Genomic DNA, 53622 nt, shown 5'->3' with positions numbered 1-53622 from the left:
GAGTTAAATGCGAATGTCTCAACACAGCCGGTGTATGATTATGTGCATTTCAATTCAAAACACTCGACAAAGCTGGTGAATGAGTATGTGCGTTCAAATGCAAAACACTCGACAAAGCTGATAATGATTATGTGCCTTCCAAGGCAAAACATTCGACAAAGCTGGTGAATGAGTATGTACGTTCCAATGCAAAACACTCGGCACAGATAGTGAATGATTATGTGCGTTCCTATGCTCAACACTCAACAAAGCTGGTGAATGAGTATGTGCGTTCCTATGCGAAACACTCAAAATAGCTGGTGAATGATTGTGGGCGTTCTAACTCAAAACACTCATCACAGCTGATGAATGGGTATGTGCGTTCGTATGCGAAACACTCGACAACGCTCGTTAATTATTTTGTGCGTTCCTATGCAAAACACTCGACTAAAAAGGTGAGTGATTATGTATGTTCCAATGCAAAACACTCAACACAACTGATGAATGGGTATGTGCGTTCCAATGCAAAACACTCAACACAGCTGATAAATGAGTATGTGCGTTCCGATGCAAAACACTTAACACAACTGGTGAATGATTATGTGAAGTCCTATGCGAATCATTTAACACAGCTGGTGAATGATTATGTGAAGTCCTATGCGAAACACTTAACACAGCTGGTGAATGATTATGTGAAGTCATATGCGAAACACTTAACACAGCTGGTGAATGATTATGTGAGTTCCTATGCGAAACACTTAACACAGCTAGTGAATGAGTATGTGCGTTCCTTTGCGAAACACTTAAAACAACTGGAAAATGAGTATGTGAAGTCCTATGCGAACCACTTAACACAGCTGGTGAATGAGTATGTGAGTTCCTATGCGAAACACTTAACACAGCTGGTGAATGATTATGTGAGTTCCTTTGCGAAACACTCAACACAGCTAATGAATAAGTATGGCGTTCCAATGCAAACACTCAAAACAGCTGGTGAATGATTATGTGAGTTTCTATGCGAAACACTCAATACAGCTGGTAAATGAGTATGCGCGTTCCATTGCAAAATACTCAACACAGCTGATGAATGAATATGCGGGTTCCATTGCAAAACACTCAACACAGCTGATGAATGAGTATGTGCGTTCCATTGCAAAACACTCAACACAGTAGATGAATGAGTATGTGCGTTCCAATGCAAACCACTCGAAAAAGCCTGTGAATGAGCATGTGCGTTCCTATGCAATTCCTCGGCATTATAAGAAACAGGATGACAATTGACGATGACGACAAACAAATTACCACCTTTGCATTAGAAACAGACAGTGATTCCATCGCAACCAAGAAATGACATTTAAATATTTATTATAGGATTGTTAGATAATCCGAGACAATACGCAAACTATTGTTAATGTGTGTATATATTTTCAAATTCAGAAGAGTTTTTTTTTGCAGATATATTATTAACATTATAAAAAGGCCTTTTAACCAACAAAAAAGAAATCGTTTAAAAAAGGGTGTGTTGTTATTAACCAATAACCTTTTGCTAATTTTGTAACCAAAGATCTTCAAAAAATGAGATACTTTCTATATGTCTCCGTAAGCCAAGCTTGTCATTCAACTTTGTGACGTGTGACTGAGTTTGAATATTGAGGTAGGAAGGTTTTTTCCGGGTTCTCCGGTTTTCGCCAAGAGTATCAATCACATTCTCTCACAACATACGGACAATAAATAACCTTGCAGAATAAAAGTGTGCTTATGCCTTTAAACTATCAGTCGAAAGCTAGTTGTTTAGTACAGCTAATCGATCTGTTTGTGCTAGGTTTGGGTTCTTATTTTCTCATCCTATTCATTTAAGATGCATCGCTTCGCAAAACGTTTTTTAAATTATGTACGGGTTATTTTGTAATACAAATGTGTTTAAGTTTCCATATTATAAAATCAAACAGAACTCTTATGATAATGAGCAACACTCAAGTACACTTCTGATATCAAAATAAGACGAGTCACATTTAGAAAATCAGATTTATGAATAAAGTAAAACTCGACCTATACAGGTATAATTTTTGTACAAAAAAACAACAAATTATACAACATTGTTTAATGTTATATACGTTTTAAAGCGTTGAAAATCATACTCTTTTTTTCCAAATTCCGGTGTATAGAACGTGTTTATTGCATATGTTGGTATATATGCAACACGCCACATAGCATGTGTAACTCAAGCAGCTGACGATCGCACTATGTTTGGCCAATATAATCTGAAAATGTGTTGGCGGCAGTATATGTAAATATATTAACCCTCTTTTATTATAAGGACGTAGTTTAAGTAATAGTATATCTTATTGACCTTTGTGTTTGTGTACATATTTCGATATAAAATAATAATTCAATCAGTTGTTTCAAACAGGATAGAAACTCCGCGCATATTGCTGGGCTAAACACACAAGGCAAATCAAACTATACTGACTTGGGTTAACTTCTTTCAAACCCCGGTATGGTGGAACATAAAAGCCTGATTCAGTAAGTGGGGACAAGAAAAACATATCCCTCTTGGTGATGGAAAAATCATTCAAGCCGGGATAAACCAATAGCCGTCTTTCAGTCAATATATAAACATCAAAACGGAAGTATCGGATGGTACTACAATGTCACATGTATAAAACATGGTTTAAACAAATAAGTTAAAACTTAGTTAGGGTAGTGAATTACAGCATGCGTCTTCCGAAAAACATGCATGTGGCGTGTCGCCGTGATGCTGCTTACCACTACGCAGGTATTTTAACAGATAAAGGTGGTACAAATAGAAATTTGTACATGTTAATTGAACCACGCCTGCAGAATTTGCGGTAAGGGAAAATCACGGGAGAAATGTGAAAAAACTGCATGGTTGGTAGTGTAGATAAACTGTATAAAACTTATATTGCTAAAGAGGGCTATTTTTCAATGAAAGAAAATTTATATATTTGAACAAACCATTTTTGCAAATCTAAATTATTTATACCGGGGAGTAGGAAGTATGCAATTGTTTTTTTTTTATCTTGCTACAGTTTGTATGCTCTCTTTTTAAATTAAAATAAGCAAATTTATATTGAAAACACATATTGTGGTGATAATTATTAATTTAATTCAAATACAGATTCTCTGAAGTGTAAACTACCGAAAACACATCAATAAGCTGCTACTAAAACCATTATTTGGCACTCACTAATAATTCAAGATAATGCAAGTGTCCTGGGAGTGTGATCATAGCTGACCTATTCCTCGCTCATGTTCACATAAGGAAATACAAGTGCCCGGGGAAATTAATCTAAAAGCAATACAAGTTTTAAGAGACATTAGTCCATATAAACAGCCGCTTCAGAGTCATTGACGATTTTTGTTTTGGCGACTCTCAGTTTCCATATTCCACTTGTTGTTTTCCAAGTCAAGAATGACAGATCCAAGCGCTAAGCCTGTTGAGCGGCAACATAACAGGCACCTACTGGATAGTTAAAAAATGGCAATGCTTTGTAGATAGAAGCCGATCTGAATAAGTATTTTATAAAACACTAGTGTAATAAGGTAAAGGTATTGGGAAAATAATTCATGTGTAACCTTTGTGTTTTGATTTAACAATTCAGTGATAAATATTGTGGAGTTACAGTCGAAGAATATATTATACAATGGAATACCAATGTATGAATCAGTCGACTTTAATACAGCCTCGGACACTCGAATTCTTTGTTTGTCTCAAAAGCAATGTAATGGTTGCAGGACAAAATGCGAGAGATTTGGCAAGGATGGAAGGATTAGTTGCCTTATTTATTAGCTCGACTATTCGAAGAATAAGGAGAGCTATACTACTCACCCTGGCGTCGGCGTCGGCGGTGGCGTCGGCGTCGGCGTCGGCGTCACACCTTGGTTAAGGTTTTGCATGTAAGCACCTTTAAGTCATTATCTCAGTAAATACATGAGTTATTGCATTGAAACTTTGGATATGTATTCCCAACTATCTTACATACTAAATTCAAGATTTCTCAGAAACTCAGATTTCAACTGGAAAACATTTTCCAGGTTTGAACCACTTTGCAGATAATGCCCCAAACTTACTGATCTTTGTTTGTTAGATTATCAAGGTCTTCTCGCGCCTATTGGCTGAATTCTGGCTCAACCCCGTCGTGACGCCATCACGACTTGAATTGTTTCTCAAATGCCATAAGTGACATGAGATGGAAGTGACTGCAGTTTGCAGTCAATCCAGACATAAGAAGACTTTTTGAGAAACAATTTGAGGTACATGAGTTCCGTGTTTGAGTCTATTTGCGCAGAGACCTCTTCGAAACACGGGGTCATCTTCCCAGGGTTGAACCAGTACCCGTTTCACAATACGTACTTACCGCTCAATGCCGAGCGCTTGGCAAGGGAGTTTCTGATAACATGTTTTATCGTCTTCCTGTTTGACGCCGCCGGTGTGTGAACCCCCGAATTACCGCAACCGAAGAGAATACTCCACCACTAAGCTATCGGGGCGGTGAAAATAATGTAAGTATACGAGTCATTCTGCGACTCTTCTAGCTATTCTCGGATTATCCCATTGACACCTGCCATAATGAAGCTATATGAATTAACCGTCTGGAATTTTACCACTAGTCTGATATATTTAAATGATGGCCCTAACATAAATGAATTCATATTTGCGACTGGCTATTACCTTTCTTTATTGATTATTGCTTAAAATAAATGATATATGGTTATAAAGACCAAATCACAAATACATCGAAACATTAAGAACACAGAGTGATTCTTTCACATAAATACAAAGCCAATCAGCTAACATATATTTACAGGATTTCTCAACCGACACTTCCAAGACTTGTTTATAATCATTTTTTATTCAAATATTTAAGTAAAATCTTCGGTTATTTTCAAGCCATGTTTAAATGAAGAAATATTACATACATTTAAAATATAAAAGGCAAAATCACTTAGTCAACCGTCTCAAGATAAATACTCTTTAAATGTAAATACTCGTACATTTCATTTGATACCTTAAATTTGAAGGTATAAAATCTTTTTATAATATTTACCGTCTATTCAAATTGAAGCTGGAATTACACTTGGAAATTTTCATTAAAACTATCCTTTATAGTTACTTGTAAAAATGTTATGATATTATAACTGCAAAATACATTTAATATAAATGGTTGTTCAGTTTGATAGCACAATGTTACAACAAATCAAAACCGCAAGCTGAAATTGTAAAATAAATGTTTTTGCATTAACCTTTCAGTTGTTTATAAAAATATTTAATGCATGGTTATTTCTTCCTTAGAAACAACAATCATGACTAAGAAGAATCAGTGTCAGTTTACACTAAACACCTTCATTAATGAGTCATTACGCAACATTCCGACAACTATCGTACGTGTGTAGGGACAGAAGGACACAGAGTAGGGATATGTCACTCCGTCCTTATCTCCCAGTATTTCCGTCATCTTGCCGTCCCTCTCTGTCAGCAGCATCACGTTGTGGCTGCCATACCCACACACTAGCAGCTGACCAGGACCTACCGCCACTACGGACAGGGGATATTTGAGCTTCTTGTCACTGTACTCTCTTAGGGCCTTCCCGTCTAGAGACAGCTGGAGGACGTTGTGTGCAGTACAGTCAGACACATACAGGGTCGGTGGTGTGGAAGCTGACACAGTCAGGTAGTATGGGCATTTGAAAATATGTCTTCCATCATCTTTTTGAAATGTACTGATAACATGTCCATCCAATGTCATAATTTCAATACTCGCGTTTGATGCGTAAGACACGTATAATCTATTGTTGTAATACGCAATACCACGACCATCAGATGATACTTTAATTTTCTTTCCACGCGACAACTTCCCTCCTTTCGTAGACAGCAGTTGTATCATGGACTTACCCGGGAGAGAGACTGCGGCCTGGTTATCAGGGAGCACACATACATCCCAGGGACAGTGTGGTATTTTGATGCGGGAGGTGACGTTGCGGGTGGTGACGTCCACCAGTTTGGCACAGTTGTTACCGTAGTCAGTCAGAAGGAAGAGACCAGGAGAGAGCAGGGCGAGGCCGGAAATATAGCAGGTTTCCTGGTCCTGTGGCGCTCTGACGTTGATGTCTGCTTCATTCTTCCATGTGACAGTAGAGCGGTCAGGAACTTGAACTGAAAAAGACTAGATTATTTTTCACTTTCGTCTTATAAACTTAAATGAGACAATGGTTCAAACTTGTTTTTTTTTTTAGAAAAACAGCTTCAATTTTTATTTTTTTTTCAATTAGAAAATTTAGATTAAACAAACAGGACACGGACACCCGGTAATAAATAGAAATGAATAAGAGGATATGTTTTGTGTTATACGTAATAAAATTCACAGATTGAGCACCAAAAGCTATATTTCACGAGTTGCATTAAAAATCGTTTCAATGTTCCCGTCTTAAGTACGCCTGCAAAACCATTCACTGTACGTGTTTCCCTGTATATCTAAAGAACACATTATTAACACGATTTATTTTTGTCAGTTGGATAATTTAACCTAGTTTTTGTGATGAGATTCTCCCCAGGGGCAAAGGTGTGCACATAAATGCAAACATGCATTTTTTTTCTTTTGGTAGCAAATTTGCCCCATGTTTCACCGGTTGTTTCTATTTTTGGGGATTTAGAGTGAATGTTTGACATAAAATAATTACAGTAACACAATTGATATAAAAGTAATAACGCCTGTCAAAATTCGCCGGCAAACTATATCTTTTGTTTCTTATTGAAAATATTTACTTTTCTCGATTGTCATATAAATGCCTCCAAAACATACCCCAAGTGCAAATTTGCATATCGTGGATATATTTGCTCCCGGTGCAGATGTTTGACATATAAAACACAGCACTAAATTGGTCTTAATCGCTACTTAGAGTCAGCTTATATCAAAACAGGAGATATTGTCTTTAAAAAAGTATTTCAAACAGAAAAATAAATGTATTTTTTTAATGTGTTTGATGGAAAAGATCGGGGAGTTGTGAAAGCCTTGGTATATAACTAACAGTAAGAACGTATTGTCTTTAGAGCGACCCCACCCCTCCCCTAGCTGTCACCAGGGACAATTTGTTAAGTAATAATTTTCCCAAAGCATAAAAAGCAAAGAGCCACAAAGTATGCTTTGTTTACGCTCTGAGGGAAATGGCATAAGTGCGTAACGGACATTTAAACTACGTTACCTATTTTTTTTATAGATTTATCTCTATTTCCTCTATGTATAATGATCGTTTATGAGATAAAAGTTGGAAAAATCGTTCTAAAGTTCTGTGGAGGTTTTCTATTGGTGTAAATTACGTTACTTTTAAAATGCCACTTAAAAAACAACGCTTCTACTAAAATAATATGTTACACAGAGTGCTTAAACAAATAAAGTCATGTCATTTTGCTTGATTAAAGAGGTATTCCATATTTTAAACATGGATTAGACGATTTAAACGTTCATTTGATAGTACAAAAAACTTGTGTCTAATTTACGTTACTAACAGTTATAATTTGCTCAATAATGATTCATTCTGGTAATGAATGATTAATACTTTTAACGAAATCAAACACTTTAGTTACACGCACTTTATATTCTGGTTTTATTTCTAATTTGAACTAGTGATATAACCTACGGTGCTATAATTTCGTTACTTATGAAAATGAAGTAAATCAAATAGAATTGCAAACAAATAAATGTTAAATTGCAATTATATAAAGAAATATGTATTAGTTCAATTGAAATTGTAAAATGGCATATAAAAGAGATATATTCAAGTCATACTAAATAGTATTTAGTAAATAAATACCGAGTGAACATTCATTAAAATGCAATATACAAACAAATACATCAATTGATAAATAAGTGGAAAAAAATAAATTCTGTCAAATAAATTAGATCTTAAAATTGTGCTCATGGAGCGGGCCAGTCAACTATGGAAGACTCAATTAACAATCAAAATGTGAACAAAACTGCCCCTTTTCTTTGGTCAAGTTATAAGGTCCTTAGTAACTGCTGACGGAATGCCTTTTAAAACCATGTGCGGATGTTACCCACAAATATGCTGGCAATGCAACACTTTAAAGCCTACGGTTAAAGAGCTGTCTGATTTTCTGATTTCCCTGAATCATTTAAATCATTTGAATGCAAAACAAAAACTACGCCAATAATCTTGATATCTGGTCCCAAAACAAGAACTCTTACGAATTAGAAGGCTTTAATGTACAGCAATGTCAAAACTGCTATGTCTACTTCATGACAAGTGTAAAATTGACAAATTTGCAGAAAAGCGTGATACTGCTGTTGTTCTAAGAGAAATGTGTTATAGTCGTACAAGTCTTGAAGGTGCCAATGTAGAAATATATCTCAAGGAGGCATTGTTTTACACCTAACAAGTGGCAGACATAAACGAGGTCATTGTTAGAGCTCCAGACACAGTCCTAGTGCTGCGAGCTAAGTATCCCCGTTTTTGTTCAAAATTGTGTAGGTAACAAGCGGCGACTTTTTAATGTTAATGAGGTTTCTAAAAACAGAAGAGAATATATATTTATTCAGTAGTACTATCCATGCATAGCTTCAAAAGGTGTGATACAACAATTTCAGTCCTTTAAATCCTAGAAAAGAATCATACCAATACCAAATAGCTACACTGTCTTAACGTAGTCACCTTCTTGAAGGCAGACAAACTCTTTGTCTGCTGAATGGTAAACCGATATATACAAAGGTGAACAAGATGAGATATGACACATTCTGCAAAAAAAATCAAGATTACCGTTACTCTTTAAACTCGTATAACAGTATTGAATTTTATACACGTGTAGACATATTCTCACGTATATGACACATTCTGTTTACAAATGTCAAATTGTTTTATGTAATGTTAGATTACTACACGTAAAGTAACAAACTTTTGTGGGTGCAAAGAACATTTTTAGTCATAATTTGTACAATTAAAATTTGATAGTAATGTTGCATGGTTAACTATAAACTTGTTAATAGTGGTAACGTAAACTATAATATACATATGCAATATTATACCCGTTTTAGAATATAATGTATATTTCTAGTCCACTAACATTAAACATTTAGGAGTGTTGTATTATCTAGTCAAAATGTCAAGTCATGTTATTGAAATTTGAAGTAACTTATTTTATATGCAGATTCGTATTTTTGTAATAAATCTTAAAATTTTGAAGCCGCAGATTTGTTTGTATTTAAACTTGCATAACAGAATAGAGTTGTGATGAGAGAATTGTTTAGTCATTTATTCTAGTCATCTTTACTTTTAAAGTGTTTGTAACGTATCTTTTTACAACGTAACGTATTCTACATGATCATTCATCAGAATATGTCATTGTTTTTCTTAATAACGATTATAGTTTGCTTTTGTGCCACGAACAAGTGTCATTGTATAGATAGGATTGCAAAATGATGACAAACGCCCACTGTAGGCATTATTAGCTTAATATGTATAAACCGGCAACATACTTTTCTTGGGATGTGACCTAATATACATGTGCAAGTATAGTGAAACATTACTTGACATTATGTCTTATTCATCAGTACTGTCTGAAGTTTGATGTCTAATTAAACTTTTCTCAACAAATCGATGCAGATTATTTTAATGCTTGTTTTTCATCATAAAATATTTTGAAGTAACATAAATTACAGTATTGTGAGCCATGAACTATCTTCATGTTTAATTAGCTGATTTATTTTGGTGTGTTTAATTACGTTATATATTATTGAGCTTAAACAGCTTTCTATACCTTTTACTTTTAATAACGGTTGTAAGAATGTTCAATATATGATTAACTTTCATAAAATCATGTGGATCTTCAAAATTGTGTTTTTTGTCGGTTGCACTCAATCCCCCTCCTCCCCCATCTTGGTGTATATGGATTAGGAGTTATACTGCAGCGTAAAGACAGACGAGCCGAGAGTTGGCATTCGCTGCGAGGCCCACTTATGTTTATTTACAGTGTTCTTAAAACCAAGCTGGTTTACCAAATTGACTGCAGCCGAAACTTATTAATGATAAGAAATCTTGTATTAAACGTTTTACTATTAAACTATGGTGTCATAATTTAAGCAATGATAGCTTTGTACGGCTATTATGAACAAGAACTCAATAAAAGACATTAAGGAAAAACTATTGGGAAACCACATACAATTTTACACACCTATAAATGCTCATGTTTAAGGTAAAGTTAAGCATGTAAAGTGAACTTAAACATACCATTCTTTCGAAACTCTCCCGCAACGTCCAGTGTTCCAAGGCCCATTTTCGATCCAAGCAGCCGCTCCGTGTCCACGTTCTTAGTAAACTGATACTTCCGCCTTCATTCTACCAACTATCTTCTCCATCTCGTCACGAATCCCCCGTAGCTCCTTCCGGCCTCGCCTTGCCGCCACGTACTGCTGGTTCACCGAGACGTCACCGGAAGTCACTTCCTTCCTCATGGCATCAAGTCCAGTTTTCATCATTTCACAATCGGTCTTAAGTGCAATCAACACGTTCTCATCCTCGGTCTTGATTTTCTCGATGTTGTCGAGCAACTCCTTCTCGCGCCGGTCCAGGTATGTGTTTATTTCTGCCCGGAACTTCCTCAGTTTATCTATCTCAACCTTAGACTGGTTTTTGACATCGCCAAAAATCTCCTTGACGTTACTAATGAACGCGGATAAAAGATCTTCAACTCGTTTAATCGATGGTTCCAGCTCTCTGAATTCTTTTCCAGTGACGAATTCTTTAGCCACATCGGCGATATAGTCAACTTTACAGCTGCGATGGTCGAGTACGACACAATCATCACATCCAAGGGCTCCGTGGGTCGGGCAATAAAACTTGATCATCTCCATCGGATGGTTGTTACAATACTCCGTGTCGGCGATAGCTGATTTTTTCGTTGACTGGTAGAAGGATGGCATCTTATCTTTTGAAAGCAAAATATGGTTCCTGGACATCTTTAATCTCCTATGGTATTCGACACAGGGAGCGCACATGTACTCCTCGCAGGTCTGACAGAAGCCCTGGGCCACAGCACGTTTACCGCCTTCTCCACACGGCTGGCAGAAGACAGTTGCGTCAGCGGAACACTTGTCAAGGTCGGAGTCACGCTTCTTCCCGGGTACCTCCATCTATGTAAACAAACTATATGAATCACTTTTATAAGCTTACTGTTTCATTCAAATGAAAACGTTAAGATTCAGTACGATTAAGTTAATAACTGACCTTAGACAAACATAAAATGTCTATACGAATCATTTTCAAAACGAAAGTAGTGATCGATGTTCTAATTTAGAAAAGCATAAGAAATCGTTCAAATGTGCTATTTTATTATTTTTCCCCACACAACATCTTGCTTTTAATGTCGGTTATATCAAACAATTCTCAATAATTTAATAAACGTAATATTTACCTTTATTTTGTTGATCTTAAACTCAACAAGGAAGTAAATTCATTTCACCATTGCTCATGTTCATAGGTAACCTTTGTATCGATTCACGAAGTTAAAACATTTGTAAACCTGCAATTTAAAGTGACACCCTTATTCAAAATCAATACATATGAATGAATTACAAACATAAATCTTGACTGATAAACCTTTAACTATTTATTAAATAATGCATGGAAAATATTATCTGCTGATAACAAGATTGTAACCTTGAATTTAATAGCGAAAAGCGCTAAAATATTGACCAATGATTGGTGAATGCTTAAATATTTACTTTGGTCAACTTTAGATACAAAAGGTAGAAATACCGTGTTTTATGCTCATTTCTTTCAAATTAAACTCGATATCCGTCCTTATAACCATCTCCGGACTTTATTGACCGATCATTATGTGAACAGGCTGAACCGAATTATAAGTTTCGAACCCCTCTCCATTTCCCAATTTGTCCCCCTTTCCCCATCCAACTCCCCCACTCCCCGTCCTCTCCTTTCCCCATCCCTCTCCGTTTTTCAATCCCTCTCCCTTTCCTATCCCTCCTTCTTTCCTTAACACTGTTTCTTTCCCGACCCCCCTTTACAATCCCACTCCCTCTCCCCATCCACCCCCTTTCCCTGTCACTCACCCCTGCCCCATCTCTTGTCCATTTACCCATTCATCTCTCTATAATTATCATCACCCCTTTTCCCAGACCTACTCTTTTCCCTATCCCTCTCACCATCTCCATCTCTTTCCGTTACCTCTCCCCCCCTTAAACCAATCAACTACACGTTAGCCTACCCTTCATCCTTTCCTTTCCCTCTCCTTTTCCCCTTCTCTCACCCCTTCCATATCCCTCTCCCTATCCCCCTTTTTCCCAGCCCTCTTCTTTTCCCCTTCTCTCACCCTTTCCCCAGCCATCTCCTCTTTTACCGATTCCTTTCCCATAGTTTCCCTTTCCCCATTCCTCTCCCTTTTCCGTCCCTCTCCTTTTCCCCATCCCTCTCTCTTTTCCCATCCCTCCCCTTTTCCCATCCCTTTCCTTTTCCCAAATCCATCCCCTTTTCCCATCCCCCCTCCGTTTGCCCATCCCTCTCACTTTCTCAATCCATCCTCCCTTTCCCCGTCTTTTCCCTTTTCCCATAGATAACCTTTCATATCTTTCTACACCTTGCTAAACCAATTCCCCTGTCTAAATATTATGCATTGAAATAGTATATTTTAACATATTATACCAAGTTTTAGTGGTAAGATATTCATCTAACAATGTTTGATATTTGTATTAAGTACAATTTATTTAAACTAACATTATCAAAACGCCTACAGTATCTGAGTTATTTTACTTCATTTTAATAATAAAACCAGATAATCGATTACGAACAGAATTCTGTAAGGCTAAACTCATTCAATTTTCAATACCGTTTCTTACTGTAATTGGCGATAGAGCATAATTTGCGACATTTTTCAATATTGTGCTATTAACAAGTTTAAAAATATATTGGCTATCGACATCATTTGCCTTCGGCCATTTACAAAATGATTATTTAGGGAGGATGTTGAACAAGTGATTATAAAGACAGCAAAACATATATAGACACACTCACGCACAGGCGCAAGCGCACGCATGAATGCAATCACGCCACTCACACCACACACACGCACAAGCAGGCACACGCGCACGCGGGCACACACACACACACGCGCGCGCACACACACGCGCGCGCACGCACACTCAGGTACACGCGCTCTTGGGCACACATACACAAACACACACACGCACACACACGCGCGCGCACACACACGCACACGCAGGCCTACGCGCACGCGGGCAGACACACACACGCGCATACACGCACAAAAGCACTCACACACACACACGCAGACGTACGTGCATGCGGACACAACGAGAAAATCGAGCCAAGCGATATCGAGCTTACGGGTTTCGATATATACCCTATAGGAAAACATGTTTGTAATTGTCAACGGGGAAGTGTATACGGATAAATTTTAGTTATGAAAAAATGAAGATTTGTTAATGATATTAACTCTAATTGAACTTAGCTTAAAATTTGTCGTCAATGACCGTTTTAATGCGTGTAAAACTTCCAAAACGTCATATAAAACGAATAAGCCTATGGTTTAAAACAGGAAATTAAAAAAAGTTATTATCTCTGTATGTGTGTTGACTGGTCGCCGGTCATACGAGTTCGTTATTTTAGAAATTCACTTTCTGTGAAAACGATTTATATACACGCTGTGGTAGTGAATAAGCATCTGAGAATTTACGGGCATATTGTGAATAATAGTTTAAATTATGCATTTGATAACAAATATAAGTGCCTTAACACGACATTAATTGACTTTTTTAAATTTCAGTGATATAAAATTGAAGTACAAAGCTTAGTTCACACGATTTTACTAACAAATATAAGTCGCAATAACGAAATTAACACAATTTGAATTTAACTGATATAAAATGAAAGTTCAAAGCGTAATTTACACGATTTAAAACAAACATTTATGAATGAAAGCAGGCCGAAAACGATCAGGCCAAAATAATATCTCGGCCAAATCGACCCGACACCAATAAATTTATCGGTGATAATGCAAGGTACCAGTCTAAATAATTTACGCATGTCGGAGACGACCGAGTAACTTCGATCTAGAAAGTTGATTAAACCGTCATAGTTCGGCTATGTCCGTGTTTATTCGGAATGGTTACAATTATATATATTGTCAAATGACTTTATTGAGCCAATTGGGTATCGATATTTTTTCACGTGGGTCAAAAACTAGGTGACTAGGTCCAATCTGGAACACACTAAAGGCATTATGTTTGGTCTAATATTCATGAAACTTAATCAGAATGTTCCATGAACATCAATAGATATATATAAATATTCAATAAAACCCATTCAGCCGCGTCTTTGATGCCTAACATCAACATTCGTCGTGTTATACATTTATAATAATGATATATTGTTTCAAAATGATTCAATTATAAGGTGAACAAATAGTCTGCGATACATACATATTAACACTATTCCTGATAATGTAAATACTTTACTTGAACTATATTATTATACATTAACCAAACGTGTATCGATCAACTGACCAACCAACCAACCAACCAACCAACCAACCAACCAACCAACCAACCAACCAACCAACCAACCAACCAACCAACCAACCAACCAACCAAACAACCAAAACCAATCAACCAACCAACCAACCAACCAACAAACCAACCAACCAACCAACCAACCATCCATATATATCTGTGAGAGTGCAGCTTAAAAACACTGAGAGAGATTTCATAAATACATATACATATATAACAAAGCTAGCCAATTTTCCTTAATCCTATTACCATTACACACGCAGCAATAATGTACCATGCAATGTCATTGGGAAATTTGAGTAGCAAATTTATTTATTTAATGAAGTCCTTATAATCTAACACGAGGCCTCGAGTTAATGTAGCTTAACAATCTCTTATATTATATATATGGTATGGATGGTTAATTTGTTTAATATGTATAAAACACAATAATAATTCATAAGTTTTATCCTTTTTATTCGATTTAGTTCAAATATGGTAGTTGATAAGAATTCGTATAATGTTTGTTTAATATTTTCCCACAGCCGTAACCTGAACGCGCGAACTTATGTAGGTGAATAACTTTATGTATTATTTATAATGCGTGTCATTTGGAACCTCATTTATGATAATACTATTTATTTAATGAAGACACTGGGCGGGTTTCTAAAAATCTAATATTTTCCTAGATTCTACGTCTGGGATCGATTATAAAATGAATGCGTGCTAACTTCTTATGATGAGTTATCATCATATCCTTACAAGGTAAAACAACTGTTACATCCGGACGCATAATGACAAGAGGATTTATTCATCCTGGTAACAGAAAACGCTGATTGTTCGCATTTTATTTCTATCAAAAATATAACGCAAGATGAACAGCGGAAGATAAAAAGCTATTGTCAGATGTTGTATCACCGACGCCCAATAACGCTCATATTAGGCGCATTTCTGATTCTCTCAGTTCGGTGTTAACTTATCTATCAACTCCTCGCACCGGGCCGTCCACTTCAGTGCCGTAGCCATACTTAAAAAAACATCGGGGCATAACGGTCTAGGGGGGTCCGGGGGCATGCCCCTACCTCCCGGACAATTGTTTTGCAAGAAGCGATTTCCTGTATTCTGGAGTATCTTTGGTGGAAATAAATGCATAAAAATCTTACATATTAATATAACATTTCAAATTTTTAGTGCTATAACTCTTGATCCAGTTGAAATCAATTATACACGGTTAACATGAATTTAATAAAAAAATGTGCATTAAGAAGAAATTTACTGTCACAATTATATGAGGCATTGTTACCAATACCATGAACATACTTATTAACGTCTCTTTTATCGTCACTTAACATAATCAATAAGTCAACATTAAACGGTAAGGTACCGTAGTTTGTAGAATTCTTTTCTATTATATCTAATATTCTTTTCTTTTTTAAATACAGGCATTCCGCATCGATGGTTTGCGTACATTGAGGCAACTGAAGGATGTCGAAAATGGTTATTTTTAGAGCTATATAAATTGTAATATGCCAAAAACAACAACACTGAAGCTGCCTCGGTGTGCCTAAGTGTAGCTACGGCACTGCACTTTGCTTTGCGTCGTCCCCCCTCCCGTTGCATTTATCAGTAAGGATTTGAAGCATGCACAAGGCTTATATGTTTATTCTTGCCTTTATTGATAGTGTTTCGTAAAGTAAGGGATTGGAGATATAGAGATTAAGTAAGACACTAGGAATTGTTAATTGTTTATGTCTCATTTAATTAAACTTTATATTAATACCTAAACCCGCCGTGTGTCTAATATGGATTAATTTTATCAGCAATTGAGCATGCCCATCAATTTGCTTAGGATCGCCAAGATCTAAATAATAGCATGTTCATATGTAAGCCATTGATTTTGGTACATGGACTTACAAATATTTCATAAGATAAATTTGGTCATTTATGAAGAAATCTAAATCTTAATGGTAAATGCGCAAAATGAACCCATTCTATTATTGGTAAATGTGCCGAAATTACCCGATCTAAAAATTGTAAATCAACCGAAATGAAACAATGTTAGAGTGGTGAATGATCCGAGATGATGGAATGTTAGAATTGTTTATGGTCGGACATTAACAAATTTGGAGGAAACTTGTGTGGGAACTCTTTGTCTAGCCGTAGGTTATGGTAAAAGGACTGGAAAAGGTCCAATTTACGAGTGATGCAATTTAAGTAAGGAAATTTAATTTCATTTTTAAAATATAATTAGTTAGATATGATAAAGATACTCAAGTGGTTCCATGATTGTGCATTTTAAATAGCAACATTAAAATGAAAAGAAAATAATCTTCTGCAAGTACTTCTATTTTAACGTCTTTATAATACGTACTGCATCCCGTTTACATACTTTAGGCCACAACAAATTGATCATTTGTTCGTCGGATTTGCCGCACCTAAAATTTGAAAAACCAAAAAAAAAAATACAAAAACTTTTTTTTTGCGCCCGCACTTACTATTTGGCCGCGCATATTTTTTTGTTTACTTCTGAATTTCCTCTATTTTCTGAAATTCTTTTACTAAACATTTAATCCTTCAACGTCGACTTCGCCTTTTTTGAAGGTATTTCCATGCTTTACATTCTTCGCGAGCAAAATTTCCTCGTGTCAGGACAAAATCAGGTCCGGGTAACCGCAAAACAGCCGATATTTGTTGACAGTCTTTTTTGTCGGGAATATTTTGCAGGACGCACCGTTGTTATTTATTTCCGGTATTAATTTTCGGGTTACTTTCAGTTTTCGTAATGTATAATACACGTTTTAAATTAAAATCAGTGTCAAAGTCAATGGATTACAGTCTTCAGTAAACAACAACAGTTTCACAGAGTCGAAAGCAATAATTATTTATGTGTGTTTTAAGTAATTCATTGTTTTGTACTCAAAATTTTGTGTTAAATAATAACTTAATCGAATTTTGAGTGCAAAACTTATATCAAACTACACGGACACACGACTTACAACAATTGAACATATTTTCGTGAGTTATTTTTTAAATTTTCTAAAATGCATTTCTCAGTTTTCATATAATCATTATCGTTATAAACAGATAAAAATAGTAGGACTTGTAAATGTTTTACAAACAGCCTGTACATTATACTTATGAACCAGTCAATCCACGGTAACCCCCCCCCCCCCAAGGTCTTGGGGTATACCAGGGATAGTCGGGGAAATGGGCCAAGTTTTTTTACCTTCCAGGTGGCCCCACAGTGCCGGGTGAATGCAGTGGATTTACCCGGGGTTGGCTGGACCGAAAGTCAAAGTCCCCGCTATTCCCCGGACCTTCGGGCGTGGTCACAATTGACTAGTGGATTACATACACATGGACAGTATAAAAAAATCAGTAAAACCAGAAAATAAAACCTTTGATAAGTAAAATGACTGTTTTAATTTTCTCAATTCTTCGTTTTTATCCACTTGTTTTCTTTGATCGATTTGTATAAAATGGCCTGTAATTAAAGTGGCCTGTTTCTTATGGGCCTTGAAGCTATGGAGGCCGACATGATATTCTTTTTCAAGGCACGGACCTATAAACCATAGGTTCGGGGTAAAGGAGGGTTCTTTAAAGGGAAATATCTTTATTCCACCACCTGCTCTAATATAATGACTGGTGGACAGATTTGTTTGATACTGCTTCATTTATGTTGTCCCGCAATTTAATCCACAGTGTCTTTTTTAGATATGTTCTCTGTGTTATTTACATTTTCGATCTTCTGCAATGTCAAAGTCACTACAATTTAATCATGTGCTTCAAGAGGTTCAAACTTGATTCAAATCATGAATTACTCTTACAAGTCTAAAATGTTTTTTTTGTAATAGTAAGTTACGGAATGAATACAATAGTTTTCTTTTTGGTCTTCAAATAATTGTAAGTTACTATGCGGAATGTTGTCTTTACAATAAATCTACGTTTGAATTGAAGTTAATAGTAAAGCACTGGACCTTATTGCCATTTGTTAAATATTGAGACAGATTTGCATGTGATACAATCAAAACCTTTTCATTAATAACTGAACCTATGTTTGCAATTAATAAGCATTTCTTGACATACACTGTATGATAAATTTGGTAAATTTTTATTTTTTTTTAATTTTTCGCCTTGCGCTCGCCTCTGATTTGCCTTAAATATAGGAAAAAGTATTTTTATTTTTATTTCGCTCGCTCGCTCCTACTTTTTTTGGCAAAATCCGTAGAACAAATGATCAATTTGTTGTGGCCTTAGTGAACACACAACAATTAAACTCATCTGGATGATGTGAGATTATGTAAATGCGCAATGGTAAAACGACCGAAATGACCCAAAGTTTGACTTATAAATAGTCGGAACTGACCGAATGTTAAAATTGACCAAAATTATTTAATGTAAGATGCTTGGATTTGCTTTCAAAAAGAATATGCCATTTCGATAAACACGTCTCTTAAGTATCTCATATATATATAACATTTTTTTTCTTATAAAGCATAAGACCATTATTGAAAAGTTACAAATTATTTATTAATAATATATTTCATTACTTCACTCGAATGTTTTTTAACTTGTATTAATATTCACTCATTTACTTCCCTCCTTCTCTTTCCTTTCTCATGTGCTCCTATTCGTTTTTGTGTGTTTACGCTGACTGTATTTTGCAAACCTTTGTCAAGTTTAAATGTCGAGGTCATCAATTGATGTCTTTGCAACATACAGCAGTGAAAGAGGATTGAATAACGCAAGATGTGTTAGTTTTACTGGTTCATGTACTTTCCGTATTAAAGCTTTCAATGAATTAGCAAAGTCCTTTACTACTTTTCTTTGATGTTTTCCGGCTATCATCGTTATTGTGATTAGGCTTGAATATAGCACAGACTGTTTTCATGAACAAAATAACCTAGCTGATAACAACCATCTAAATCTATCATTTTTGAAACTAAAAGTGTCAAGTTTAATTTTCTTATCGGGCGACATTGAGTCTTACCCAGGACCCAACCGACGATGTTTAGGCGACAAACATTTCAAATAACAAAATATCGGCATTCGATGAAATTTAGACTACATCAAAGATGAGCTGATAAATTTTGATATTTTCACGGAGACACATCTTTCTACTGATAATATTGATGATTTTTTACAACTTGATGATCATGAATATGAAAGTCTGTTCTGTTGGACTTAGAACATTACCTTTCCGAATCACTTTGGGTAGATTAAATCCAAATGTGAATTCTTCCTTATATACGCATTATATCGCAATCCTGATTTCAAAATATAATTTTGGGACCGATTTAAGATTTGCCTTGAAAAGGCTTGTAACTTGTGTGAGATTATTATTCGTATGAATGATATTAACGAAGACCAGCTGAACCCCTAATACCACTAAGTTAAAGACACTATGCTACCTGATAATGTACAAACTGTCATGAAAACATCGACCAGAATAACGAATACTTCTTGTACGTTATTAAACCCTATCGCGGTATCAGAACATATAGGTGTCCTAAATGCTGGAGTTTCTGAAACTAGTTCACACACTGATCATTTTTTGACATACGCAGTCAAGTTTTTAAATAAATATAGAACTGTAAATGAAAGGATCGAAACGAAATGAACGCTCTTATTTCAAAGTATGATCTGCATGTATTAAACGAGAGGTATTGACAAAGACTCAAATATGTTGACTTTTGACTTTTTCCGAAAAATAGTCCTTTTGCTGTCTCGTCAGCTAACACAGATCATATGGATATCACTATAAATACTGACATGCAAACTATTTCTGACTAGTCAGCGCAATGGCGTGTTCAATTTAAACCCATTAACAAGTCAGGAAACATTATAATCTATAACAGAAACAATCTAGTAACACTTAATATTAAGAGATGAACAATATATAGCCTTTCAACAATTCCTTTCTCTATATCCATGTGAAATAAACACGATGGAAAAACAAGACGGTCCCGTCTTTCAAGCACAATTTACAACAAAGATTGCCTTGTTTGTTACCAAAGCAATACATTGGCTACTTACCAAATGATAGGGATAGAGCTAGGTCGCCCTGTTTGTTTATTGTCTTAGACGAATTTTGGGATCAAAGCCTTCGATTCAGTCATTGTAGATAACTCAAAATAGGATAGATCTCAATTATTTCGAATACTACCGAAAACTTATTTTTTCTCAAAGCGTTACCAAATGGCAATAATTAATTTCCAAACGAAAATATGCAGAACTGCGATCTGTGATTGAACAGCATTTTTATCTTACTGGTTTGCACAAATTCATGCAAAATGGACCGTTCCAAGATACATATAAATAAAAAGTTACCAAATGTGCCAATCTGTGATAGTGCAGCTTTAAAGTAAAGAAAACTTTCTGGAGGTACGTGAAGTAAGCCGGACAGGCGGAGGAGTTTTACGGCTGAAACATCTTTCCGGTTCTTTCCAGAATATGTTTTGCAACCTAAACACTTTACCAAACTATTTCCCCTTTATAGGAAATGTACGCCTAGCTTCCCATATAGGTCACCATAGTGACATGGTCATTCGTTATTTCGTTTAAACCACTTTCAAAGTTGGCTCAAATTCCACAGAAATCATTTTCTGGCTGTGTCTGGTTCTCACTAGGGTGTAGTACCACTTAGTTAACGTTGTCAAACCACTTGTTGTAGAGGACACATGCACCTTATATCGATCGACTTCACAAAGTACTCAATTGGGATCCTGAAAGAAGCATAAAAAGACAAATTCAAAATTGACAGGTACCATGGTCGGCGCATATTTTTGATATCGTCAGCATACAGATATATCACACACGCCGTCAACTTAGGTGCAATACTCTGCATTTCAAGTCAAGAACTTGCTGCAACTGGAAGCTATGCAGCTTAATGTTGAGGACACGTACGGATGTTTCGTTGTTTATAGGCTGCTCGAAATATATTATCGATTTTCTTGAACGCCAGAACAAGTATTCTTGCATATCGGACATGTGTTTCCGGTCATGCGACCAGTGCTGGAAAACCCCATATTACACCCCCATGTAAGATGAATCACGCGCAACAACGCGCCACTTCCTCTTTCTTTTATTGCATGGTTAATGAAAACAATAATATGCCATTTCAATAAAGCGCAATCAAATAAATATTTATGCAAGACTTAAAACTAAAATTGAAAATAAATAATCGTAAAATACGCGATTTTTAGTTATTTAATATTACTGCGCTTTATGACGTCAGTAAGCAACGCCGCATGCGCTTTTTGATGTATTGTACAAAAGATCGTTTTTTACGCCATTTTTTTTCCACAAATTGATCATTAAAGATAGGCAAGAAAAAATAACAATCATGTGTTTCCGGTCCTGATCGAAAATCCGACCCTCGGACACGCTGCGTTGCCGGTAACTCGGCAAGCCTCGTTACCGGCTTACGAGCGTGCCCTCGGGTCGATTTTTTTCTATCCGTACCGGAACACATGATAAATACTTATACTCTCACAAGGATGGGAACTTGTATACAAGTTTGAAATGTTTGCCTTCCGACCTATATTCTGAATCATGTTATATATGTTACATTTGCACGATCTCAGTTGCATCTCATGTAATTGAAATAACAAATGTTTACATAAAAACATGAGTCATTTGATTGTCAAATTTGGTACCGTGCATAATTTTGAATATCTCTAATTTAACACAATATAAATGGAATAACCGTTTAAAGCAATAACTCCAGCATTTATGGATGACAACATAGAATTATTAATTGTTTTAAGTCTTGCCACGTTGTGATTTGCTTCAACAAATAGAGATGTTTCGAAAATATGTTTGTACTGGTACTTGTACGTGTGGGCTACTTCTTGCGAACTACGTCATGAAGGTTCATTGAAACCGTTTGAAAAGGAAGAAAACACGAGGAAACTGATTTATTTGAGTATCAGCGAGCCTACAAATATGTGTTTAAAGTGTACATTTGCATCAAACACTTTGTAAACTCAAAGAAAACTTGTACATTCAGCTACACTTACCATCACACGTACACGTCGTCTCTATTGTCTGATGCCTATTGGTCTTTATGCACTTTATTGTATAATTTAATTTTATCGTTATTGCAGCGCATATATTTCAAGCAAAGAACCAAATATCAATAGTAAGCCACAAAGCACCCATTTAGCTGTAACCTAACTCAGGGCTGTTCTAAATACTCTTTTTTTCACAGTCGCACAGTCTCAGTTTTTGAGCATCCATATGTCAAAGGGGAACATGCCCCAACCCCCGTATTTATTTCGAATTATAGCGAGGTGCCGCATGTGAAAGGTTTGCTCCTTATGTTATGACTCCTCAAACACCAATTCCAGGATACGCCCCTGAATAATGTAACGCATAGTAAAGTTAATTATGGTAAGTGACTCGCTTTTGAAAGAGGTATTATAACCACCTGATGTCATACAAAGCAGTCACACATTGGATTGAAGTGTTTAGTATCATGACATTATTTTACAAATAGTATGTCTTATATAAATATTTTAGTTGTAAAAAGTAAAACAGTCAGACATGAAACTATTCAACAAATTCATACGTATGTTTCAAAAGAGCCGGCACAACTAAAAAAACGCAACCATGTTTAATAAAACAAAGTGGATTTAAGATTTCACCAGGTGTGTTTGTGTTTCATTGCACTATGCATTGTCGTTGGTATGCATTCCCTTTTGTTCGATTGAGTTGGCATATGTAGAGGATATTAGTTTATTTCAGTGTAAGATCGTATTTTATTTCACGAGTGTCATAGAAAAACATATTTTCACGAGTGGCGAAGGTCAAAAGTGTTAAAAAAAGAAATGCGGATTATCATTGGATTTTTCCTAGTTTTAGTCTTCACGATACATACATAGTCAGTCATCTTACTGTCAGAGACTTGTTTGTTTCGGTTGAAAACAGGTTTGTTTTCCAGGTAAAGAGTGAATGCCACGCTAGTTTGTTGACAAATTTTGAGGCGTGGGGGGGGGGGTAAAAATATCAGATTATCAGTAAATTGTTGTGTGAATTTTCCGTGAAGCTCGTTTTACGTATTAGAACGTCAAACAGTTCAAAGTATATTTGAACGAGGATATAAATTCTGTTTATGTTCGAGCAGTTGTTTTCATCTGTTATTATTTGTTTGGTATGAAAGCAAATGTTCGGACATTCAGCTTCAATATCAAGAAAACGTTTGAAAAACGGAATAACCGGTAATAAACGGTGAGTTGTTTATTTCCAAATATATATTTACTTAAAACTATAAAACATTTCTTTAAATTTTAAACATTTTTGCCAATATTTACTGGTTCAAGGTGGAGTGTTCTGTTTTGATCAAGGGGAAGTAACAACAAAGGAATTTAAAAGTAGTTCTGAAAGTTGATATTTTCACTCCTTATTTTGCTGTGAAAATATCAAATTGATATTTTCACTGTTGTTATTTCAATGTTAAAACCCCGTATTTCATCAAAATCATGAAAGAGAAAGAAATATTCAATACACAGTAACTCAATTTATGATTCACATTCATTCATATTAAAATCTCATAGAAACTCAATTCTTAAAGTAAAAAAAACAAAACGTTAATATATTCTTGGTTATTAGTTGGTATGCATTCCGTTTTGCTCGATTGATTTTGCAATATATATCAATATTAAATACACAGTAACTATAATTATGATTAATGAAAAAAATCATGGAAACTCATCTTTTAAAGTAAAAAAAAACACAAACAACAATGTTATTGTTGGGAAATATATATTTATTAGTCCGTTTTAGTTTTCCCAAACAAGAGCAAAGCAGACGATCAGATCCTTATCAGTAGGAGACTGGTCCGATGCGCACACCCTCAGAATTCATCCCGATTACCTTTTCCAGATTTTAACCATTTTGCAGATAATCACCCAAAATGATGATCCTTTGTTTGTTTATTGCAGTTTATCAAGGTCTAAGCATCCATATTGACCGCATTATGGTTTATCTTCGCCGTGATGCCATCATGACTTAAATTGTTTCTCAAATGCCATATGTGACATGAGATTGAAATGACAGCTGTTCGCAGTCAACTCCATATATAAGAGGACTTGAAGAAACAATGTTAGGGACAGAATATCCGGGTTTAAGCCTTAGCTATTTGCGTAGAGACGAAACAGGAAGTCATCTTCCAAAGGTTGAACAGTACCTTTTTCCCAATACGTACCTACCGCTCAATGCCGAGCGCTTGGCAAGGGAAATTCTGATGACCTGTTTTTAAGTCTTCCTGTGTGTGAACCCCCGAATTACCGCACCCGAAGCGAATATTCCACCACTGAGCTATCTGAACGGTGAAAATTGTTATCCGAGTCATTATGCGATCATTCTAGCTATTCACGGAATGCCCTACTAACACCTGCCATAATGAAGCTCTTATGAAGTTAATCGCTGTGGAGTTTAAATCACATTTTAAATAGATTTAAATGATGGTCTTAACAGAAATGATTTCATATTTACGACAGGCTATTGTCTTTCATTATTGATTATTGCTTAAAATATAATTATAAAAGACGTTTATTAAGACTAAATCACAAGCACATCGACACATTAAGAACACAGAGTGATTCTTTAACATAAATACAGAGCCCAATCAGCAAACATTTTTTTACAGGATTTCCCAACCGACACTACAAGATTTGTTTATAATCAGTTTTTATTCAAATGTTTAAGTAGAATCTTCGGTTATTTTCATGCCATGTTTAAATGAAGAAATATAAAACACATTTAAAATAAAAAAGGAAAAATCACTTAGTCTGAGCGTCTGATAATCAATATAAAAATGTATACATATAAATACATTTTATTTGTCACGTTACACTAAAAGATTTAAAATAGGTTTTTTTTATCGTTATAACTATTCAAATGGAAGCTGGAATTACACATAAAAATTTCAATTCAAAAATCTTGAAAGGTAATTTGAAAAATGATATGATATTATTACAATATTAACACCAATATGTTTATCTATTTCTGGCTAAACATAAATGCAAACTTAATATATTTTCGATATATTGTACATGTCATTTAATATAAATGGTTATTCAGTTTGATAACACAAGGTAACAACAAATCAAAACGGCAAGCTCAATTGTAAAATAAATGTTATTGCATTTACTTTTCAATTGCTTAAAGATTATTGAATGCATTGTTATTTCTTCCGAAGAAACAACAATCACGACTTATGAAGAAACACAGTCAGTCTGCATTAAATACCTTCAATGAGTCATTACGGAACATCCCGACAACTATTGTACGGGTGTTGGGACAGAAGGACATTGAGTAGGGAAATTTCAGTCCGTCCTTTGGTCCCAGTACTTTCGTCATCTTGCCGTCCCTTTCCGCTAGCAGCATCACGTTGTGACTGGTCGGCCCACACACGAGCAGCTGACCCGGACCTACCGCCACCACGGACTGGGGCAATTCGAGCTTCTTATTACTGTACTCTCGTAGGACCTTCCCGTCTAGAGACAGCTGGAGGACGGCGTGTGCATTGGAGTCAGACACATACAGGGTCGGTGGTGAGGAAGCTGACACAGTCAGGTATAGTGAGCGTTGGAAAGTTTGTCTCCCATCATCTGTTTGGAATGTTCTGATGATATGACCATCCAATGTCATCACTTCAATACGCGGGTTAGATTCGTAAGACACGTATAATCTATTGTTGTAATACCCAATACCACGACCATTAGATGAAACTTTAATTTCCTTTTTACGTAACATCTGCCCTCCTTTTGTAGACAGCAGATGTATCATGGACTTATCCCGGAGAGTGACGGCGGCCTGGTCATCAGGGAGTGCACACACGTCCCATGGCGTGCCTGGCAGCTGGAGGCGGGATGTGACGTTACGGGTGGTGACGTCCATCAGTTTGACACAGTTGTTATTTAAGTCAGTCAGAAGGAAGACACCTGGAGAGGGCATGGCGATGCTAGTAACAAAGCAGGTTTCCTGGTCTTGTGGCGTGCTGACGTTGGTTTCTGCTTCAATCTTCCATGTGACAGTAGAGAGGTCAGGAACTGGAACTGAACACAATAAGGGACTAGATTATTTTCACGGTCATCTTATGAACTTAAAAGAGACAATGGTTCAAACATTTTTTTGAAAAGAAGTACAGTTTCAGTTTTAAGTGTTTTATGCAATGAGAAAATTTAGATTAAACAAACAAGACACGGGCACCCGGTAATAAATAGAAATGATAAAGAGGTGGGGTTTTTATGGTGTTAGTGTAATATACAATAATATTCACCGAGTGAGGACCAAAAGCTATATTTGACGGGTTGAGTTATAATCATTTTAAGGTTCCCGGCTTAATAAATTCACTGTACGATTTTTCCCATATATCTTACGAACACATGTGTGTTTCTATTTTTCGGGTTTTAGATCGAATATTCGACATAAAACAATAAAAGTAACGCAATTGATATAAAAAAACAGCAATCTGTCGAAATGTTTCGTCAAATTATTTATAACCTTCATTTTTTTTATTGACTTTTCTCAATTGTCATATAAACTCGTCAAAAACATACCCCAAGGCCAAATGTGCAACCCGTTGATATGATTACCTCCGGGTGCAAATGTTTGGCATATAAGACACATCACTAAAAATCGACCATTACTTAGAATCAGCTGATCACCATTTTAAAACAGTTAACATAGTCATTAAAATAGCTAGCGAAAAAAGAAAAAAAAAGATATATAAATAAAATGGATTTAGAAAAGGTCGGGGTGTTGTTACACTTGTCAAAAAGTTGCTATAGACAATATGCTTATGTATAATAAACCCAATAACAATGGATTTTATTATAGATTAGAAGTTATACCAAATGGGAAAAACTGGCTTCGAGGCCTATTTATATGTATTTACAGTGTACTTGTAGTGTACTTGCAACCAGGCGGGTTTACCGAGTTGATTGCAGCAAAAACTTATTAATGATCAGTTATTTTGTATTAAAACGTTTTCATAAAATTTAAGTTAAACTTTTGTGTCATAATTTAATTAATTAGTTGGGCCATAATGACATGAACTCAATATAAGGACAAATTATTGAGATATATAACTTATAATTTTACTCAAATACAACGCTATGCTTTTTAGGGTCAAGTGATACTTAAACATGTAAAGTGGTTTTAAAATTCTTTTGGAACTCCCCCGCCACGTCCAGTGTTCCAATGCCCATTTTTGATCCCAGCAGTCGCTCCGTGTCCGCGTCCTTATTAAACTGGTACTTCCGGGCCTTCATCCTACCAGGCATCTTCCACATATCATCATGAATCCCCCGTATCTCCTTCATGCCTCGCCTTGCCGTAACATATCGCTGGTTCACCGAGACGTCACCGGAAGTCAGTCCCGTCCTTATGGCATCAAGTCGGCTTTTCATCAACTCACAATCGGTTTTAAGTGCAGTCAGCGCGTTCTCATCTTCGGTCTTGACCTTCTCGATGTTGTCGAGCAACTCCTTCTCGCACCGGTCCAGGTATGTGTTTATTTCTGCACGGAACTTCCTCAGTTTATCTATCTCAACCTTAGACTGGTTTTCAACACCACCAAAAATCTCCTTGACATTACAAATAAGCCCGGATAAAAGATCTTTAGCTTGTTTAATTGATGGTTCCAGCTCTCTAAATTCTTTTCCAATGACAAATTCTTGAGCCACCTCAGCGATGTAGTCAACTTTACAGCTGCGATGGTTGAGTACGACACAGTCGCCACAGCCAAGGTCTCCGTGGGTCGGGCAATAAAATTTGATCATCTTCTTCGGGTGGTGGTTACAATAATCCATGTCGGCGATTGCTGACTTCTTCGTTGACGGGTAGAAGGAGGGCATCTTATCTTTGGACAGCAGAATGTGGTTCCTGGACATCTTCAATCTCTTATGGTATTCGACACAGGGAGCGCACATGTACTCCTCGCAGGTCTGACAGTAGCCCTGGGCTACAGCGCGTTTACTGCCCTCTCCACACGGCTGACAGAAGACAGTGGCGCCAGTGGAACCCTTGTCAAAGTCAGGGTCACGCTTCTTTCCGGGTACCTCCATCTATGTAAACAAACTATATGAATCACTTTTATAAGCTTACTGTTTAATTCAACTGAACTTAGACAAACATAATATGTTTTGTCTATACGAATCATTTTCAAAACGAATGTTGTGATCGATGTTATAATTTAGAACAGCATTAAAGATCGTTCAAATGTGTTATTTTATTATTTTTCTCACACACAAGCTTGCTTTAAAAGTCGGTTGTATCAAACAATTCTCAATTAAGTAATACAAATAATATTTACCTTTATTTTCTTGATCTTCAAAACCAACAAGGAAGTAAATTCATTTCATCCACTGTACATGTTCATAGATAACCTTTGTATAGATTCACGAAGTTTAAACGTAGGTACTAATATAACAGTAATAATAATCATAATAATAATAATAATAATAATAATAATAATAATAATAATAATAATAATAATAATAATAATAATAATTATATCAGTAAAACAACCCTCTCCAATCTACACGTACAATCTTTACATTCCTTGTCTAATATCACTGTAATAACCGCTTCCACTCTCCATATCCCTCATCTCACCAGTTCCCCAACCCTCTCCTTACTCATTGTTTACCAATCCCTTTCCCCACCCCTCTTTCTGTTCCATCCCTCTCACTTTGCCCACCCCTCTCCCTTTCTCAATCCCTCTATCTTTCCTCATCCCTCTCCTTTCTCCTTCCCTCTATCTTTCCTCATCACTCTCCCTTTTACAATCCCATTCCCTTTCCGCATCCCTCTACCTTTCTCCATCCCTCCCCCTTTCCCCTTCACTCTATCTTTCTCTATCCCTGAATCTTTCTCCATCCCTCTACCTTTCTCCATCCCTCTACCACTCTCCATCCCTTTCTCTTCCCGCATCCCTCTACCTTTCCCCATCCCTTTCTCTTTCCGCATCCCTCTATCTTTCCCAATCCCTCTACCTTTGCCCATCCAGTCCCCCTTTGCCCATCCCTCTCCCTTTGCCCATCCTTCTACCCCCCTCCCTCTTCCTTTGCCCATTCCTCTCCCTTTCCTCATCCCTTTTCTTTTCCTCACTCTCTCCCTTTGCCGATCCCTCTCCCTTTCCCTACCCACTCCCTTTCCCAATCCCTCTCCCTTTCCACACCCACTCCCTTTGCCCATCCCTCTCCCTTTGCCCATCCCTCGACCCTCTCCCCTTCCTCATCCCTCTCCCTTTCCTCATCCCCCTCAATTTGCCCATCCCTCTCCCTTTCCACACCCACTCACATTCCCTATTCCTCTCCCTAAACTTATCCCACTCCCTTTCCTCACCCCCATCCCTTTGCCAATCCTTCTCCCTTTGCCCATCCCTCTCCCTTTCCCAATCCCTCTCCCTTTCTCTATCCCACTGCTTTTCCCCATCCCTCTCCCTTTGTCCATCCCTTTCCCTTTCCGAATCCATCCCCCTTCCCCCTCCGTTTCCTAATCCCTCTCCCTTTGCCCATCCCTCTCCCTTTCCATTATTGCAATGTTTGATATTTGGGTTGAATAAATTATATTTTAACTTACATGGGTAAAACTTCTACATATTCTGGGTTATTTTACTTTATTTAAGTAAAAGAATAATGTCAACTGCAAGGTATTTAATTGTGAAATATACAGAACTCTGTAAATCGAATGCCAAAATCAATTAATTGTCAATACCGTTACTGACGTAACTGTCGGTAATTTACGTAATAGAGGGATACTTTGTGACATCTTTTCAATGATAACTTACTACAGAAGTCTACTCTGAACGTTTAATATGCTTTATCATTAAAACATATATTTCGTTAATCATTTTAAAAAAAGGTTAACAAACCTCTTTAAAGCTGCACTTTCACAGATTGGACATTTTGACAACTTTTTTTTTTTGTCTTGGAAAGAGCCAATTTTTGCGAAAGTGCATGGAAACCAGTTATATAAGACTGCTGACAAAAATAAGATCACAGGTTTATATATGTAAGTTCAAAAAATTATATTTTATGCATTTTTCTTAAACCGTTAGTAACGGTTTAAGCCATAAAACATTACTTTTCGAACGGAAATATGAAAATCTGCGATCTGATCTTTTGTCAGCAATCTTATATCATTGGTTTGCAGATAATTACGCAAAACTTTGCTCTTACCAAGACAAAAAATAAAAAATAAATGTGAAAACGGTATATCGGTGTCCCTTTAAATATAGTTTTACCGTTTCAAAATAAACGATTCGTCGTCTCTTCGATGTATTTGTCAATTGGCGTAGGAATATTGGCGGGAACATGCGGGGTGTACGTGCACGGGTATTTATGGTATTGGGCGGCGTGGTTTCGCCACTGAAAAAACTAAAATACTAACGAATAAAACCCTTTAACAAATGTTGATATATGCTCACATATTGTCTTTGAAGAGCACGATTTTAGATAGCATTAGAAAAACGCTTTTAAACTAAACGATTTTCTAAGAGTCCTTGTGGGCGAGCGGTTATGTTATCTATATTTTTTACTGTACCAGCGTGGGTTCGCTCCCCACTTAATCCATTTAATTATACTTAAATTGTAACTTTTTCTACAATTTCGGTGTCAAAGAGCGAAACAGTTATACTATTATTGTTGCCAGATGCCTACCCGTGAATAAAATGGTTCAAACACATGCGCGAGTCCATTTAAGGCAATGGAAGTGATTAGCATCAAGAACTTGGCCTTTTAACGGATTCACCTTATTTGCAACGTCATTCCCACTGTTTAAGGTGGTAATACCTAAGATATCATGTTCTGTATAATAGCTTATATGAAATAAGGCACTGCCTTAGACGGGCTCTAGGCATGTTATCAACTACAGAAACTGCTTATGCCGTACATTTTTCTTAGGTAAACAAATGTCAAAGGCAAAATTGATTTTATACGACATACCAACTTCAACTACAAAGTTTTTTTTAACAAATCGGCATATAACAATACCTTTGGCCATTAAACGTATTTAACATTGTACAGACGGCCGAATGATTTTTTTACAACACAATTACATACATAGCTATAAGGAGTACATGTTTTTAAAGAACATCTAGATAGATATTAAGCAATAGTAAGAAGCAGGTATATTATCAAGTTGTTCTTGTCTGTTTAGCATAGCATAATGAAAATATTTAGAAACATTTCTAATAGTTTTTGATTTTTCACACAACATTTACTTAATAAACTTTTGAATAGTCGGGAATGCTGCATTTATACAATATTTTAGTCTTAAATTACGATAAAGTGGGCAGCATGACCATGACTATGACTACGACCAATTAGATAATTTAGGTGCATCACAAGTAAGTTTAAAGGCAATGCAAAGCAAGTTTAATATTTTAATGTTTGAGAAAACTCATAATTACAAACACCATAAATATACTTATTTACCCAATACTGAATATCATACAAGCACGTAATAGTACAAAATAATGATTCTTACTTTAAACACAACAAGGTAAACAAAACAGATTGAGTTTACTTAAAATTAATTATCACAGTATCTACAATTATATGTCAACCAACCTGTACTTAACTATTTTAATAAGTAAAAAAGCACTGTGTATATTTTAAGGTTCTGCAAATAACCCCGAAAAATGGTTTGACCCCCTCAGCAGTTTGAAATGAATATAAATTCCTATATTTAATTATTTAAAGTATGAGACTTTTACTGAATTATTAGTATTCAACAATACATCTATAACATTTCAAAACAAATAAGCACATAGATTATTCCATAATACATTAGTTATTGATATTAATATATAATATATGTTGTAAAATTGTAATATATTCACTATATAGATCATATATATAGACCCCCCAAGCAAGGCATTAGCGGCCTACTGACTAGATGACTGTAAAAAACCCTGATGTATTGATCTAGTGATAAGAGAATACTCTGCAAGAAAATGGACACATCAGCCCTGCATTTGTTAACAAATAAAGAAAAAAAAGGCCAGCCCTCCCCTTAGCATATTTTTGAGCCAAGCTGGGGGTGGGGGTCAGCTCTAAAGCCCAGGGCTGAATCCGTACCTGGGCTAACATTTAGTTCCAGCATTATGTACAGCGCTTTCACATTATTTTATACGACTCAAAAATGAACATTCAATAACTTGTTTTTTGTGCTAATATACAAATTTAACATACTATATGGAAATTGAAAATAAAATAGAATCAGGACCTGGTTTTTCAGCTAAAGAAGTTCTGCCATCATATGGTACAAAAACATGACAGGGTAATTCTACAATAATTTTACTGATAAATAAAATATCTGCAAGATGTTTAAAAACATTTTGAATAATTTATCATAAAATAAGAAAGATTTGTAAAGTAAAGGAAATAAAGATCTTCTACAAACACTTTCAAAAAAACAACAACACTAGTGTTTAAAGCTGCACTCTCACAGATTGAACGTTTTGAGAACTTTTTTTTATTTTTTTTATCTTTGAACGACCCAATCTTTGCGAAAATCAATGGAAACCAGTTATATTATACTACTGACAAAAAATAGATCGCAGATTTTTGTATTTAAGTTTAAAAATTGATGTTTTATGCATTTTTCTTAAACCGTTAGCAACGGTTTAAGCCATAAAACATTACTTTTCGAACGGAAATATGAAAATCTACGATCTGATTTTTTGTCAGCAGCAATCTTATATCATTGGTTTGCAGATATTAACGCAAAAAATTACTCTTTCAAAAAAGTTGTAAAAATGTAAATGTGTGAGAGTGCAGCTTTAAATGAAGATTTTACATAAAATAACCAATTTCACTTAATATAAGTTAAAATTAAAAAGATATTTATTACAGTTTATGATGCTCTTTTGAGAACACTTTGAGATGCATATGCAATTCTTGTCTCTTAATTTAAATGTTCTTGATGATTACGGTACTGAAGTCATTAATCCCAGATCCATTATGCAACTCTGGTATAGGGTACTGAAGTGATCGGTCCCATATGCCAACTCTGGTATCCTGGATAAAACGTTACTGGTGAATACGGTACTAAAGAGATCAAATTCTGATGCCATTCTGGTATCCTGGATAAAATGTTACTGGTGAATACGGTACTGAAGTGATCCTTCCCAGATGCCACTCTGGTATCCTGGATAAAAAGTTACTGGTGAATATTGTACTGAAGAGATCAATCCCTGATGCCACTATGTTATCCTGGATAAAACGTTACTGGTGAATACGGTACTGAAAAGATCATTCCCAGATGCTAATATGGTATTCTGGATAAAACGTTATTGGTGAATATAATACTGATGTGATCAATCCCAGATGCCAATCTGGTATCCTGCGTTACTGGTGAATACGGTACTGAAGTGATGGATCCCGATCTGAAACAGATAGACACCAAACTGAAGTAATAATACACAAGGGTCAATCTGCTCACATGGACACAGAGGAAGAGGCTATCACACAATCAAATGAAGTAACCATTGTAACATATATGTACAAATGACCTATGACACGATAGACACTAACCTGGCTTTTCTCTTCAAAACAGTCTTTGCATATAATATTTTTGCAAAAACAGACTTCAAAACTCCTATAGTCCAATTTAAGGCCGTAGGCAACACATACTGAACGTTTGGCAATGATATATTAGACACTTAAAGAATGAGTATTAGCACATGTGTTTTTTTCATAAAAAAGCAGAAATAGCTATTGCTATCAAATGATAAGCTGCAAACCTTTGAAGAACAATTATTTCCTCATGCATTGGAATACTCTGACCAAGTAGTTTTCCTTGTAGCTTCCAATGGTGTCTATAAAACAGCACCAGAAAAATGGCCTGCCTAATCTTTTAACATTTTTTCTAAGCAAAATAAGATTTTTCCACTTTATCGGCTTAGTGTTTTATATAAAAAGAGCCAAACTGAAATGCTTCAACTTGTCAAATTTATGCTTTTCTGGTCCACTTATATACATAGGTAACAGAACTCTTCAGTTTAACAAACAAGAGCTGTCACAGAGACAGCGCGCTCGACTATTCCGCAGCTTTTCGGTGTATGGATTGAAAAGTTTTGGCGAAACATGGATCACTGATGGATTAGATTTCAATGCAATATATGATGTGCTGAGATATTTACATAAATTTAATGGACAATATTTGAGGTGATACGCAACTTTTAACGTAAATTCTAAGGCGAACAAGGGGCATAATTTTGTCAAAATGCTTGATAGAGTTACCTCCTCCTGTGTACAGGTTGGGGGTATGATTGTGAACAAGCGTGCAAAGTTTCTAAGCCAGATTTCAATGGACTTTGACAATATTTGAGGTGGTACGCAAACTTTAACATAAATTCTAAGTTGAAAAGGGGGCATAATTTTGTCAAAATGCTTGATAGAGTTACCTCCTCCTGTTTACAGGTTTGGGGCATCTTGGTGAACAAGCGTGCAAAGTTTCCAAGGCAGATGTCAATGGACCTTGAAAATATTTGAGGTGGTACGCAAACATTAACGAAAATTCTAAGTTTATAAAGAGGCATATTTTTTTCAAAATGCTTGAAAGTGTTACCTCCTCCTGTGTACAGGTTTGGGGCATGATGCTGAACAAGTGTGCAAAGTTTCAAAGCCACATGTCAATGGACTTTGAAAATATCTGAGGTGGTACGCAAACTTTAATGTAAATTCTTAGTATAAAATGGGACATAATTTTGTCAAAATGCTTGATAGAGTTACCTACTCCTGTGTACAGTGTTGGGGACATGATGTTGTACAAGTGTGCAAAGTTTCAAAGCCATATGTCAATATTTGAGGTGGTACACAAACTCTTACAAAAACTTTAACATAAGTGGTTGCGCCGACGCCGACGCCAACGCCGATACCGACGCTCGGGTGACTAGGATAGCTCTCATTATTCTTCGAATAGTCGAGCTAAAAACAATAAGTGATCATGTGTTTATAGACAGTCTAAACACCCCTATAATATGCCAAACTGATTGTTTCTGGGACAAATGGCGCAACAAAGGAAATGGCAAAAAAAACCCAAAAAACACAAAAACTGAAAGATTCATGACAACTGATAGTGTCTTCATGTAGGAGGTGGATACATGATGTAAAAAATGCAGAGATAGCATTATTATGCCCAGTTTTTTTTTTTTTTACCTTTTGTATCTGTTGTGAAGGCTAGATTTGGCATACATTTAAGAGTACAGCACTTTAGGATTGTCTATATTTTTAACTGATTTGCTATGAATCTCACTATTTTGAATCATTTACACACAAACAAGTACTACAGAGTCGATTAGCATCTTCATTCTTCTGAAATATTGGAGCTGCATCTCCTGGATTCAGATTGCTGAGGACTACTGCCAAGGGCGAAAAGCCGCAGCTAACTGGAGCTTATTGGCACATCATAATCTGCAAGCAAGACACAAAATCAATGTTTGACACAGAATACAACTACCTGCTTATACTGGTGAAGTATGAAAAATGCCTGTAAACACTTATTCGTGGCATACACAACCTTTAATGTAGGCATACATGTGATAACTATGCAGAAAAGTTCAACAATTCAAAGTTTTTCAGGACAAAAAATATGAAATATATAGTCTTTTGGACATTTTGTAACCAGTTTTTACCAACTCAAAGGTAAATCTAAACTAATTGAGTACCCTGATGCATTATGAAAGGGTTGAAATCTGACATGCTTAGAATTGTTTCTTACTTGAAGACGGTATTCCTTTCTTGGAAATCCTTGCCGAGAACCGGTTTTCAGAGTTTAAGAAACGGACTGTTTAGGAAAATACCATAATTCTTCACAACTACACATTTATTCGGACAACAAATATTAGGTTTGTAATTTTTCGTCAATTACCTATTTCTTTTGTTTATTATTTTCTTCATCATAGGCGACACTTCAATGCCCTTGTTTCTAATGAAAAATATCCCATGACCACGATTTAGCAGTAAATATAACTAAGTGTTTCCAGTTTGTCGCAAGGCGCCGCAATCTTGAATTGCAAAAATTATAGATGAAATATTATGCACGAAAAAGGTCAAACTACACTAATTCCGAGTGTTAACAAGTTAACAACCAACTTCTTAATGTATACCGCTTTAATACAGTCTCGGACACTCGAATTCTTAGTTATCTCAAAAGCAATGTAATGGATGCTGGACAAAATGCGAAAGATTTGGCGAGGATGGAAGGATTAGTTGCCTTATTCATTCCCAAAGCAATGCAATTGTTGCTGGGCAAATGCGAGGGATAGAGCCAGGACGGAGAGAATGGTCGCCGTGTGCGTTTCCAAAGCAATGTAATGTTTGTTGGGAAAATGAGAGGTATAGAGCCAGGACGGAGAGAATGGTCGCCTTGTTTGTTTCCAAAGCAAGATATTAGTTGCTGGGGAAAATGAGAGGGATATGACCATGACGGAGATGAGTCGCATTGCCTTTTTTCAAAGCAATCATGGTAATCGTTGAATGGCGAGATAGAGCCAGGACGGAAAGAATGGTCACCTCTTGTGTTTCCATGTAATGTCATTGTTGCCCGGCAAATTAGAGGGATAGAGCCAGGGCCTTACCCTAACCCTACCCTTAAAGCAGACTGCCTTAACTTGAATCGGTCCGAAGATCCTCAGATTTCAACCGGATTACATTTTCCAGATTTTAACCGAAACAGATGAACCTTTGTTTGTTTATTGCAGTTTATCATGGTCTACGCACCCATATTGGTTGCATTATGGCATAACCTCACCGTGACGCTATCACGACTTGATCTGTTTCTCAAATGCCATTCGTGACATGAGATTGAAATGACTGCAGTTCGCAGTCAAGCCAGACATACGAAGACTTGAAGAAACAATGTTTGGTGCAGGATATCCGGGTTGAATATTTATGTGAAAAACTACAGAAACAAGCTCAGTAGCAAAACGTTTAAACATAAACCCGGTTTAATGGCACTGGGTAAACGCCAAAGACATAGAACACAAAAACACAAAGTCACAAACAAGAAACATATGGAAAAACAGCTGAAAACTCCACAAACAGTACAGTGCATACATACATGTATATGAAAAAAACTCTAGGTATGTTTATCAAGGATTGTTAGGTACCGCCTTGGAACACTCAGTTAAGCCTTAGCTATTTGCGAAGAGACGAAACACGAAGTCATCTTCCCAAGGTTGAACCAGTACCCGTTTCTCAATACGTACTTACCGCTCAATGCCGAGCGCTTGACAAGGGAGCTGCTGATAACATGTTTTAACGTCTTCCTGTTTTACGCCGCCGATGCGTACATCCCCGAATTTTTGCACCCGAAGCGAATACTCCACCACTGAGCTATCGGGGCGGTGAAAATTATTCAAGTATACGAGTCATTCTGCGATCCTTCTAGCTATTCTCGGAATATCAAATTGAAACCTGCCATAATGAAGCTCTTATGAAACCGCTGTGGAATTTTAACCAATTATCAGATATATTTAAATGATGGCCTTAACAGAAATGAATTAATATTTGCGACAGGCCACTGCCTTTCTTTATTGACTATTGCTTAATATAAATAATAGACGTTTATTAAGACCAAACCACAAGTTTATCGAAACATTAGGAACACAGAGTGATTCTTAAACATAAATACAGAGCCCAATCAGCTAACATATTTTTACAGGATTTCTCAACCGACACTTCAAGACTTGTTTATAATCATTTTTTATTCAAATGTTTAAATAAAATCTTCGGTTATTTTCATGCCATTTTTAAATGAAGAAATATTACACACATTTAAAATAAAAAAAGGCAAAAGCACTTAGTCAACTGTCTCAAGATAAATACTCTTAAAATGTAAATTCATTTCATTTGATACCTTAAATTTGAAGGTATAAACTCTTTTTTATAATATTTACCGTCTATTCAAATTGAAGCTGGATTCACACTTGGAAATTTTCATTAAAACATCCTTTATAGTTACTTGAAAAAAAAGTTATGATATTATAACAATATTTACACAGAATTGTTAATCTAGTTCTTGCTAAGCATAACTGCAAAATACCTTTAATATTTATTCGATATATGGTACATATCATTAAATATAAATGGTTGTTCAGTTTGATAACACAAGGTTACAACAAATCAAAACCGCAAGCTGAAATTGTAAAATAAATGTTTTTGCATTTACTTTTCAGTTGTTAAAGATTATTTAATGCATGGTAATTTCTTCCTAAGAAACTACAATCACGACTAAGGAAGAAACACAGTCAGTTTGCATTTAACACCTTCAGTGAGTCATTCTCGTACACCCCGACAACTATTGTACGTGTGTGGGGACAGAAGGACACAGAGTAGGAAAATCAGTCCGTCCTTCCGTCCCAGTATTTCCTTCATCTTGCCGTCCCTCTCCGTCAGCAGCATCACGTTATGACTGCGATTCCCACACACGAGCAAATGACCCGGACCTACCGCCACCACGGACGCGGGATATTTGAGCTTCATGTCACTGTACTCTCGTAGGACCTTCCCGTCTAGAGACAGCTGGAGGACGGTGTGTGTATCGTAGTCAGACACGTACAGGGTCGGTGGTATGGAAGCTGACACAGTCAGGTATAGTGGGCGTTGGAAAGTTTGTCTTCCATCCACTGTTTGAAAGTTACTGGTAATAAGCCCATCCAATGTCATCACTTCAATACGCGGTGTAGATATGTAAGAAACGTATAGTCTATTGTTGTTGTATGCAATACCACGACACCCAGATGATACTTTAATTTCCTTTCCAAGCGACAACTGCCCTTCTTTCGTAGACATCAGTTGTATCATGGACTTAACCGGGAGAGTGACAGCGGCCTGGTCATCAGGAAGCGCACACACGTCCCAGGGCCCGCCTGGCAGTTCGAGTCGGGACGTGACGGTTCGGGTGGTGGCGTCCACCAGTTTGGCACAGCTGTTACCGTGGTCAGTCAGAAGGAAGAGACCGGGAGACAGCAGGGTAATAATGCAGATTCCCTGGTCTTGTGGCGCTCGGACGTTGATGTCTGCTTCATTCTTCCAAGTCACAGTAGAGAGGTCAGGAACTGGAACTGAACACAAAATGGACTAGATTATTTTTTTCAATTTCGTCTTATAAACTTAAATGAGACAATGGTTTAAACTTTTTTTAAAAGGGTGCAGCTTCAATTTTAAGTGTTTTTTCTTCAATGAGAAAATTTAGATGAAACAAACAAGACACGGACACCCGGTAATAAATATAAATGATAAAGAGGTGTTTTTGGTTTTAGTGTAATATACAATACAATAATAGGTAGAAGGAGGGCATCCTATCTCTGGACAGCAAAATATGGTTCCTGGACATCTTCAATCTCTTATGGTATTCGACACAGGGAGCGCACATATACTCCTCGCAGGTCTGACAGAAGCCCTGAGCCACAGCGCGTCTACCGCCCTCTCCACACGGCTGACAGTAGACATATTTTGCTGTCCAGAGATAGGATGCCCTCCTTCTACCCGTCAACGAAGAAATCATCTATCGCCGACACGGATTATTGTAACCACCACCCGAAGGAGATGATCAAGTTTTATTGCCCGACCCACGGAGACCTTGGCTGTGGTGATTGTGTCGTACTCGATCATCGAAGCTGTAAAGTTGACTATATCGCTGATGTGGCTAAAGAATTCGTCACTGGAAAAGAATTCAGAGAGCTAGAACCATCAATTGAACAAGCTGAAGATCTTTTATCCGGGCTTGTTAGTAAAGTCAAGGAGTTTTTTGGTGAAGTTGAAAACCAGTCTAAGGTTGAGATAGATAAACTGAGGAAGTTCCGTGCAGAAATAAACACATACCTGGACCGGCGCGAGAATGAGTTGCTCGACAACATCGAGAAGGTCAAGACCGAGGATGAGAACGCGCTGTCTGCACTTAAGACCGATTTTGAAACTGTTATTTCATTTCTGGTTTGAAATGCTGCTTTATGTCTTAGCAATATTGTTATACTTGAATGTGTAGTTGCACTCCATGCTCTGTTTACTAGAATTGTGTGTCTTTCGATTTGTGTATTTTTTTAAACTCATTCGTTAAAGCATTCGGAGCTCTTCGGCCGTTTTTATCGAAAACAACCTCAGATGTATGCCGGTATATCAGTTGAAGTAGTTTGTAAATTTCTTAATTATATTATTGATTGCCAGTGAAGTGTATTATTGCAAACATAATTAAGATTCCCAAGAGTTAAGTCATAAAGTTGAACTGCTAAATAAATTTACTATGTGATCTACTTGCGGCAGACTTAACTGTACCGCTTTTTGAGTATGTAAACCGTTGAAATACATCCGAGGTTGTTTTTGATAAAATGCCCGAGGAGCTCCGAATGTTGTTAAAGCCTTAATTTAAATTGTGTAATATTTGACACGCTGTTTCAGTTTAACAGCTGTAAGTGACTGATAATATCAATAAAACAAAGTTTACACTTATTACTAAGTTACTAATCAAATTCCCATATAAATGTACTAGATCTTTTTAGCTTGGTATTGTCTAACCAAACTGAAAAAAAATGTGTCATAATTTCAGTAACATTTTCTTGTTTATTTTCATTTTTATTATATTGCCAGTATTACGCAAAGTCTTAACATTGTCAGTATTTAATTTTAGTTTGTACATCTTGTTTTACATTTCTAATGCTTTCATGTTAATAAACTTTATAAGAGTATTGCTATCTTTGTTGTGTAATGAAATATTATGTTGACATTATGTCATTTGTACTTCTCAACATAGCTGTTGGTCTAGATGACCAATGAAAGGATAGTAATGCAATAGGTGAACACTCCAAGATCAAATAATTTAGGTAATTGGCATCAATATATAATAACATGTAATAACAAAAGTAACGGTTTAGCCTAAATTTATTGCTTAGGTAGGGCCCATATACAGCCCACATATACCATGTGGGACCCATATAGGTCCCATATCAAGCCCAGTTCAAAAACCCATGTGGGGCCCATATAGGTCTTAAATCGAGCCCTGTTCCAAACCCATGTGGGGCCCATATGGGTAGCCCAAATGGGACCCATATGGTAACCCATGTGGGAGCAATATGGGTCCCATATATTTTGCTGGCTTGGATTTCATGAATATAAACAACAGGGCAGTAGGTTTAATGGAAGATACAGTTCATGGTTTAAACAAGTCGCCTTTACGTAAATATCTTACCTGAAAAGTGCTGTTAATCCGCTTCCAAATGTGACAAAATGAGGAGTCCGCAGCCATTACTGGTCTCATTGTTACTAAATTTAGCTCCACGTGTCTCCAAGACTATGCTGAATTCACACGCGTGGGAAGGCTACAAACTACTTGGACTTACCGAGTGATGAATTGTGGTTTTTGGATAATAGCAAGTAAAAATGATCTTTTTTTATAGTTGTAATTATAAGTATTAATCATTATTTTTCTGCGTTTCTTTGATGTATGAAGTGTTGGAAAAAATAAACCTAATTTATAGATAAACACAATTTTTACATCAATGAAACGCAGAAAAATAATGTTCAATTCTTAAAACAACATTTAAAGTTCATCGATGTTAACTTTTAAACATGACGTATGTATAAATGGCTTCTTTCATTGTATTTAAAACAAGCTGAAAATGTTGACTAAAATCTTATAAAATCCATAAACATATCTGTGAAACTTCAAGAGCAATAAAGATCATTTTTATATGAAAAGCTACAAAAACAAGTCCAGTTGTCAAACATTTAAACATAAAACAGGTTAAAAAGAAACAAAACTTTCACTTCCACCCCTTGATAAATATTCAGCCTTGTATTAATAATTTCAGACCTTGAACAATTGATTATAAGTTCAGCATTATCGGGCGGTCATAATAAGTTAAGCATCATCGGACGGTGATTATACGTTAAACATCACCAGGTGTATCATCGGGCGGTGAAAAAAGTTAAGCATCATCGGGCGGCGATTATTAGTTAAGCATCAACAGGTGTATCATCGGGCGGTGAATGTAAGTTAAGCATCATCGGGCGGCGATTAGTAGTTAAGCATCACCAGGTGTATCGTCGGGCGGTGAATATAAGTTAAGCATCATCGGGCGGCGATAATGAGTTAGGCATTATCGGGTGTATCATCGGGCGGTGAATATAAGTAAAGCATCATCGGGCGGTGATTATAAGTTAAGCATCAGCGGGCGGCGATTTTTAGTTAAGCATCATCGGGCGGTAATTATAAGTCAAGCATCATCGGGCGGCGATTGTAAGTTAAGCATCATCGGGTGTATCATCGGGCGGTAATAATAAGATAAGCATCATCGGGTGGCGATAATGAGTTAAGCATCATCGGGTGTATCATCGGGCGGTGATTATAAGTTTACCATCATCGGGTGGCGATAATGTGTTAAGCATCATCGGGTGTATCATTGGGCGGTGATTATTAGTTAAGCATCATCAGGTGTATCATCGGGCGGTGAATATAAGTGAAGCATCATCGGGCGGCGATTATTAGTTAAGCATCATCGGACGATGAATATAAGCTAAGCATTATCGGGCGGTGATTATTAGTTAAGCATCATCGGGTGGCGATAATGAGTTAAACATCATCGGGTGTATCATCGAGCGGTGATTATTAGTTAAGCATCATCAGGTGTATCATCGGGCAGTGAATATAAGTGAGGCATCATCGGGCGACGATTATTAGTTAAGCATCATCGGGTGTATAATCGGGCGGTGAATATAAGTGAAGCATCATCGGGCGGTGATTATTAGTTAAGCATCTTCGGGTGTATCATCGGGTGGTGATAATAAGTTAAGCACCATCGGGCGGTGATTATAATTTAAGCATCAGCGGGCAGCGATTATAAGTTAAGCATCATCGGGTGTATCATCGGGCAGTGAATATAAGTTAATCATAATCGGGCGTTGATTATGACTTAAGCATCATCGGGCGGTGATTATAAGGTGAGCATCACCGGGCGGTTATTATAAGTTAAGCATCATCGGGTGTATCATCGGGCGGTGAATACAAGTTAAGCATCATCGGGCGGCGATTATAACTTAAGCATCATCGGGTGTATCATCGGGCGGTAAATATAAGTTAAGCATCATCGGGCGGCGATTATAGCATAAGCATCATCGGGTGTATCATCGGGCGGTAAATATAAGTTAAGCATCATCGGGCGGGAAGGTTTTCCACCTTCGTAATATCTTAACAAAACTTAAAACAGCCACTAAATGGCATGACAATTAAAATAACAAATATTTTGGTAGACTAGGGGAAGATCAATATTCTAGATCATGGAGCCGCACATGCACATGGCGCTTTACTTATAATTTCTGCTAACGAGGGCATTTGTTGTGAAAAAAATGAGTTTATTTTTCTAAAGTCTTATGTTTGTTTCTCCCATCCGGCAAGATGCTAAATGTAGATTCAATTTGGTATGGCCTTATGAATTCCGTGTCACAAGGATACGGCTGTTTCTTGATGAACATGATAAAAGTCGCGGCTAATCGATTAAGGGTTGCTTTCGAAATATTCGAGATGAATATTTATTTTTATTTTAGATTAAACGTTTGAAAACAAGCCTTATATTTGCGTAGATACAGGTTAAATTAATGCCATGGTCGTGAAAGGCTTCCACTTGAATAGAGTCATTTGAATTGATATTATACATTTGCAAAATACTTCATCGTTGAGTTCTGATAAATTAATTTAACTTGAAAATATTGATGATTTTGTTCACTTACCAACCTTAAAGTTTTAATAGCAATTTTAAATTGACCGAGTTACTTTCCTTTAAAGTGCATTTTTGACAAATACAACAAACCAGGATCCACGAAGAACTGTGATTTATTTACATGTTATACGATATACCCATGTCTCAAAATAAGGCCGAAAACTTGATTCAATATATAAAGTGCACGTTTAACGAAAACAGTATAACAACTCATGCGCTGTTCAACGATATATCGTTACCCTAGTACAATAACTCACCAACTGCATATAGAAATAGAAGGAGTTATTTAACTCTTGCATTAAGGTGAAATCCGACACCCGACTATTGAAAAGCAGTTCTACTCCGGTGAAGATGATATTTGTTGACAAGGAAGAGAGCGTGCAGTCAGCCATGTTTATTGTCAATACTCTTTCAAAATCTACAACCAAGAGGGGTAGTTCCCCAAACAAAATTGATCAACAGATTTCCACAAAGTCCGCTCCTAACTGATGTCTTGTCAACAACCAAAAAGGTATATAAGGGCTCTCCATCTACCGATGGGACATACCGACTTTGATACGAGATATCGCAGCAAGAGGATAAAAAAGAGGAGAAAAAGAAGAAAAAATCTACTAGACATAAAGGAGGGACTATTATTGATTGATGAAACCAACATTTGGTATGGAAGGAACGAAGGATTGCGGCATGGTGATTGAGGTAATTTAAAATTTTATACTTTTTTCAGTGTGTGTTGATAATAATAAATAACGAGGATATATTATATTATACTTGCGTTCATCGATTATGGCTGCTTGGTTAAGTAGCTGCAAATTCACTTCTCTATTCCTAATTTCAGGATCCCCGTGAGGAGAAAAAGCGTCCAAAACTTGCGAAGTACCTGGCTGCTTCGCTCGTTGGCCTGGTAACGGTTGCCGGCATTGTCGTGCTCTCTGTTTACATAGGGACGAGGATTTCTAAGGGCGCATACGAGGTAATAATTACAGCTTTAGACAGCACAAGTAATTGCATATGCGCACATATTATGTTTTATGTCTAAAATCGTCCATGACTTTGACGGTAGTAACCGCATCCGAACATGCAATGATGTAATGTATATATTTGGTTAGTTTTGATGCAACGTAATAAGAGGATATGTCGTGTTGAGAAATTAAGAAAAAGTTGCCATTTTTTATTGATTAATTATCGTTGCATGGAATGCCCGAGTATGCCTGAGTAACAATAGCACTGGGTATTTGGGTGTCGGTTATAGCACTTTCTGTCAGCTCGATTGTGACGAAAGCGTATAGCATATATAATAATTCCCGTGTCCGTCTCTCGGGTAGAAACCCGTACTGGTGTCCGTTTTAAGAAACATTGAAAAAGTGTTCCTCGTGGGCTCGACAGGCGGGCTATTTAATCACTTGGCCACACTTCAAAAGGAAAATTGAACATGCGTATATCTTTACATTCAGGGTGCTTTGCGGAAGTACTCGGATGGGGATGGGCGGCAGGTGGAGGAGATGATCACCCAGAAGCAGGACGAGGTTCTTGTTGACGTACCGAACTCCGTACACATGGTGTACGACTATAAACATGTGAGTGAGCGTGTAGACATTTCAGTTGTTATTTGAGTGAAGTTTTCAACTCATGTTGTAAAGTCTGCATAGAATGGCTAAGCAATACGTTTATGCCTGCATAGTTTCAAATTGCTTGAACTCCTTCCACTTATAAAGAAAATCACGATATTCACTCATTATTGTGAGAAGAGAAACAATTAAACCATACATAGCATATTAATTTAACTAAAAAATTATTTTGAATATTTAGATTTGTTTTATTTTTTATGTATTCGTTATATTTCAGGGCCTTGTCTTCCGTCGTTACACGGACATGAATACCAAGAAACGCGGGCCTTGCTACGCCGCATACATTGGAGAGATGGACCCCAAACCAGACACACAGTTTGCCGAGGAAGGACAGGTCAGTGGTCATTTAACGGTTGAAAAAAATGTATAGAATTCGTATGTGTTAACGTTCGCCAGCCTTTTTTACCGCGTGGTTAAAATATTAAAAGTTTTTACAATTGCGAAGAATAACTTTTTTTGCATTATAAAAACGAACATGAAAACTCCTATTTTGCAATGACACTTAAGTTTATTTAGCAAGAATTTATCCATCAAATATGAGCTATGACACTTTAGATGCCAGCACCCACAGGAGAGCCGGAGATAAAGCAACAATGGCGGTTCACAGATAACAAAGTACCATCCAACTTGGCCAGCTCAACCAACGTTCAGAACATGTGCCAGGATACAGATATCTTCTGGATGGAAAGTAAGTTCCACATCGTTATCTGTGTTTACTTTTACTAAAACCATCTAAGTTCAACAACAAAACATACAATAGTATTTATTTTTTACATTAGTTCAATATACAGATCTGAACAGATTTGATGGAGAGGTATAAACGACTCATCAAGTTATTCATCCAATTGCTTTATTCAACACTATACTCTAACTGAATTTAGTTAGGATATCTTTAGGATACCGTAAGTTAATATTGTGCATGCTAAATCCTCAAGTAGAAAGTAAACATGAATAATGCTATTCACGGTCTGGTCATGAAACATATGCTCATACCTTACAGAGACGGCGGACACTGGACTGGAGAAGAGAGAAGACTACGTCCTTGTTTACATCGGGTCTGTGTACTACGATGCCATCTACAATGGCGTCGCCGGCAGACTGGAAGCACGATATTACGACGTCTTCAACGTCAACGGTGAATTTCAATTCGTCTATTATGAACTTTGGTTCACTGCATACTAGTAAATACGTACCAGCCTGATACAGGACCAGGCAACGGATACAGTCGTATAGATGATTAAGATACTTTTGTCTATTTAGTGTGTTTAGTTGAGATTAAAACGACTCGTTTTCAATTCAAAAGCCATATTTATGACTGATTTGTAAGTGTGTAATACGCGTGCTTTGACATTGATAATATTTATAAAATCACTATGTTTCATGCTGCGTGCAGTAATATAAATATGTAGTAAACTATTGATGCGTATGTACATTTTGTTTGCCAATTTTGGATATTATAGCTAATGTAGTTTTGATATAATAATTGCAATAAATGCATTTATAAAATGTAGATTCTTTGGTTTGTCTGCATACTTGTACCTATGTGCATTGACGACTCGATGTGTCCAGGCGTCTTTTCATTGAAGGAAAATACCACAAAAAGGAATAAAACTTGTTTCATTCATGAATAATTTCAATGGACAATGAAAAAACTTATAATGAAACAAAACGATTATTTTAGATTTTGACAGGAATAGGAAAATTAACAAGCAATTGCTACTTTAAATCTGGACGCCAGCACACAATTCATTGTCATTTTTAGTTGGAAATACTTCCCTCATATTAAAACTTTCTTATAATGAATTCTGTAATTATGTTATTACGTTGTATTGTGCTGACCATAGCGGTACACCAAACGCTCCTTGATCAACATCCCCTGTTGAATACATTATATTTGTTGTGTTGTAGTGAAAACGTGTGTTGTTGCTTTGTGGGTTTTCACTTTGACCCTGTGCCATTGTACGAGGCTTGTGTTTAAGATTTCGACTACTGGACTTGTTTCTGTAGTTTTCCATATGCATATTGACTATGTTGTTGCCAATATTTAATAGCATATGGAAAACGAATTGGTGCGATCATAAATGCCATTTTCCATAACAACACTCATCAGAACTCCAGAAAAGACGGATATAAAACTACAAGTATCGCATATCCACATTTCTATCATGTCTGAATACTTAGGTCTCTATATAGAGAGTAACGATCTGTAAACGCCGAAGATTTACAACAAACTTACCAAAAACAAATCCGAAAAAATGAACTGTTTAAAATTATGTTTGTAGGAATGTTATACTGTATGACATGTGGGTTTAAATTCTTTACATCAGTGTCGATGTCGTTGGCACAGAAGCCTTGAATTCAATCAATATCATGTTTACAATCGCAAGGATCATGTTCATTCAAATATCAAACGAGTGAAGAACAACGTGTCAAGAAAACAAACACAATCCACACATATCGCGATAATAAAAAATGTCGAAAGCATTCTTACCATAGTAAATCTGCAGCTTAATCTAATATGCCATTTGTCAAAGCACAATGCCATTGTATAAAACAAAGAAAAAGACCTTTGATGGAAATCTTAAAAGGGCGAAATAATTTCGGGAATATTTAAAACACATGATATAAAAATATATTTTATTTTGGCCGAAAAAGGCTGCATTTTTATTTCACACATATGATACAGAACAATAGCAGCCAATTCACCCTTAAATCGGGGAAATATGAATAAAAACACAATACATGTAATTACAAATAAATCATATAAATTACAATATTAATACCCTCAGTACATGTAGGGCGGGAGGGAGGGTAACAATATTACAAGACCGTTCCCGCAACTTACATTCTAATAATGAATGTGAGCGCCAAATAAAGGAAATCAAGCGAAGAATTACCGAAAAGGAATTAAAGGTACTAGAGGTACAAGAGTTAACTCCCTTATAATTAAGATTTTTGAAGCAAAAAAATGCACATGAATTAGTATGTAACGTTAATATATTCGTTGGAAAATGACCAACGAATTATAAATAGAGTGGGTTTTTTTAAATATTATTTCATCGGTTTCAATTAAACACATGACGGCCCTCATCTAATCAATGTACGCAAAGAACCCTAGTCGCGATGTATATTGCGATACACTTGATCTGTATCACGATTTATTGCGATACTTTTTGAAATACTCTTGTATGGGTGTCAATGACAAACACCAAGTGACTCCTCACGTCCTGTCAATGTGTATTAGGCGCTACGTGCATTTTATGGTTTGTGATCTTTTAGTAATAGAGATTCGTGTTTACCATTTTCAATGGACAAGTGTATAATTTTAGGATCAGTGAACACTTTTCAATAACACATTTCTATGACTTTTCCTTTATCTATGTTGTAAGGGAACCGTTTTGATGACCGGGAATAGTTAAACAATCGAAAAAAATAGTTTTAATAAAGATATGTTAGCCAGACACTTACAAATTTACTCGCTGCCATAAACACTGATTGCTGGTCATACGCAGTGGTTTTTTCCCTTTGCCAATGTTAAGCACTGCGCTTGAAAATCTTTAAGGTACACATATAACACATCACTATAAAGTCTAAATAGCATAATACTACGGTACACATATAACACATCACTATGAAGTCTAAATGACCAATTACTACGGTACACATATAACATATCACTATGTAGTCTAAATGGCCAATTACTACGGTACACATATAACACATCACTATGTAGTCTAAATGACCAATTACTACGGTACACATATAACATATCACTATGTAGTCTAAATGGCCAATTACTACGGTACACATATAACATTTCACTATGTAGTCTAAATGACCAATTACTACGGTACACATATAACACATCACTATGAAGACTAAATGACCAATTACTACGGTACACATATAACACATCACTATGTAGTCTAAATGACCAATTACTACGTACACATATAACATATCACTATGAAGTCTAAATGACCAATTACTACGTACACATATAACATATCACTATGTAGTCTAAATGACCAATAACTACGGTACACATATAACAGATCACTATGAAGTCTAAATGACCAATTACTACGGTACACATATAACATATCACTATGTAGTCTAAATGGCCAATTACTACGGTACACATATAACATTTCACTATGTAGTCTAAATGACCAATTACTACGGTACACATATAACACATCACTATGAAGACTAAATGACCAATTACTACGGTACACATATAACACATCACTATGTAGTCTAAATGGCCAATTACTGCGGTACACATATAACACACCACTCTGAAGTCTAAATGGCCAATTACTACGGTACACATATAACACATCAATATGTAGTCTAAATAGCATAATACTACGGTACACATATAACACATCACTATGTAGTCTAAATGGCCATTTACTACGGTACACATATAACACATCACTATGTAGTCTAAATGGCCAATTACTACGGTACACATATAACACCTCGCTATGAAGTCTAAATGGTCAATTACTACGGTACACATATAACACATCACTATGAAGTCTAAATGGCCAATTACATCGGTACACATATAACACATCACCATGAAGTCTAAATGGCCAACTACTACGGTACACATATAACATATCACTTTGTAGTCTAAATGGCCAATTACTTCGGTACACATATAACACATCACTATGAAGTCTAAATGGCCAATTACTGCGGTACACATATAACACATCACTATGTAGTCTAAATGGTCAATTACTGCGGTACACATATAACACATCACTATGTAGTCTAAATGGCCAACTACTGCGGTACACATATAACACATCACTTTGTAGTCTAAATGGTCAATTAATACGGTACACATATAACACATCACTATGAAGTCTAAATTGTCAATTACTACGGTACACATATAACACATCACTATGAAGTCTAAATGGCCAACTACCGCGGTACACATATAACACATCACTATGTAGTCTAAATGGTCAATTACTACGGTACACATATAACACATCACTATGAAGTCTAAATGGCCAACTACCGCGGTACACATATAACACATCACTATGAAGTCTAAATGGCCAATTACTACGGTACACATATAACACATCACTATGAAGTCTAAATGGCCAATTACTACGGTACACATATAACACATCACTATGAAGTCTAAATGGCCAATTACTACGGTACACATATAACACATCACTATGTTGTCTAAATGGCCAATTACTACGGTACACATATTACACATCACTATGAAGTCTTAATTGCCAATTACTACGGTATACATATATCTCATCACTATGTAGTCTAAATAGCATAATACTACGGTACACATATAACACATCTCTATGAAGTCTAAATGACTAATTACTGCGGTACACATACAACACATCACTTTTTAGTCTAAATAGCCAATTACTGCGGTACACATATAACACATCACTATCTAGTCTATATGGCCAATTACTACGGTACACATATAACACATCACTATGTAGTCTAAAGGGCCAATTACTACGGTACACATATAACATATCACTATTAAGTCTAAATAGCCAACTACCGCGGTACACATATAACACATCACTATGAAGTCTAAATGGCTAATTACTACGGTACACATATAACACATCACTATGAAGTCTAAATGGCCAATTACTGCGGTACACATATAACACATCACTTTGTTGTCTTAATGGCCAATTACTACGGTACACATATAACACATCACTATGTAGTCTAAATGGCCAATTACTACGGTACACATATAGCACATCACTATGAAGTCTAAATGACCAATTACTACGGTACACATATAACACATCACTATAAAGTCTAAATGGCCAATTACTACGGTACATATATAACACATCACTTTGTAGTCTAAATGGCCAATTACTACGGTACACATATTACACATCACTATGAAGTCTAAATGGCCAATTACTACGGTACACATATAGCACATCACTATGAAGTCTAAATGACCAATTACTACGGTGAAGTCTAAATGGCCAATTACTACGGTACACATATAGCACATCACTATGAAGTCTAAATGGCCAATTACTACGGTACACATATAACACATCACTATATAGTCTAAATGGCCAATTACTACGGTACACATATAACACATCACTATGTAGTCTAAATTGCCAATTACTACGGTACACATATAACACATCACTATGTAGTCTAAATGGCCAATTACTACGGTAAATTATTAAAATAATTATAATTATAATGTAAAATTATTTCGCCCTTTTAAGATTTCCATCAAAGGTCTTTTTCTTTGTTTTATACAATGGCATTGTGCTTTGACAAATGGCATATTAGATTAAGCTGCAGATTTACTATGGTAAGAATGCTTTCGACATTTTTTATTATCGCGATATGTGTGGATTGTGTTTGTTTTCTTGACACGTTGTTCTTCACTCGTTTGATATTTGAATGAACATGATCCTTGCGATTGTAAACATGATATTGATTGAATTCAAGGCTTCTGTGCCAACGACATCGACACTGATGTAAAGAATTTAAACCCACATGTCATACAGTATAACATTCCTACAAACATAATTTTAAACAGTTCATTTTTTCGGATTTGTTTTTGGTAAGTTTGTTGTAAATCTTCGGCGTTTACAGATCGCTACTCTCTATATAGAGACCTAAGTATTCAGACATGATAGAAATGTGGATATGCGATACTTGTAGTTTTATATCCGTCTTTTCTGGAGTTCTGATGAGTGTTGTTATGGAAAATGGCATTTATGATCGCACCAATTCGTTTTCCATATGCTATTAAATATTGGCAACAACATAGTCAATATGCATATGGAAAACTACAGAAACAAGTCCAGTAGTCGAAATCTTAAACACAAGCCTCGTACAATGGCACAGGGTCAAAGTGAAAACCCACAAAGCAACAACACACGTTTTCACTACAACACAGCAAATATAATGTATTCAACAGGGGATGTTGATCAAGGAGCGTTTGGTGTACCGCTATGGTCAGCACAATACAACGTAATAACATAATTACAGAATTCATTATAAGAAAGTTTTAATATGAGGGAAGTATTTCCAACTAAAAATGACAATGAATTGTGTGCTGGCGTCCAGATTTAAAGTAGCAATTGCTTGTTAATTTTCCTATTCCTGTCAAAATCTAAAATAATCGTTTTGTTTCATTATAAGTTTTTTCATTGTCCATTGAAATTATTCATGAATGAAACAAGTTTTATTCCTTTTTGTGGTATTTTCCTTCAATGAAAAGACGCCTGGACACATCGAGTCGTCAATGCACATAGGTACAAGTATGCAGACAAACCAAAGAATCTACATTTTATAAATGCATTTATTGCAATTATTATATCAAAACTACATTAGCTATAATATCCAAAATTGGCAAACAAAATGTACATACGCATCAATAGTTTACTACATATTTATATTACTGCACGCAGCATGAAACATAGTGATTTTATAAATATTATCAATGTCAAAGCACGCGTATTACACACTTACAAATCAGTCATAAATATGGCTTTTGAATTGAAAACGAGTCGTTTTAATCTCAACTAAACACACTAAATAGACAAAAGTATCTTAATCATCTATACGACTGTATCCGTTGCCTGGTCCTGTATCAGGCTGGTACGTATTTACTAGTATGCAGTGAACCAAAGTTCATAATAGACGAATTGAAATTCACCGT

At 36.2% G+C, this 53622-nt stretch overlaps 7 protein-coding genes across 7 annotated transcripts in view; 1 reads left to right on the top strand and 6 right to left on the bottom strand.

The window, feature by feature from the left end:
- Nucleotides 1–4854: 4854 nt before the first annotated feature.
- LOC128242912 (uncharacterized) lies at nt 4855–10333 on the bottom strand. The gene is made up of 2 exons (XM_052960342.1): nt 10240–10333; nt 4855–6154 (listed from the first exon to the last, which is right to left on the bottom strand). The coding sequence occupies exons 1-2, from the start codon at nt 10283–10285 to the stop codon at nt 5325–5327; spliced, it is 876 nt and encodes a 291-aa protein (XP_052816302.1). The 5' UTR covers nt 10286–10333; the 3' UTR covers nt 4855–5324.
- On the bottom strand, nt 10320–11562 carry LOC128244288 (tripartite motif-containing protein 45-like). Its single transcript, XM_052962304.1, has 2 exons — nt 11423–11562; nt 10320–11141 (listed from the first exon to the last, which is right to left on the bottom strand). The coding sequence occupies exon 2, from the start codon at nt 11139–11141 to the stop codon at nt 10320–10322; it is 822 nt and encodes a 273-aa protein (XP_052818264.1). The 5' UTR covers nt 11423–11562.
- A 13780-nt stretch (nt 11563–25342) lies between these two features.
- On the bottom strand, nt 25343–26507 carry LOC128244624 (uncharacterized). Its single transcript, XM_052962639.1, has one exon. The coding sequence runs from the start codon at nt 26493–26495 to the stop codon at nt 25770–25772; it is 726 nt and encodes a 241-aa protein (XP_052818599.1). The 5' UTR covers nt 26496–26507; the 3' UTR covers nt 25343–25769.
- Nucleotides 26508–27680: 1173 nt separating this feature from the next.
- On the bottom strand, nt 27681–28925 carry LOC128244623 (E3 ubiquitin-protein ligase TRIM33-like). Its single transcript, XM_052962637.1, has 2 exons — nt 28858–28925; nt 27681–28609 (listed from the first exon to the last, which is right to left on the bottom strand). Exon 2 carries the CDS (start codon nt 28607–28609, stop codon nt 27683–27685), a length of 927 nt encoding a protein of 308 aa, XP_052818597.1. The 5' UTR covers nt 28858–28925; the 3' UTR covers nt 27681–27682.
- A 351-nt stretch (nt 28926–29276) lies between these two features.
- LOC128244287 (sperm protamine P1-like) lies at nt 29277–29636 on the bottom strand. The gene has a single exon (XM_052962302.1). The coding sequence runs from the start codon at nt 29634–29636 to the stop codon at nt 29277–29279; it is 360 nt and encodes a 119-aa protein (XP_052818262.1).
- Nucleotides 29637–44805: 15169 nt separating this feature from the next.
- On the top strand, nt 44806–47403 carry LOC128243650 (uncharacterized). The gene is made up of 6 exons (XM_052961525.1): nt 44806–44964; nt 45104–45238; nt 45720–45842; nt 46111–46227; nt 46449–46581; nt 46894–47403. Exons 1-6 carry the CDS (start codon nt 44911–44913, stop codon nt 47073–47075), a joined length of 744 nt encoding a protein of 247 aa, XP_052817485.1. The 5' UTR covers nt 44806–44910; the 3' UTR covers nt 47076–47403.
- A 5841-nt stretch (nt 47404–53244) lies between these two features.
- Nucleotides 53245–53622, bottom strand: part of LOC128243602 (uncharacterized) — a 2596-nt gene continuing 2218 nt past the window's right edge. Inside the window, exon 6 of the mRNA XM_052961470.1 lies at nt 53245–53622. This exon is cut by the window's right edge and continues 132 nt beyond it. Within this exon, the coding sequence (XP_052817430.1) occupies nt 53573–53622 (50 nt within the window). The 3' untranslated portion in view covers nt 53245–53572.

The sequence above is a fragment of the Mya arenaria genome, chromosome 8 (assembly GCF_026914265.1).
Source record: "Mya arenaria isolate MELC-2E11 chromosome 8, ASM2691426v1".
Classification (NCBI taxonomy): Eukaryota; Metazoa; Mollusca; class Bivalvia; order Myida; family Myidae; genus Mya; species Mya arenaria.
This window is presented reverse-complemented; position numbering and strand designations above follow the sequence as displayed.

What these genes read in the sequence shown, in the direction of transcription:
- LOC128244624 (XM_052962639.1), bottom strand. Translation starts at nt 26,495, where the DNA reads ATGCCCTCTCCAGGTGTCTTCCTTCTGACTGACTTAAATAACAACTGT.
- LOC128243650 (XM_052961525.1), top strand. Translation starts at nt 44,911, where the DNA reads ATGAAACCAACATTTGGTATGGAAGGAACGAAGGATTGCGGCATGGTG. An exon ending in TTTCTAAGGGCGCATACGAG is followed by an intron (nt 45,239 to 45,719) that starts GTAATAATTACA and finishes CTTTACATTCAG; the next exon opens with GGTGCTTTGCGGAAGTACTC. An exon ending in AGTTTGCCGAGGAAGGACAG is followed by an intron (nt 46,228 to 46,448) that starts GTCAGTGGTCAT and finishes ATGACACTTTAG; the next exon opens with ATGCCAGCACCCACAGGAGA.
- LOC128244288 (XM_052962304.1), bottom strand. Translation starts at nt 11,141, where the DNA reads ATGGAGGTACCCGGGAAGAAGCGTGACTCCGACCTTGACAAGTGTTCC.
- LOC128242912 (XM_052960342.1), bottom strand. Translation starts at nt 10,285, where the DNA reads ATGGGCCTTGGAACACTGGACGTTGCGGGAGAGTTTCGAAAGAATG. An exon ending in GGGAGAGTTTCGAAAGAATG is followed by an intron (nt 6,155 to 10,239) that starts GTATGTTTAAGT and finishes AGTCTTTTTCAG; the next exon opens with TTCAAGTTCCTGACCGCTCT.
- LOC128244623 (XM_052962637.1), bottom strand. Translation starts at nt 28,609, where the DNA reads ATGGAGGTACCCGGAAAGAAGCGTGACCCTGACTTTGACAAGGGTTCC.
- LOC128244287 (XM_052962302.1), bottom strand. Translation starts at nt 29,636, where the DNA reads ATGAGGAAAGGGAGAGGAATGGGCAAAGGAAGAGGGAGGGGGGTAGAA.